We start from the raw sequence: 72,089 nt of genomic DNA on the forward strand, positions 1-72,089 counted from the left end.
AATTCATGGCACAAAGTCTAGCATTTCTGATAGCTAGTCACTATGTAAAGGCATTGGATTTAGACTGAAGTGATCCTGGTCTAAAGCCCACCTTGACTGTAGAATTCACTGGATAATTTAGGGCCACTCTATCACTCAATCCAATATATCTCCCTAGATAGGAATAAAATCAGGGGACATACCAGTAAACGCTACTATGAGCTCTCAGAGAAAATGGCAGAACATAAAAGCAAACCATCCTCATTCTCATGCTTAACAGATGTGTCTCCTTGTCCACTCAACATATAGTTCATGTATATCACCACATACATGACATGAACCACAGCAAGGAGGCCTAAAAATGTGTCTCCTTGTCCACTCAACATATAGTTCATATATCACCACATATATGACATGAACCACAGCTTAGTTTTAGTTCAGCCTAAAGTTCAGACTTTGATTAAGGGTCATAGTTAATCCTTGCCATATTACATAATAGGAAAACCTTGTTTTCAAAGTGTCTATTCTGCATCCCAGCAAGCCCCTTCTCTGTTTCTCTGATGAGACAGAAATAGAAGAACTTTCAGATCAAATCTTATAAGTTTTTCAGAACCACAAAATTCCAGACTGAGTATTCCAAGCACCGAATAAAGTAATAATTTATTCCATATCTCTAAAAAGTTTGTCCTTGACATGGTAAGCAGTTGAGCTTTTACCTTTGATTTTTCCTAGTAAAAGACTTTTAACAAGTCTTCCCTGAAATAAACATTCAGTTCTTTGGGAAATATTCTCAGATAAGCTTGTGAAATCCTTCAGTCCCTCTCTCAAACGAAATATACATTTTTAAGCCATATGCATTTTGGATTATTATTTTTTGAAAACTCAAGAAGAAAACAAATTTTTGGAAAACTATAATTCAGTCCAGACCTTTGAACAGGAAATGAGGATTAGTTCCCATGATACCAAAATCCACATACTAAATTTTTCTAGTAGCCCTTCAAAAAATTTTAGACATCCATGTATGGATGTCCAATATGTATTCTAAGTGTCATATTTCATCTTATTAATTCAAATTAGAAAATTTATTTACATGGTTTGCTCTGAAGCTGTTTATAAGTTCCATTAAACTTAAATATACTTTGCCATTAGTAGGGTTTATATAGATTAGACCATGAGCTGATTACCTTTGTCTTACATTTCCTGCTGATCTTCCTATTTCTTCTTCTATTTTTTTTTAATCTATATTTATGTGCACCCACTGGATCCACACATCTAATAATGAAGAAGTTCATTATAGCCACTGAATACCTGCTGACAGAGCCATCAATACAATTCTGTTTAATATAGTATGCATTAGGATGATTCCTAAAATCTTCATTTCTTTATTTATTGCTACTATTGGCTCCCAGCCATATTCTGTCTTACTTTTAAACCCTAATGGAATCAATCAAACAGGAACAAGACATGGGGGCTGAAGCAGTGTTTATCACTGTGAGAATAATCTTGTCTTAAGCATGAAAAATATACAAATAATGAGTGAAATCTAATTTTCTACTATTGTATGGAACTGTTGGATAGCGAATTATGCAGCAGTAAAAAAAAAAAAAAAAAGTCCTGAAAAGGTAGGAGGATTATAAGACACAAATGTCACTACAGCCTTTCAGTTGCAGAAAATCTTGATCTATCCCATTGTAGGGAATTTACATTTCAAGGCAGTTGCTCTTTCTGAAATTGGGGAAACAAAGTCAAGCAGCTTGGTGCTTTTATATCATCTTATTGTCTGTTGAAGAGACCCTAATCTTCTTGGCAGTTGGTTGTGTGCTTTGTTTGGTGTGTCTGTGTTGTTGTTGTTTTAACTCATTAACTTTGGGCAATGTCACTTCTTGTTTTAGCTGAGTTAACTACTAAAGTACAAGAAAGGAAAGATCTGCAAACAGTCAAGATATTACAGAAGCATTTTGGGTGAAACAGTTGGGAAATGAAACTTCTGGTCATCTGGAAGTGAGCCAGCTCATTTTTCACTTCTCTGCAAATGAATTGCACCGATTTGACCAGGAACGCTTCAGTATTCCATAAAATTTTTAATTCCTTGGACTTAAACATAGGTTTAATTATGGGTAAAAAGAACAGAAAAAAATGGAAATAAGTGTGTACTAGTTCAAGAGGGATATGTATTTTAAATAGTATATTATTTTCTCATTTTTTCTCCCTTTTTTGTTTTTTCCTTTTCTCTCTCACTTCTTTTCTTTTTCTATGTTTTTCTTTTGTGTCTTTCTCTTACTTATTTTTTAAGACATGAAAATAGATTTAAATACTTAACTCTGGGGAAATTTTAACCAGTAGAATTGTTTTGAATATTGTAGGGGAAACAAATTTAAATAAGAATTATAAACAGGATTTATGACGAGGCAACCAAGATGACCAGATAGAAAAGAAGCATGATATTGATGTGATTATTATTGGTAGAAATTTTAGAAAAATCTTTATATTTAATTGTTACTTATCAAATTAATAAGAATTGTATTAATTTAAGGTTGCAAAGAGAATATTATTGGAAGAAGAGAAAATCAAGCAAAGCTATTATGTGGACTTTGGAATATAGAAACTAACTGTTAATTAACCCAGACAACACACTGTTTACCAAATATCAGGGTGTTTATGTTAAAAAAATCAATATTTTTTTAAATAAATAAATAAATTCCTTGGACTTTCTACATTAGTTCTATGCCCCTTTAGATCACAGACCCACCATGGACACTAAGATGTCATAGACGGGGGGGGGGGGAGGGAATATAGGCTATTTGCTTTTCTGGATGACTTTATAAATGCTTCCTTCTTTAGAATGTGAAGAATTCATTGTACGTACTTACACAATATTTTTATTTGGGGTTCTACTCAGGCAACAATTGCATTTGTCACAATAACAACAACAATTACATTTTGAAAACAAAATATCTTTCGGGGGGGAAAGGAAAATGAACTTGATCTCTATAATAGAGGTTTTTGGGAACAATCAGGAGAAACGTTTATTTCCTTTTTTCTAAACTTTTTAAGGGTATTGAAAACCAAATACTAGTCTGGATAAGAAAGGAGTTTAATATAAATTCTACTACTATTTTTAGAAAATAAAATACTGATTTGGAAAAGTGATACCTTTGCCTAGAAGAGCAGAAAAGAAAATGTGATGCTGTAAAAAATGCCCTTGTCTTCACTCCTGCATAACTAATCATGGAAACCTTACAGAACTCTCTAGCTAGGGCAAGAGTACAAGTTAGCAAGGGTTGCTGGATCAGTAAGACTAAAAAAATTGCCAAGATCTTATTTTAAAGTGGCGCTTTGCCATGAGAAATTGGGCAATCTTTCTCAAATCAAAATTATTTGCAAGCAGTTATGTGCCCTGTTTTGGGATGATGGGATCTTTGTGTACAAATCATTAGATTTGCAGTTATCCATCTGGAAAAAGAACTTCCTCTTATGTCTCAGAGCTCACTGGCTCATCTTAATGGCAAAAGAGTGATCACCTTTTTTGTTTGAGCTTCTTTTTCCTCTGTAGACATATAAATATGCACAAAAAGTTATTTAGTCTGTTATTCCTTTTTCTAACTAACTTACTTTTCCAATCTCACCATTTCATTTTGCTGAAGAAGTGATGCACAGGGAGAATTATATCTCTCAGTATAGCTCATTAAAGAGAGCTAACTATAAAGTGTATCATTTAGAATAATGAGGTGGTCTCTTTTGACTTTGTTGATGGCTGTCAACCATCAAAATTATTTTTCTTAATAGGTATCTCTACTCTCTAATTGGGGCTGTCATGATTTTACATAGCATGTAGTGTATGAAGTGTGTGAAGCTTCAGCACATCAGGATATTAATATTTTTAACCTTTTACATTCCTTGAATTAATCTTGTGGATTTCAGACTGGTACATTTTTTTTTCCAGAGTAGGCATTCTTTAATTAGAAATGTTCAGTTCTAATTTAGCAATCCGCTTTTGAGTGATCAGATTCTGTGTAATAACTGCTATGGATCATCTGTGACAATTGTGCCAGATGATTCACTAGCATGTTTAAGAGACTTGAGAGTTAATCATGGCAAAGTTTTGTTTAAAAAACAAAACAAAACAAAACTACAGCTGTGCACCATACAGAGCAGCTCATAGCTGGGTAGACAATCAGCAATTAATGGGATTAAATGGTCTTTCATGTGACTAAATTCTCTGTTCCTTCATAATCTCCAGAAAACATAGCCATTAAGTTCTTAGTATTTCTTGGTTGCTGAGTATTTTTTTTTTAAAAAGGATCTTTCAGGAAATCAGCTTCTTCCAGCAAGACCAAAAATTTTAAAGCCATCTCTGTATAAAGCCAAGGAATATGATATCCCAAATTCTTCACAGTCCGGACTTTATAATTGCTGGCCTTCAGAACCAGGGATTGACATAAAAGTAATGTGACTACAACTTGATATATGTGACTACAACTTGATATATGATATGTTATAACAGTATGAGTATCAGTTGGTCATGTGTGATGTAGCTCAAAAAACTTGTTCAGATCTTCTGGAACTAGACTGTGGAGCCATTAGAAGGAACTTTGCGGGTCCTGCACTTCTTGCTCATGTCCTGGTCTTCTTGCACTTGGACTACTGCAATGTGCTATACATGGGGCTACACTTGAAGAGAACTTGGAAATTTCAGCTAGCACAAAATATAGCAGTGCGGACAGATTTAAGGTCCCTAGGGTGGCACATTTAATACTTCTGATGCAAGCTGCACTGGTTGCCAGTTTGCTTCTGGATCTAATTCAAGATGCTGGTTATTGTCTTTAAAGATCCTTGTGACATGGGTCCTGGCTATCTGAAGAACCATCTCCCACCCAATGGGATCAACCTTCCCCATTCATGTTGTCAGAAGGACCATGTTGCGGATTTCATGAGCCAAGGAATTATGGCTGGTAGGGTCCAAGAGAAGAGCCCTGGACCCTTTCAACTGCCATGCCACTGTGCCAGGCCATGCTTTGCTAGATGCCAGTCTGCCATGCACAACAAAGAAAAAGGAGCTGCAGGATAGGATAGGGGGAGAATAGAAGAAAGAGAAATGAAAGTATTCATTGTGCCATCTCATGAGAGCCACTAGTCATTCTATGAAATGTGGTACCATGCAGCATGCACAGCCTGGGACTGTTAGGACAACAATTTGTTTGAATGTTATTGGACAGTAAAAGATAACCATGGGGTGACAGGAAGCAAGGGGAAAAGTCAACCTGATGTTTGGGGCATGAAATGCTAGATCTGGCTTTGCTACACTCTAATCACTTGACATTAGTAAAGTGTACTTTCATTAGCCATGAGTTCGAGAGTTTTTCTTTTCTAACTGATCATGGTGGGATGGCTGACAAGCCCTTTCTGCTGTGGCTTCTGCCCTTTGGAACATCTTTCTCCTAGAAGTGAGATCCATCCCCAGCTTCTTAGCCTTCCATAAGGGCCTAAAAATCTCTCTCTGCAATCTGGCTTTCAGCCCAGATGGAGGTATCCCATTCTGGAAATGATTAGTATATCAGCTAAGATCCCACCTCCACTCCAGCATGCACTGATCTTTTATTTAACTCATTGTTAATATTAACCATTTCAGTTTTAAGATCTGATGTTTTACTATTTCCATTTTAATTGCTTACATTGCTTTTATGATACTGTACATAATGTATATGTTACTGTATGTTACTTTGTGTTATGTATATAGCACCTTTTTTGTGGAATCAGAAGTGGTGGTGGAGGAGGAACAAATTAATAACTTGAACTCAAGGCAATCTTGAATTCACAACAATCCAGAATTCAGAGGCATTTGTAGGATCCAGCCTTTTGTCAAAATAACAAAATCAGTTTTGTGATGCAAGTACCAGCTTTTTTGTATGTATATGTACACCATGCCATTTGAGCAAAGAGCTTGAGTTGCATCAACATGCTTTTGTTATTTTCACTGCCTCTTCCATAGATGTGTCAGCTTGAAGTGTCCCTGGCATACAAAGGAGCTGCAGCTACATTGGATATAAAATGCCAGCAGAGCTCCATTTTGTTTTAAGAACTCTTGTCCCTTGCTTCCAAAGTACTCAATTACTGGCATTAATATATTAAATCTGCATGTGGTCATCTGGAATAGATGTCTACTCAATTTCACTGGTGGAGTTTTCATCATTCCAATATTTCTTAGCTGGGCACCCCTGGGGAAGCAATGTTAAATAAGTGTTCATTATAAAAGGAAACTGTCAAAGAGACTAATAGAAGATATTATTTGAAACTTATTTCAACCCTTTTAATGAAATTGGCCCCTCTCAATAGTACTTCTCCACTAATACAGTAAAAAGTTAGTTAAGTAAGGTCTGAGTATGATTGCCTGACACAAGATAAAAGGCAATTCAATTAAAAGTAAATCATCCTTACTTTTAATGAAGGAATGGAGGGAAGAAGAAAAGAAAGGAGGAAGATTCAACATGTAGTTTCCTTTTATTAGCAGCTAATAAAAACAATTTTCTTTCAACACCATTTGCTAGAATTATTATTTTCCTCCAGGTTGAAAAGTTCTCTATTCTCATTCTCTGCTTTATATAGATCAGAATCTCAAAATTAAAGTCCTGAGGGGCAAAAGTTTTCTTGCATAAAGTCGGTAGTGTTATAAAATTTCTCTTAAAGTAATATTGTGGAACAAAATTTACATGCTGAAAGTAAGGAAAAGCAGACTATTGAAACTCAAAGTTCAGGAATGGTATCTACAAATGGTCATGTTTTCACTAAGTTTTATCTTCAAAATAACAAAGAAATAAATTTCAAGGTTCTGGGCTTAAGCAAGGGAAGGCTGAAAAGAGGAAAAAGAATCAATTGCTTGAGGTGGAAGAAATTACCGTCAGTCTTTCATTACTCAGTTGTGTAAATCCCTTCCCCAATAGTAGCTTAGTTTCCAGCTATCTATTGTGTAGTTCAAGGCAGATGTCATAGCTGTTTCATACTGAGTTGCTTTGTGCCATACATATAGGAAGGTCAACCACAGTCGAGATAGTTCTGATATAGCAATTCCATCACTAAATGCCGCAATCACCAAATAGAAAATCACATGACTTCAACAGGCTTATGACCTCACTTCCAATTGGATTGTTAAACGAATCACCATGGTTTTTAAATAAAGCATCATGTGTCAGTGACTTGCAATATTACTTCCACATTCTTTATTAAACCTGTTTGTCATAAGCTGGTTGCAAAGGGCCTGAATGGTGATTATACAAGATGCTGAAAAGTTTCTACTTGCAAAAATTGGTCACAAAACTGAATAATTATTAATTTTTTTTACATCATCATGAAATAGAAAAAAGGACTTTTTCTGCTTGGAGAATCAATGCCCAGATTTATCTATCGGTATATTTCAGGCAAAATTGGCAGCTAGATGCAACTTCTGGGCTGCCAAAATTCTCTCTGGAAGAAAGAAACAATTGGAATTTGCTCACATGCCAGGTGGGCAATCACCTGACAAATAACAAAAATCAGACAAGTGATTTTTGTTAACAAATAGCAGAAAATTGGAAATCATAGATTTCATCATACGTTGAGCTATAAATGCAGCCATTTATGAACTCAGGGCTTGACTAAACCTTATTTTTTTTTAATCATTTTGGAATTTTACTTCTTTTAGTGCTCTTTTAAAATTGAAAAAATATTGAAGCAATGAGTTTACCCGTTGATCAGTGGGATTCTCTTTAACCCATTTAAAAAGAAAAAAAATGTATTTCCAGCTTTGTAAGACCTTTATCTTTTGTTATTATTTTTTGTAATATACACAAAGATGTGATTTTAGAGTTATTTTTAGAAAATTTTATAAGTACTAAGGCTTTGTGAAACCGATTTAAAGACAGTGAAGTTAATTAGAAAGAGCCTTTTCTGTGGGCAAACTGTCTTGTTTGCATATCAGTTATAAAACAAAACCTTGAAGGTTGGTTACCAGAACACAAGGTGGCTACTTTAAAGAAAATGTTTGATTTATGGGCCTGTGAAGTGCTTGAACTTTTTAACTCTTTCCTGGAACTAAAAGTTACTATTGAACAGGGGTGTCAAACTGCCAGCCCGCAGGCCGGATGCATCACACCAAAACCATGCCCACCCCATTGCCGGCAATGGGGAAAAAGTCACAATACGTCACGACACGTCACATGACGTTGCGAGTTTGACACCCCTGCTATTGAAAATAAACAAATTCCTCTGAAGACAACTGAAATGGATCCACTGTAATTGAATGATCAGTCAAAAGTTTAAAAAGGCATTCTGATTTTTATGTTAAATTTATAGGTTTAATATAATCCTTAATATAAGAGTATGTTAAAAAAAGTAAATTCAAATGGTCACTAAGCAAAGCAGTAGATAAGCAAGGACTACCTATATCTACTCTGCAGATTTGCGCACTTTTAGATGCAGTAAAATGACCTTGGGAGTTGCTATGGAGTCACTTAACTCATCTCCCCTTGCCCAACTTAATTTACCTCTTGACATGCATCATGCCTAACAGGTCAGTAAAACTGTAAACAATAAAAGAGTTGGAATCATGATTAGCTTAAATATGGTTGATTTCAACTATTTTATTATATTTCAAGATGCACCCAGATATATTCAAAATAGTACAAAGCAATGTCTTACTTGAAGATTTAGATAGTGAAATGAAAGTATGGATGCATTGTCAGGAAATCATTCAGTCTTTTTCAGATGGCTCAGTTCAGATCATACAGCCATTCTCCCATGAAAGTTTAAAATATCCTGTTTTCAGAATTCTGAATATTTAGGCCAAGTAATACTGAGGATACAACCAATGTTCACACACTAAGTGCAACCTACAGTATATAAGTGGGGAAATCACAAACAAAAATGGCTTCAAAAGTTCTGTACATTTGGCATGAGAGACACCTCCAAAAGCTCCTGTAAGTTTTACACCCCTCCTGATAATATAGAAAAACCAATCACTGCTAACTTTTATATTAAAGGAAAGCAGTGTGAATCTTGTCACATGCAAATTTGAGAGTATAAAGGTAAAAATGTCAGTTGGTGATAATAAATATTTCCAATTTCCTTAAGCTATGCTTTTTAATAAAAGCAAATAAGCTGATTTAGATCATTAACCATAATGTAATGGAGAGTTCATGGCAGCTTTTTTTTTATTGAAGAAAGACATTTTAATAATGCTGCAGGTGAAATTTCACCTGCTAGTATTTGTGAATGTGTAGAATTAATGTGAATAAATACATCACATAATCACATTAATTATCATCATCATTATTATTATTGGCACCCAAAAGAGTGCTAATCTGATTTCATTCAGTGAATCTGGAAGCTGCACCATGGGGTAGTGCAGCAAGTTCTTGTGTAATTGTTAAAATATGGGAAAATAGGATGAACTAAAAATGCAAATGCAATTAACCTTCAAAGCTTTACTAAAACTAAAGATAAAAAATTATTGACTCTAAGCCTAAAAGGAGAATTCAATTACACTGTCTAGTCATCCACAGTGAGCAAAATATATTTCATTATTCATATATAGATATAGAAATGTTATAACTACATTGAAAAACTTGATTTTTTTAAAAGTCTCCCAACATATTCAATATATATGGATGAAACTGCAGCAGGAGGTTATCATGTTATGTGAGCAATTGGACAATGTAGCTTTATTTTCTATTTTCATTTAACCCAGGAAAAGCAGCAGACATCCTGAATCAGTAATTTACACTTTATTTTACTTTACTTTTTCCTTTACTAACATGAACCAAAACAGCACTAAAAAAGAAAAATACAAGTTCAAACATGGACAAAGAAGAAAATTGAAAACAATTTAAAAAAAAATGACTATGGTGATTCAAAGAGAGTTTGCTGCATTTTATAAACCAGAGTAGAATGTGAACTGATTTTTTTCTGACTGTAATTGCTATGGCACAAAATGATTGCTATGGCACTAAATTTGTTCAAAAATGCACAAAACTTTTATGGAAATTATACTAGGCTGATTACTTAAGAGGGCAAGAGCATATTTCCTGACTGGGGCCAGTCTGAGCAACTATTGATAAAAGGGGAGATTACCATGAGACACCAGGAATGGTAGCAGGAACAATTTAGAGCAGGGCTTTTCAACCTTTTCACCCATTGTACCACTTTTAGGATATGGCAATATCCAAGTACCACCAGTCGCCTAGCAAGGTGTCAAAAACTTGATGACCCCCCAAAAAAGTGATAAAGTACAGGTAGTCCTCGACTTACAACAGTTTGCTTAGTGACTGTTCGAAGTTACAATGGCACTGAAAAAAGTTCCCCCCAAGCCACAGCCGAGCAAGACACTTGCCTGACCGCCCAGCCACACTCTTCCTCCTGTCCGAGGTTTTCATTGTTGTGAGCATTTCTGTTGAGGATTGGCAGTGGGGTGTGTGTGTTTGGTTTTTATTCCCCCCATTTTCTGGATGGTTGCAGCAGGTTTTGGTCACTTCACATGACCCTGGGACACTGTGACCATCATAAATATGAATCAGTTGCATCTGAATGTAAATCACAAGACCCCGGAGATGCTGCAACATTCCAGCTGATCGGCGCTTCTTCTGGGCTCAGCAGAAGTGCCAGGATCAGTGCTATTTTCCAGCTGATTGGTGCTTTAGGGCTCAGCAGAAGCACCAGGATCAGCGCCGAGCTCCAGCTGGAGCCTGGAGCTGATCCTGGCGCTTCTGCTGAGCCCTGACAGCCCTGCAGCTCCAGCCATCTCTCGCTCAGGCTTGTGCAGTGCTGTCACCGGTTGGTTCAGCTCATTCCCCTCCCTCGCTACCACTTTTCTAGGATGGTCGCGTACTACCTGCCAGATGCCAATGTACCACAGTACCACTGGTTGAAAAGCCCTGATTTAGAGGAACATGTACAACAGAATCAACCCCTGTGCAGAGGCATATTGGTAAGGAATGTTACTACATCTCCCTTCCATCAAATTTCTCCAAAGTAAATGCCCTTTTGTGTTGGGTTAAGAATGCATTATAGAGATTCCAAGGGAATGCTAACTAGGGTCCAAGACAGTAAAATATATTCATTGTTTATTAATTAAATGTGTACACAACCAAATCATTCTGATTCTTGGCAGTTTACAACAATGGAGAGCCAGTTTGGTCTAATGGTTAAGGGACCAGGGTAGAAACTGTGAGTTCTAGTCCCACGTTAGCCATGAAAACCAGCTGGGTGACCTCGGATCGGTCACTCTCCCAGCCCAACCTACCTCACAGGTTTGTTGTTTTGGGGAAGATAGGAGGAAGGAAGGTATGGTAGATAGGTTTTTTGCCTTTAGTTATTTGTAAAAAGGGTAAAGGCAAGCTAGAAATAAATAAAAAATATCCACCATAAAGGGGGGGGGGTTTAGAAAAAACAAGTATAACATCAACATGATGAAAAAAAACCCTGCTATACCCATAACAACAAATCTGAAAACAACATCAAAAATACAACATCAGAGGATATATTAACAATAAAAACAAATTAAATATACTATGAAGCACAAATGATGATGGTTATAATGATGATGCTGGCATCTCACTCAGAAGACCATTACCAAAATAAATAAGATGGTGATGCTACTTATATATGCTTGTGAATCCATATGTACTAGTTCTTTTGCAGCCTAAACGAATGCTTCTCAGATGTTAGACTTCTCATAATCTTAAACCAGCATGGCATTGAAATGATTGAAGATTAAGTCTACCTCTTTTCCAAGGACATTTATTGACATTTACCTGTATCTCTAAAGTTTTCAAACAGCAAAAGGTTACATGGTTACAAGCACATTCCCAGATGGAGCACTGGTTCTTTGCCAATCTTTTGTGAAAATCTTCCAATATAGAGCCCTGTTGTGCACGCTCTAATAAAATGGGATGTATTACTTTAGAGGCATGACAGGTCACAGAACAGCCATACACCTGTAGACCAGGATGCTCTCCACCATTCAAGGTCACTTTTCCCTTCCCCCTCCCCATAGCATATCCCAAATAAAGCACTAAACTGTACTCTTTCACCATTTTCATTCCTAGACTGCCTGAAGGTCTTACTTAGAAGCATTGTTTCCAATCAAGATGCTGAAAACTGATGTATGGCTTTGAAAGATACCAGTTCCCTTTTTTTAAAAAAATGGCATCTTAAAAATTAAAATTAAAATAGAGTAGGTAAGGCAGAAAGCCTCACTGACATCAAGAAAAGTGTCCATTTCTGATCCATAGTCATAAATTATCTCAGTTGTTTGGAATCAGACAATACTTGAATAATATTGGGTTATCTTAAAAGAGGCTATTTTTGCTGGCAGATCACATATCTTGCATATAGAAAGATTCACTGTCTGCCTGTGACTATACATTTAAAAGAAATTCAAGCAGCTGCCAGTCAGTAAAAATAAGTATTGCTCAAGGCATCATCCTTTAGCTTAATATAAGGAAAAGAAGGCATAAGCAGAACATTCTTGTCTGAAAGGTTGTTTTTTTTCACTGCCTTAGCTTCAAAATGGATGTCTACAATAACATCAATAAAAATCACAAACCAGAAAAATAGCTAAGTAGAAAACAATATTTCAAAGAAAAAAGTTATATAAAGGCTTTCTATTTATGCAGTAGGAGAACCTCAAAAAAATTGAAGAACAACGTGAAATGAAAACCAAGTAGAGCATCTTAACAAAATATTTGATAGTCAATCTGTCTATGGTGTCATAGTCTTAAGTGGGAGACAGGTTCAGGAGCACATTGTTGAAGACTTACTGACTTCTTGGGAAGGGCATTCACAACATGAATTCTCTGTTATTCAAGAAGACAAAGCATACTGATTTATGTAAAGGATATGCTCTATAGAAAATTTTAAAAAAGGTTTCCCCTGTCCAGTTGTGTACAACTCTAGGGGTGGTGCTCATTTCCGTTTCCTAGCTGAGGGAGCCAATGTTGTCCAAAGATGCTTCTGTCATCATGACTATGGCACGCAGAATGCTGTTACCTCCCCACCAAAGTGGTATCTATTTATCTACTGACATTTGCATGCTTTTGAACTGCTAGGTTGGCAGGAGCTAGGACAAGAATGGAAGCTCACTCCATTGCACAGTGCTTGCGTCTTGAACCTTCCAGTTGATCAGTCCAACATCTTAACTGCTAGGCCACTATGCCTATAGATAATACTGTCCTCTAATTCAGTTGTTAGTCTTGCATTATTTTTTTTTTTCATATAGAATAGAATAGACCTGGAAGGGACTTTGGAGGTCTTCTTGTCCAGCCCCCTGCTCAAGCAGAAGAACCTATACCATCTCAGACAGGTGATTGTCTTAGTCTCGTCTTAAAAATCTCCAGTGATGGAGCGCCCACGAGGCAAGCTTTTCCACTGGTTGGTTGTTCTTACTGTCAGGAAGTTTTTCCTTAATTTCAGGTTGCTTCTCTCTTTGATCAGTTTCCAACCATTGTTTCTTGTTCTTCCCTCTGGTGCTCTGGTGAACAAGTAACCCCTCTTCTTTGTGGCAGCCCTTCAAGTACTGAAATGCTGCTATCATGTCTCCCCTATTTCTTTTTTTCTTTAGACTAGCCAAACCCAAGTCCCGCAGCCATTCTTTGTAAGTTTTAGTCTCCAGGCCTTTGATCATCTTAGTTGCTCTTCTCTGAATTTTTCCAAACTCTCAACATCTTTTTTCTGACATGGTGACCAAAATTGGCTGCAGTATTCCAGGTGTGGTCTTACTAGGGTTTTATAAAGTGGTACTAATACTTCCCGTGATCTTGATTCTTGATATATTTATATCTTGATCTTGATATATTTAGTTCTCAGTTAATCTTGTGACTTAGAAATATTTCTTTCCTTTTATTACTAAATTCAATTATGCACTTTCCAATTCCAGCTGACTATGGATAGTTCATAATATAATACACCAATACATGACAAAGCAAGGCAGGATCTGGTCATTATATATTTTTTATTTATTTTATCCCACCTTTATCATTCTAACCCAAAGCAGCAAATATACCTAATTCTCCTTTCTCTTATTATTTATACATAATACAGACAAAAACAGAAATAATAAAGATGCACCTACCAAGTGGATACCATGACAATTATTTCCATGACAATAAATTCTGGATTCATGCTCTAAAGGTTTTGGATATGTTACCTTTTATTCCTGTGCTTATCTAGAATACAATATTTTAAGCAAATGGAAGAATAATTTGGTGGCTAATATCCTACTTAGGGCTGGGGGTCTTTGTAATAAGAAAAACTTAAATCTTCCTCTTGATTGTATTATAAAAATTACAAAAAAAAACAGCTATTGGAATTATAACCTTCATGCAAATAATGAATTCCATAACATAGCCTTTTCCTCAGCCATTAATATGAATAATTGTATTTGCAGAGAGCAAGTAATATTGATATAGGAACAATGGTACCTTGTATATGGTAAGTAGAATTATTTCATCCAGTTTTGTTTTGTGTGAATTTCAATTTTATAACAAAAGCTGCTAGAAAGTGTATACCTGTAGTACTAATATTTTGCAGATTCTGATGGACAAAATATCTCTTCAAGATGCAGTTCAGTATAGTTGAATTATTCATTATTGTCCCTCTCTAGATACTATCCTTTTTAAGAATGCCAGCATTAATTTCAAAACATTTCCCTACAAAAGTAATAGTTTATAACAGAATGAAAATAATGTTGATGAAAGAACAGCCAACCAGAAATTTATAAAAAAAAATTCATATATAAATGAAAAAACAGGGAAGCTAAATAGAACTGATTTGATGAAATATATATATATAGCAGAATGATAGCAAAACTATTAACAAATGCCACCAGAGCTTAAAAAACTGTCAGAGTATTTAATAAGAATTATTTTAACCAGCAATTAAAAGTTGCTATTTCCTAAACCATGTGGGACCTATAATTCTTTTTGGACATGAACATTCTACAAGTGGGATGGAAACATCTAAGGGCAGAGGACAGAATCATATGGAATATATATCCCTCCTTTGATGTTGAACACATCTTGTATCTTCTTTTCTATATGTGTTTATATATAGTCTTGCAGAGAAAAATATTCATTTCTCTAGCTATATTCATACAGCTCTCCAGGTGAGCTGGAACTTTGACACATGGGTGCTGCCATTCCTATAGTTACATACATGAAAAAAAATCTTATCTGACATTTGCTGGATTGTAAATACAAATGTCAGAAATGGATGATGAAGTGTATTTGTTACCAAGAAACACAACCAGCTTAATATGGACCAGCTTGATTAAAAAATAAATAAACTCATTGGCGCGATGTTGAGCTGCTAATAAAGGCAGAGGAAGGCTTTTACAACCTGGTCTTCATTCCCCAGTATGATTCATGGTGCTATCTTAACAAGAAAATATAGCTAAAAATGAAAGATAACTGCTGCAGAACTGTGAAAGACACTGTATGTGTCTTTATGCCTAGGCATGTCTCTCTCTTCATACTGATAAAGAAAATGAAGGAATATGACTCTCTGCACATAGATCTAGGAAATGTGATTCAAGTGGGGTAAAGTTTATAAGGTGGCAAATAAGTTCAATAAAAAATAAAAAAATAATAAAATAAAATAATAAAATAAAATAAAATAAAAGCTGAATTCCCAGGAATTAAAAAACTCTTTTAGCCAGTCTAGATTGTTCTAATCCAACCTAAGAATGTTTTTGTTTTCTTCTTCAGTGGGGGATAGAGAAAAGGAAAAGAAGATAATGGAATGGCATCCACTGAACAGAACAGAATAGAATAACAACTTTATTATCACTTTAAATGTACATCAATAAGCATACATTAAAATGGGATTTCGTTGCATACATGAGTGATGAGTGATGCTCATGAATAGAGGAATGTAGACAATCCATGGGTCCAAGGTCATGTGACCACCTTTTGCGACTGTCTGACAAGCAAAATCAACAGGGAAAACAGAGTCACTTAACAATTGGGTTACTATTTAATAACTGTGGCAAGAAAGGTCATAAAATGGAGCAAAATTCACTTAACAGCTGTGTCACTTAGCAACAGAGTTGATGGGCTCAATTGTGGTCGTACGTCGAGAACTACCTATAGAGATTTACTAATAATCAGCCCATGAGAATTACAACTGTACAGAGCCATTAAGAAAGGAAGATACATTTCTGTCAAATGAGTATGGACAATGCTTGCTCAATATGACTAAGTTTAGTCTGTCCAACCTACTATCCATAAAACTGTATATTGTCCTGTGTAAACACAAACAGAGCAAAAATCGTATGCTATTTGATTAACTTACCACTGTGTGTATATGTATAGGATTAAAAAGGGCAAATTTTAAAACACCGTGTAAACAAACAAACAAAAAAATAAGAACATAATTGGTAATCTACATCTTCAGGTAAACAAATTGAGCAAGTATGGCTTAGTTATCAAGAACAACCTAGCTACCCCTGCCCAGATTATGCTGCTTAGGGCTTGTGGGTCTCCAATAATATTGGAAGACCAATTTTGTTCACTGTCTTTAGTGTGGTCTCTATTCCATTCTGATAAGCATGATTTAATCAGTAACTAATAAACACCAGCTGTTGCTTGAACAGTATATATTCTGTAAAGCTCTCCCCAGACCTGTTCAAAAAACCAGCAGCTGCAAACTGAATATTCCAGTTTTTTTGCTGTCTTTTTCATGCTGGACCCAAAATATCTGTTGGTTTTATAGAATACAATAAGCATAGTACTGCTTAATTTGACTTATTGTCAAATCCCTCATCTCCTGCCAAACCTGCTTACCTTTTACATTTAGCAGATGTTCACGGAAAACAATTAGGGAAAAAAATCCAGATGAATACACTATAGCATAAATGCATTGCAATTTTCTCAGAGCAATTTTTTGAAACAATTGCCTAATAATAAACTTTCCACATTTCTTCTATCAGATGGTCAGAAAGTTAAACTACATCAGATCATGGTTAATGAGCAATCTCCTTAACTAAGGCCTTTATACTGACCAATCTCTTTGAGGTATGTGGGAATGACACTGGGAGACCATTATGGGGAGAAATGTTACCTCAAGAATGATAAGATGGGGTGAGGGCTGGGAAGATCCCACAGCTACATAAAATCCAGAGAAAGAAAACAGGAAACGATCCTCCCTAATTATCCAGCTGTAGAAAGAAATGGTAGAATATTAATATTTTCAGACTTGCAAGATTCTGTTAATGTATCTTTATGATAAAATAGAAATAGTCATCTGTCTGGACCAGATCTGGACCAGATCTGTCTGGTCTGTGTGAGAAGGCTGATAGTCTGTCACTTTATCTTAGAAGCTAGCAGGAATTGCAGCTGATGTTGATGCAGGATCAGTAGAGGTTTTGATTATTGCCACCTCTAAAGATTTCTAAATATTTGTAATAATAAACAGCTTTAGTACCAATAGATATGCATTGTTTAATGTTGCCTTACATTAATTCAGACCATTAATTCATCTACTTCAGTATTGCCCATTGTAAGGTCCTTAACCTGCTTTCATTCAAAGATGATAAAAATGATACACAATTAACATATTCAGAAAATGCTGACATTAAATATTTGATCTTTCTTTCATGGCTTCCACAGAGTGGTCAAAATTGATTTTCTTTTCAGGGGAAAATAATTTTCCAGGGAGGGGTCATAGCAGCAATCCCGTAACAGTTGAGTATATGGCAATGCCTCTACAAAAGACTTCACTCATGATGCTATTTGTCCTCCCCTCCCATATCTCCCTCCAGTATGGAATGTTATTCTGTAGCTTAGAAAGGTCAAGGATTGGATTGAGATTCTTTTGCATGTAATCTAATGAGCTATGGTCTCTTGGCACAAGTAGAACATTGCTTATTTTAGCAATAGCATTTAGACCTATATACCACTCCATTGTGCTTTATAGCACTCTCTAAGTGTTTACAGAGTCAGCATATTGCCCCCAAGAATCTGGGTCCTCATTTTACCAACTTCGGAAGGATGGAAAGCTGAATCAACCTTGAGCCAATCAGGATCGAAATCCTGGCTGTGGGCAGAGTTAGTCTGCAATACTGCATTGTAACCACCACGTCACCAGGGCTTATTTTGAGCTCACAATTTTCAAAGTTAGATGTCTACATTTTGTATATGTAGGTATATGGTCTTCTGTTCAGAAGCCTCTTTTTAATTTTGGGCAATTGTGACATATCTGATGAGCTACTTAGAGAATCTATACAGTAGATCAAATGACTTATTTTAATATGCTTTCTTTCAACATGTAACTTGCTTCCTCTCTTCCCGAAGAGTGACGTTCCAACTCTCACAACTCCTAATCTTTGATCATGCTAGTGCTTCTAGAGAATATTAGTTGCCTAAATTTGGCAATTTCATTTAAAATGGGTAAAAAGGAAGAAGGCATGTACATTGATATTTCTTAATAGTTTTGGAGAATGGGTTCTGGTGGTGGTGAAAGAACATTGCTTATATTTGAAATGTATTAAGGAAACAAGATGTAGAACTTAAAAGATAATGCATTTCTGTCCCCAAAGTCCTGTTGGTCACATAATGTGCTAGTTTACGGTGACTAATTTTCAACAAACAGCCCGTTGAGAAAAAGAATTCAATATCATTACACTACTAAAATTAGAAGTTCAAGCTTCCAGTGGGATGTTGTAATAATATCACATTAATTAACAAGGCATTGCAGCACTATGGGATAGCATGCCCTTTTTAGTAATGCTTTATTGAAGTAACAAATTCAGTGGCAACATGGTTATGCATCATAATGAAGTTTTGATTTTACTCTTTAAAATCATCCTATAGAGCACTGTTTTTTTAAAGATAAAAGTATATTTGCTAGCATTCGATAATAAATACAACCCTTCCCTATGTGATCTAGTTTATTTAATATAATTTTAACCACTGCTCCCTGAAAACCTTTGCTCAGTACAATCCAAATTTATTGAAGATTTCAATTATCACCAGTTCAAGGTTGACTCAGCCTTCCATCCTTCCAAGGTGGGTAAAATGAGGACCCAGATTGTTGGGGGCAATATGCTGACTCTGTAAACCAGAGAGGGCTATAAAGCACTGTGAAACAGTATATAAGTCTAAATACTATTGTTGGTGCTATTCATCAGCACCTATACAGAAAGTTCACTTGGGTGAAACTCTAGAGATTTTTAGTTGAAAAGACAGCAATTCTTTAAAATTTCATTCACATTTCATTTGAGCTAAGTCATTCAACCATGAAACCTAAAACAAAGCATGTGAGATGTAGAATTCAGATACTGGTGTAACTGGTGTGCCAAAACTTCATGACAAAATAGCATAACTTCAAATGGAGCATTGTAATGCACTACTGTACAAGAGCTCTCATACATCTATACAGACCTAGTTATCAGATTTTTTTTGCTGAAAATCTACAGATATTTGCCCTTCATGCATGCATAAAACACTTATTAGCTTCTTGGGAAAACATCAGAAAGAATATGAATTGAGCTATTTCAACTATTACTAATAATAAGTAATAATAATTACTTATTATTATAAAATAATAAGTAATTATTTTATGCTGTTAGGTAAACTGTTGCCACTAATCTCTAACATGCTGATTTCCCTTTTTATTGGGAAACTTTAAATCTTTATGACTTCTTTGTAGAAACTGCAGGGAAAAAGAGGATACTAGTATGTTAAGTTGGATGCTTATTTACTAAATGAAACTGTGTTTTGATATAATAACACAATAAAAAAAGAAATGTTAAATATAGCTACAAGGGATCATAACCTCATTTCTACAAGTATGCAATAACAGACAACATCTAACAGTAATAACTAATCAACATCAGATAAAAGAGAGAGGTGGGCAAAATAAAATCCATTACTTTCTATCTTTTTCTCCTGTACAATGCATTTTGATCAATAACTATTGCTTAATCTCATCACTTTTAAAATAACTGCTGTACAAGTTACCATTAATGATGTACATCAGTTCTTGTGATAATAATACTGCTACTACATGCATATAATAATGTGCATTATATCTACATACAGTAATAGAACATATCAGAAAGCTGTGACCTCCTCTGAATATGGTCACAAATTATTGGTGGTGGTGTGTATCCATAAATATTACACTATTGTGATTTTTGTCATCCAGTCAATAAGTCACTGGAATTTTCAGAAAATTATTTCTATTTTCTTTCTGGCATTCTGCCAAATATACTTCCCGTCATTCATAAGAGGCAGAGAACAAAAAATAGGAACTCATTGTCATTGAAAATATTAAGTACATTTAATATGTCCCCTACAGTGTTCAACTTGTTCCACTTCATAAAAAAATCTTTTTTTTTAATAGGTTGAGTCCTTGGCATATATAGTTCCTATTACGATGAATTGTCTCTCTTTCTGGCAGTTTCTTTCATTATGTAAATGATGTGTGAAGGAGACATAATATATTAGACCAAAAATGTTCTCCCAATTGTTTTGTTATAGGAACTTGTAGACATAAAATATCATCTGCTGGAGGCAACTGGTATTCTGTAAATGATGATACTGGTAGATTGATGTTGATCTATACAAACTATGACTCACATCAATAGAAATGTCCTTCAACCAGATGAATATGCCTCATTATTCATTACCCACTATTTTCTATTCATTATAAGTATGGCTCCAGATATCATAAATTACATCATTTCCCCCCGTTTTCCTAAAAGGTCTGACCATCTTACAGTACGTTCCTGTCTCAGCAAGTGGCAGCTCTAGGCCAACAATTTCCTGGAATGGTTATTACTTGAACAGGAAACCTGACAAGTATCAGAAGAGTAGACCAGATTCGTAAGCTGAAGAAATATCATGAAAGAAGACAACGGTAAACCACACCTATAAACTGCAATGTTGTTCCTGTGTTTGCTTTTGAGTAAGTTTTTGATTCTTGGAAACTCCCTGGACAAGTCCTTGCAGTTTCTGGAATTAACAAGTTTTTTGAATTGGTTGGCCATTGCCTTCTTCCCAGGGCTGAAAGAGGATGACTGGCCTGAGGGCATCCATCAGGTTTATGCTTAAATCATAGAACTCATAATCTCATGGTTTCTAGACTGATGACTTAACTTTTATGCCAAGCCAGACCAAACTAGATCTCACCATTTCCTTCTTGCTAGGACTGACAGAGAGTGACGAGCCCAAGGTTTACCCAGCTAGCTTCATGACTAAGCTGGGACTAGAACTCCTAGTCTTCTGGATTCAATTTCTATCTCTTTGTCAACATTTATCTGAGCTTCCCCCCCCCCAAAGTCTGTTCTTTCCAAAACTGAAACCTTTCCTAGCTTAATAAAATGACCATAGAATATATTTCCATCCTTGAAATCAAATGCACCCAAATAAATTTAATTTTCCATTTTCCTTTCCCAATTTTTAACAGCTTCAGCAGCATTGAAAGAAAGGCAAAAGGGAACATCACATTAAAATTATGAGCTACTTTTTCACTAGCTAGGTATGTGAGAACATGGAGTTGAGGCCTATGTTAATAATTATACTCTACTCTTCTGCTTTATACTCAAGATAAAATGGATGATATGGGAAGAACACAAGCTTCATGGTTGAATACTTGGAGAAGGAAAATGGCATGGAAATACTCCAATATGTTCTATTATTAATAGGATAAACAAAAAATGTTTTTTATCTTTAAAGACAAAAGATCTTTTTTTTTCCATCCAAGAATCATCTTCAAATAACTGTTTGGAGTAAAAATGTGAGATTTTTGTGTCTCCAATTCTATATTTAAATCCACAGCTTCTCTTGGACCATAGCAGTGGAAAAACACAGTTCTCAAGAAAAGTGGGAGGGAAATAAACATCATCACCATTTTTACAGTGATAGTGTTATACTACTTTTGACTGTGCTCATAGCACAGAAAAATATGTATTAGCAGGGTAACATTCCCTGTTAGTTTTTTGTTTGTCAGAATGCTGCAGCACACTAATTGCAACAAAGTTTTGATTCCCATCATTTCCATCATTCCATGATAGCACTGGGAAATAGATCTCCCAGCCAGCCATCAAACAGCACCTTTAAAAACAAACAAGAAGTTGTTAAAAACCACATGCAAGTGATACAGCCGAAGAGATGGAAATACTATTTTTTTTCTCCTGGATTAGTTGATATAATAGTGAATATAGAAGACAGTTCTTCAAAGTTGTATTAAAAGAAACTTAACTACCCATGAAATGAGGCAGGGTAGAACTGCAGATCCCCCCCCCCCAAAGATTGCATTCTCATCAAGTTTCTTTCTTAATGGTTAAGTCAATTTCTGCCGAATCCTTCTAACTTACCCAGGGCTAGAGAAGGATTAAAGTGAACTTTCTCTCCCTCATTTAAACTCTGCAAGCTTCAGAGTTTTCCAAAAAAATGTGAAATATGATTGGATATTGTATAAATTGCTCAAAAGAAAAGCAGAGATTGAAGAAAATGGAATGGAGGTATCCTCTGCTTTTCAAGATAAAAAAGATGGGGATATTTGCCCTACCCCTTTTTTCAATATATAATAATTTTATTAATGATTACATAATGCAGATAAAATTAATATAAACCATAAAAAAGTTTTTAAAAAGAAAAAAATTGAAAAGATAAAGAAAAAAAAAGACATTCAGTAAGGTGAACTGAAGACATCCTACAAAAGTGAGGCTGACATTAGGGCTGAGAGAGGTCATGAGATTATCCATACATACTCAAGACAGCTGTTCCTCATGAGTAGATGGCAGGACCCAAAAGTTTTTCTGATCTGCTTGCACTAAGCAGCTGGGAATTGATGAATGATCCATCTAAGTTCATAGTTGTAATGTAGCCTTTGGGGACATAAGGTAGGGTCAGTTCTTGTTTTTTAATCACTCCGAAATTATTTTTTCTTGATTTTTAAATATTGAGATCCTCCAGAATTGTAAAGGAATGTATGGATGCTAAACTTCCTTTTTCATTGCAGGCAAAGATAAATAAATGGAGCAGGAATCAGCCATTCCTCCAACGGCTGAACACTTGGGAAATCTTCAAACAGGATGCCAAATAGCTGCCCTGTTTGAAGTTTTAAATGTTTTTAAAACCCCAAGGCTGTAAAATAGCCATCCCCACCTCCCATGGAGCCCCCAAAGTCTGGGAAGCTCCATCCCAGCTCCTTCCCTTACTTTCCTGCCCCATTCCAAGGCGAGGAGGAGGAGGAGGAGGAGGAGGAGGAGGAGGAGGAAGAAGAAGAAAGAAACAGAAGAAGACTAAAGGCAGCTGTTCAATTGCAACATCATAAAATGTCCCTTTTGCCTTCACCTTCCCAAGGCTCTGCAGAGAGTACAGTACTCCCAAAGCTTCACAGAACACCCTTGATTAAAAAAAAACAAAGAATTTAGCATTTTTGTTCTTTTTCTTTGCAAAGGGCCAGGCTGGGCATGTCTCCTGGCCTGTTTAATGTTTAAAGACATTTCGGATTGATTTTCATGGTTTAAAACTATCAACTGCACATTCCTAGAGCAGTAACTTTGGACAAAGGCTGACAGAAGGCTGTAAGTTGACCACCTCTATGTGATGAATGATAAAACGAATCCTTTAATGCAACATTCTAAGTCTCCTGGATAATAATGTGCTTTGAAGCAAAATCTTGGTCAACATTGCTTGGGAGAAAGATATGTTTGAAATGTGCATATTATAAAAACAACTCATACTTCTTAAGTCTTATGCATAAGCAGGACAAAATTATCTATGGCTTTTTTCTTATTTTTCCAAATTATGTGAAACAGATTTCTTAGCTTAGAAATCACAGGCAGAGCTGTGTGCTAGTGAATTTGCATTGGGAAATAAAATTAAATAAGGGACATAATACCTGCAAAACAGCTTGCATAACAGAAAATGAATATAAAACCAATGTATAAATTTGAAGGCAGGTTACTTTTTATTTTTATTTTTTTTAAGTCGCAGCAGGAAATAAGCAAATATATTTCAAAGAGACTACCAATATAGGGCGCCAGCATAAAAACCTGTCTGAGGAATTAAAACACTAACTTAGAATGCTTTCTTAAAAAACATAATCTTTTATTATCCAAGACCCATACTTGGCCTTTGAATATTTCACTAGGGCAGTGGTTCTCAACCTGTGGGTCGGGACCCCATTTGGGGTCGAATGACCATTTCACGGGGGTCGCCAAACCACGCTGTCCGCCATTTTTTCCCTTTTCCCCAGCCGTCCTACTCCCTCTTATTGGTGGCCACACCCACTTGGGGGTCACCACAACATGGGGAACTGTATTATGGGGTCACGGCATTAGAAAGGTTGAGAACCACTGCACTAGGGATAAAATCCTCCCAAAATAAAACAGGAATTCTATGCTAGGATAAAAAAAATAGTTTTAAAATATTCTAAATCAAAATTTTACTTATAATACTGGTAATGTGATTATCCATCTTGAAAATTACATTTTGTCAGAAATTGTATTCTAGGCTTTAGGGGACCATATGTGAATCTGGTTCTCAAATTCTCCATCTCTGTTGCAACAACTGAACTGGATGCCAGCAGACATATGCCTTGTAAATTGTTCCAAGAGGACACTGAAAAAAGTTAAGCCTAATGCAGAAATAAAAACTTATCTGGTTAATTGCCTGTAAGTGAAGATAAAGGGTAAAAAATAAAGACAGATACTACACATTGCATACCTACTACATACTACACCATGATAAAAGGTGTGCTACCTTAGATGGATATCCCAAGGACTGCTATTGCTGATGCTTTCATAGCTAATCAATAATAGTAGCTAGTGTTTTTTTTCTATAAAAAAAAAGGTGCCGGAACTCACACATGTCATACAACCCGCCTTGCCTACCCTACAAGGTTCTATGCAAAAAAAGGTGCCGGAACTCCATTCTGGGCGTTCTATGAGAAAAAAAGCCCTGATAGTAGCATCCTGTTATTTTTAATCTAGAAGAAAGAGGAAAGAACTATATGAACAAGGTCACAACTTAATTAAAATGTTAAAAAAAGGAGACAACTATACAGAAATTTGCAAGGGACAAGGGACTTTCAACCTGCTATGGATGAGAGTGTACAATATCTCCACTCATAGCCCTGAAAGGAGAGTGAATTTGAATTTGTGCTTCAGGCAGGAATCAAAAGGATTGTTTCTACTATTCTAGGTCCCTTAGTTCTCTCGAAGAAGGTCAAAAAAATACCCCTAATTACTCACCAATGAGGGAATACTTGTCCTCCCCCACATTCTCAGCTTTGAAGCAGAGGTGTCCAATATTAATTTAAATTGTTCCTATTTATGGTCTCCATATTCTGATGTGTGCTTTTTCCCCTATTTCTTACCATTTGGAGATTATCTGATTAAAATTCTGTGAATGCAAGTTGTTCAGTATTATTATTTTAATATTATTGCTTCAAGGTACTTTTCATGAGCCTCTGTTCCCAATGGTTGGAAGAAAAATATTTGTTTCTGAATTTAGCTATGCATTAAATAGAGTCCTTTCAGTATGAATTAAAGTTCTCTGCCCCCATTCTCAGCTCAAGAATATCATCACAAATATGTTTTAAAATATTCTAAATCAATTAATCAAATTAATGTTTTGAAAGAATCTGTTCAGAATGATTTAAATACATATCTCATGGAAAGTTTAATCACAAATCAATAGAACAGTGGTTCTCAACCTGTGGGTGGGACCCCATTTAGGGTCGAACGACCATTTCACGGGGGTCGCCAAACAACGCTGCTGAGCAACTACTAAAAATGTAAGTAAAAGAGGGCCAGGGGTGGGAGGTGGGAGGCCAGTGGGCACAGGGAGGGTTGCTGGCACACGTGGGGCCCGGCGGGTGCCTTACCTCCCTTGGGCTGGGCCAGCTGATGGCCCAGCCGGTGGTCGGCCTGCGCCATCTCTGCCGCTTGCCAGCTACGCCTTCACCAGCGCAGGGGGTAGCACTACGCATGCACGGCGCTCCCAGGCAGGGAAAGTCTTCGACTTACGACCGGCTGGGTAGTCCTCGACTTACGACCGGTTGGGTAGTCCTCGACTTATGACCGGTTGGGGGTCGCGGCATTAAAAAGGTTGAGAACCACTGTAATAGAAAGATGTCATAGACCAGACTTATGAGATGACACATGCAAAGTTTTTCAGTTCATCTAACTTTAGTTTACAGGAGATGGCAGTAGGAAATAGATTCCTCTCATTTGTTTTCTATGCAAGTCTATTCATGTATACATATGAAGACTAGGCCAGAGTGAAGCAATGTTTTCTTCAATCAATTTGGGCTGAAAGATGGCCCAATTCATTTTACCAAAAGCAAAAACATCTACCCAATTTATTTTGTTAAACCAATGTTGGTCGAATTGTTTTAGGCCAATGTTGTGAAAGCGATCTCCTCTCGACATTTCCCTCAGTGCTGGCTGAAGTGTTTTCCACCTGCAGTTTTGAGATTGTCCATCTTACATTTCTAAAGTAAGATCTTCTATGGAAGATCTTCTGTGTATGCTGCTAAACCTCTGGGCTAAGTAGCACGTGCTGGGGGCAATTCAAAGTGCTTTTGTTCAGGTTGCTATGTTACACACTACAGTCAGTCAACAGCATGCACTGAATCATCCTAAAGGTAATCCAGATTGTAGTGGGGTTTTTTTTTGCAAGCCCTTTGGACAGAGAGTAAAGAAGTAAAGATGAGCCTGACAAAGAGCAGGTCAAAGCAAAAAGGAGAGAAACATGGTTTAGGCCCCAAAGAAGAAGAAAGTATGGATAAATGTCTCAGAGAGTCAACCGACTAATTCATATGAGTATAAGAGAGGGAGTAGGTAAAGCACAATCAGAGTTTTATTGCCCAGTGATGAGATTCAAATATGTGAACAACCGGTTCTCTGTGTGGATGCTTCCAGAAGTTCATTCTGGGTCTGGGCAGCAAAAAATTAGTTACCGGTTCTGCTGAACTGGCTTAAACCGGTTGAATCCCACATTACCTTTACCCAATTATTGTCAGATGCAAGAAGCCAGGGATCAGGATAGTGTTTATTTCATGCTACCTATACACAAGAATCTTAAATACTAATGGTCAAGGCAAATTAGTACCAAATAAAACTCAATAGACTTCAAGGGGAGGAGACTTAGGTTTGTTACAGAGGCATAGAGACTCCAAACTGATGGTGCATTTGACTCCACCCTTGAACCCTGCCTGGTTGTCTCCTACAAATGTAGACCACATCTCAAGTGGTCCTTGTTGACCCAGAAGATGATCTATACCAGGGGTGTCAAACTCACAATGTCACGTGATGTGTCGTGACATATCGTGACTTTTTTTCCATTGCCGGCAACTTTCCTGCTCTTAGTCATTGCCAGGTCTTGTTATTATCTCCTTTGTGTGCTGTTTTTGGAATGTACTGACCATGTAATGTACTGATCATGTCCACTATGCAGTAAACATTCCTGGTATACTAGCTTCAATGCATCTTCTTCTCTTTTTAGCTATTCTTCCTGGGCCCAATTTTTTTTTTCAACTGTCTGGTGTACTTGCAACATTCTACACCTACCTTTATTTCCTTAGTAAATAGAGTCTGTCAAGAACACTGTGTGGATGAATGATAGGACCTCACTGGTATATTATTATAGTTGGTTGCATAGTCAATCAGATGTTCAGACTGCATTTGGCATTTTTATCCACCACCTATGAGTCCTTCACTAGGACCTTTTATTGTATCAAATACAGGTGACCAAAATATGATTGATGCTAGGTTTCTTATCCGTCCTACCACATCAACAAAATGGAAATTTTCTGATGGAATCCAAGAAGAAAAAGATATACTACAAGAGACCACCATGAATGACAATTTAATTTCTTTAAGAAACCCATTTAAATTTATACCTGCAAAGAGATCTCAAAATGTACTATCCCATGAATGAAATGTCCTTGGTTTAAAATTATGTTGTTGGTTTACACTCATGAGTAAAAATTGTGAAGCCTAATGGAAAATACCTGCAGGTTTTATTATTTCATCTAATGTCTCAAAATTCTGCCAATACACTTTTCTTATGATGATCTGAATTTTTTTCAATAATTTGAACATGCTAGTATTTTAAAGTTCATCTTCCTCTCCTCTGCACATTAGTTTAACTGGAAGATGTCTGAAAGTTTAAACTGGGATTTCAAGTGCTGCTGAACTTTGGAATTACATTATCAGTTATATTATACCAGCAGGTCTATCCTAGTAAAAATGCTAATTATTACTTAAGTCCAAATGTAAGTTGAGTTTTCAAAATGCAATAAAGTCAGATTTGCAAAGTACTTTTATAATGTTCTCTTCTTTGAAATGTCATAAAATTTTAAGATACTAATAATCCTTCTTCTTTTAAAAGCATTATGAATTATGAACAAGGCATATTTTGTCTTTGATATAGTTGTTCAAGGTTGTTTTTACTGCCAGAAATAGCAGAAATTTCAGCACCCTATTGTCTGCAAATGTGGAACATCAATCAAACCTTAATTTTAAATAATAATAATAAATATGCAACCAACATCCTGAAGTGAAAATGAAAAGAAAATTCAAAGGAGAGAGCACCCAAAAGAGACACACAGATACGACACTGGTCAATAATTAAGACAATATTTTGAGAACAGATCTATCTATCTATATTTGGAAATTGAATCATGCTGTTTTCAATAGGGCTTTACTCCCTTGTAAGAGCATTTTGGCCAAAGGCTAAATTCATAGCATAAATTCAGAGCTGAGTAATTATTTGCATATAGAGACTGAAGTATCAATGGTTTCACAGAGGAAGGTCTCAAGTTTGGATTCTTCCATAGTAAAACATTTGCAAAATAAAGTTTGAATGATTCACTTTGGTAGGAGAGGACATATCATTTATTCTGCACAGGAAGAAGCATTTCTATGACTTTTGTTGCATCATTTGGAATGTGTCAGAGCTAACTTTCAGTTCAGTTCAAATTTTATTTTGAAGCTTAAACTACATCTCTGGACAGCCAAAATATTAATTGATCACAAAGAGAATCAGTGTTAACTCAGTTAATTTCAAATCCCAAGGAGAGTCTTCTAGTTTCATATGCTTTCCTTTGGTGCTAATTACTGATTTGCTATATTTATAAGCGAGCTGGCATCTCATGAATTTCACATTGTACTCATATCTCCATATGTGTTTGTTATTGTTCCAAATATAGCAAAAATGCAATTAGCACTAGAAATATATTACACTAGGAAAGTTTATAAATAAATAAGACTTGTATTTGTTTATGAAAGTACAAAGGATAGTTTTGTTTGCTTCTGAAATTCTGATTGCTCCAATACTTGATGGTTACTGCATTCCAAATTATAATTAACATTTGATTATATGACATCCCACTCTAATTGTTCCACCTTATATCCCCCTATATAAAATATCTATGACTCAAGCATTTCCCATCTTCTATGTAATCCTGGCACATATGGCTGGAACCAAGACCCCTAGCAGGATAATACCTTGAGGGCAACATTGGCAGAAGCATGAGTTACTGATAAAATCATTTTTTGCTGGTGAAGTTAAAAGAAGAGGTGAAGCTAAAGACCATCCACAAAAAAAGAGGCAGATAAAGTACTATTTGTTTGATGGAAGCTAACCCACCAAGGAGAAAGAACTCTAAAATAAAACCAAAAGGACACAATGGGAAATTTCTTCAGGATTTTTGTCAAATAAAAATATGACCATGACTATTAACATAGATGACTTTCAAGGCCTGATAAGACACCTTCTCCCCTAGGTTATTATAGAAGAATGTATAGTAAACCTTTCTCAAATACATCTGTAAGTGAAAACATTCATTCATTCATTCATTCAATTTATATGCTGAATAAATCACTAAAATTACTCCAGGTAGCTTATAGTTCAGGATTAAAATAATAAAATGAACAGTATAAGAACAAGTCATAGTCAAGCAAAATAAAGAAGAGATTGTAAGAAGACCCAGTTTTTAAAGTTTTGCAAAAGCATAACAAGTCAGGTAAGTAAGGCTTCAGGGAGATGCTGTTCCAGAGGCACGCAAAAAGGCTGGCATTGCTTTACTACTGGGACCAGGAACATGATAACACTGGCAGAGCCAAAAGAAAAAAAGATGGTCCTATGGCCAGCACGAAGCCCCCTTTCCTCCCCCCCCCCCACATAAAACCTGTTCACTCATCATGCCTGTTTTAAAATATAAATTTAAATATACATTGGAACAAGCTATTTTGAATAAAACTATTAGAGCACCAATGATAATCAAAAAGAGCTTCAAATTATATGCATGGCTATATATTATTATAAATTACAGCATCACATCTATCAATTTTAGTTAATATCAATATTATATAAATGTATGCACCTATTGTAAACACAGTGAGAAGATACTGAAAAATTTTGTCAATCTTCAGGAGATGCTAAATGCAATGTTCTTACATTAAAGTGCAAACTTGGGAGTAAGGAGGAACCTGGAATTATAAGAAGATTTGGATTTCATAAATGATATAAGTCAGGAAAAAGGATGATGCAGTTTTTAAATGATAATTTATTTTCAATGCCAGTTTCTAGCATTACAATTACAGATGCTATGACTGGACCTAAGAGTTAAACTTAGAAAATGAAAAAGAGTAGCCGTTGTAACAATATTTAAGATCAGTATAAGGAAGAGAAACATAATTAATTGGGAAAGGCTAAGAGAACCAAAGCAGAGAAAAATAATGTCAATATGTTGTTTTGGAAAAATATTCCCCAAAGAGGAAAGATACAAAAAGGTAGTAATCATGAAAAGATTAGATAAAGATAAAAAAATCCTTGGGCAACAGGACAGCCAAACACTGACTTGTGAGCATTAGCAAATAATCTAGACCTGTATCATAAAGATTTATAGAAGATAATCAGTACTTTAAACTGAACATAGAGTCTGACTTGGAGCCAGCACAAACTCTGAAGCCATGATGTCCTGTGTGGCTGCATTCATGAATCATGACCAACTGTAGCTTGACTTCAAGCTACAGTTCAGAGAGCTGCAATAGCCTAAATGAGAGGTAAAGAAGACAGGGATAACTAAGGATGGGCTCATGATCCAGGACACTTGTGTACACAGTTGGAACACAAATGGATTTTTCTTTTTTTGCAACGGTCCTCCTGGCCACAGCTACCACCTTCAAAGACTACAGGAAGATCCCCAAATTGCAAACCAGTTTTCTCTGGGAAAGTGCAGCTCCGTCCAGAACTAATGATAGAAAATTTCATGAACTGAGAGTGTAATGGAATCTGTGAATGAGCTTGGGGAAAGAGAAGAAGAGATGCTGCCTAGGAAACAGACAAGAGAGTAAGAGCCCCCAGGGCTTAACGGTCAGAGAAAAAAACTTAGGAATGACTCACCCTAATGGATCAAGCTGCGGGAGGTTTGTGCCTTCAGTCTTACAAGATTCTGTTAATGTAGCCTTATAATACAGTAGAATTAATTCATCTAGTTTGTGTCCTGTCTGGTTGACCTGCCCCAAACCCCACAGTCATTTAGTCTTGCTAGGTTTGAGCCGAAATCTATTTTTCCCTGTGCAGACCACTACAGCCTCCAGACATTGAGAAAGAACCTGGAAGCCATTATGTGGATCAACCAAGGATAAAGATATAAAGTTAAGCTGCATCAGCATATTGATAATACTTAAATCGTGCTAAAGGATGACCACTCCCAGGAGCTCTATGTCAAATTGGAGTGGAGAGATCATAGATCCCTGAGAACCTCTGAAAATAGTTGTCTTCTGCCAGTAGGAAGGGTTTCTCTGCTATTATTTTTTCTTCCAGAATCTCCTTGAACCCTTCCCTGAGAAACTCAAAACAGTAAAAGAAACTAAATCAGATTTGCTGACAAGAATCCGATTTGCTATTAAACTTATATTGGCTACTTTTACAGATAGTATTGAGTTGACAGTTACCTTTTGTTGAAATATCAAAACTGCATATTATTTTGTCTTGGAGTCAGAATAATCTTTGATATATCCTTTTGGGTATCATTGAATCAGTCCTATGTATCAGAAACATAGACACAGGCCACATCTGTATACTTGTACATAGACTGATGACCCTGCAGGTTGATTTCCTCGAAGCTTATAGTACATCTTAAAGCAACCTGAATATTTGCTTCACAAAGACTAATGCACTTTCCACTCTTTCTTCAATATCACCTTTGTGCCTTCTTTTTATTATTTTCTTACAAAAATCCATTTCTGCCAACATCTATAGATTATGCAAAAGAGACAATCAACCAGCCCCAAAGAGAAAAAAGACTCCAGCACCTCTCCACCAATAATCAGCACTCAGATTAGCATAGATTAACTCCAAGGTCACCTTCAAACCGACAATCAAGTAAGCAACACTCCAGTCAAGAAAATTCCAAAGAGCCATTAATAAATAGCTCAATCAAAGAATCCCTAAAACCACCCCCACCCACCCAGACAGCCAAGACACCAGAATATAAACAGACAGCAAGCAGCACTCGTTACTAGCACTAATCATGTTATCTATTGTGTTTCCCCAAAAATAAGACCGGGTCTTAATTATTATTATTATTATTTGCCTCCAAAAGAGGCACCAGGTCTTATTTTTGGGAGGTGTCTTTTATATTCATCTCTGGCACCAACAGCCCCTCCCACTTCTTCTGCGGCAGAAGGAACAGCTTCATTCTGCAACTGCATTCTGGCCTGCATTTCGCAGTCAGGCCTTTCCAGAAGGCTTCTTCAGCCAAGTACCGAGCTATGGATTCAATCCATAGCTCAGTTTTCGGCTACAGGGGCCTTCTGGAAAGGCCTGTGACTGAGAAATGCAGGCCTGGCTGCAAAAGTTGCCTCAGAAGAAGTGGGCCAGCAAGAAGAGGCCTGGCTGCAAGGTAAGTGTGTATGGAGTATGTGGGGCAGCTCCACCCCTTCACCCCCACCCCACCTTGATTTTTAGTTGTGTGCCTTGCCCCAAAACTAGGAGTTATATTAGTCCCACCCCCAAAAATCAAGCTAGGGCTTATTTTGGGGGTAGACCTTACTTTCAGGGAAATACAGTACTTAGGGTAATAAAACTCTGCAAGAAAACAAGCAAGCTCAGAGAGTACCAAGGATTCCTCATTTCAACCCTGAGCTACAAATATTCTCCTTCATTGGTACTACTAAAACTTCTTGCAACAGCCTGAGTAGAGGTTGCATTTATTTATGCATGTATGGTTTGTGTTTTGACCATCATTTTTAACATGTGCTCAGTAATTTTGTAGTTAGCCAGAAACCTCTGGTTATTAGAAAGATTACATAATAATTAAATAAATAATAAAGTATAATAAATAGGTTCTATCTACATACACAACTTTATATGATCTAGGAGTTTCAAAGTTTTATCTTTCTCTATTCAAGGTAAATAGATGTCAGGAGTGATGTATTAGAACAAATACTAATATATTCATATTGAGGAAATGAAGGACAGTTTGTGAAATCGAAATAGACTGAAAGAAAATAAATCAGAGTGTTCCAGATCTGCTGGTTGGAATTATATGATTGCCATTCATGCATAATGCATTTTGGGCTAGGGCTTTAGCTGTATGAGAAGATATATGTACCTTTACATTATAACAAATTTAGGTTTGTGTTAGAATTTTTTTTTTTACCTTTGCAAGAAAAATATATTGCACTTCAACATTTATTGAGACAAAGAACGATCTGGAAAGATAGATATTTTTTTAAAAAAGCAGGAAGTTATGTCAATACCATTTGACTTGAAGTATGCCAGCTTCTTTGTATCCTTTGGAGGTTACCACTAATTTTGATTTTTTTGGGGGGAGGGTTAATTAATGTAATTGTTATATTTTTCTGTTCCATATAAAAATGGACATTTTTCATTGATTCCATTTTTGTTCCAACTGGTTTACATTTTGCACATGGTGAAAACCTAAATAAATTTCAATGTCCTTTTAGTGTTGGTTTAATTTAGCATTTTCCCCATCATGTATTTTTCTTGCCCATGATTTTCTTTATTCTTCTAAACCAACTTTGAACAAGAAAGGAGAACAACAGGAATAAATGCATGCTTGTACCGAAAGGGATTTCTGGATCAATTTAAATTGGTCTATTGTACCATCTACTTTAATAATATGCTGGTTTGTTGATTTTTTTGTTTATTTATTTTAAAAATCTGCATCTGTTTTTATTTGCAATCTTCCTCAAAGCATGGATATTTGATTGCATTTTTCAAAGCACTTACACTGGGCAAATGGATTTACAAAGTGTTTTATGGGAAAGTGTACAAAAAATGTTTCACATGTGTGTGTTTTTTCAAAGCTAGTACATCAGGAAGATTTGTCTAAGAAGGCACACATATTCATAGAAGATTATAGGAGCCCTTAGAAAGCCCAAGGGAAATAATGAGAATGAGAAAAATGACTATTGACAAGAACAAACTCCACTAAAATGAAAGCCAGCTATGGATAAAGCATAATCAAGTTTAAATGGGTCAAAGTAATAGAAATAAAATAGGAGATTTATGCTGCTTTTTCGGCTGTATTATTCTAAATGTTCATTTTATATTAGTCTTCTCTTTTACAGTTGACCCCCTGCACACATTGGTCTTGGAACTGATATTCTGTGCTCTTTTCATCTCCTGTGTTTAAGCGAGAACAAGAGAAAGCAAGAGAAGCTTATAAATGTTCATATACATACATACATACATACATACATACATACATACATATATATATATATATATATATATATATATGTTTTCTGAGGTTTTCGCGGGTGTTTGTATGTAGGTCTTTGGTTGTTCGGGTTTTCTCCCACGTAAAATTGGAAGTGTCTTGGCGACGTTTCGACGAAGTCCCATTCGTCATCTTCAGGATGGTGTTTTCAGCTTCGTGCTTCGAGCAGCAATGTGTGGTCTTAGCTGTTTCTTCCTTTTAACTGCCAGTGGGGGTATGAACTGATTGGGTGGGAGCTTGGCTGTGTTCTGATTGGGTGGAGGTGTGTTCTGATTGGTTAGGGGCTTGGCTGTGCTCTGATTGGCTGGGGGGTTGGCTGTGCTCTGATTGGCTGGGGGGTTGGTTGTGCTCTGATTGGCTGGGGGAGTGTTCTGTTTGGTTGTGCTCAGGTTAGTCTGAGTTGCAGAGGGGTTTAAGATTTTGGGCTGCCTTGCTATTTTTTGGCTTCGCGTTCGTGGTCGTGCCTCATCTTCATGGAGGGTGTCAGTTTGCTTCATGTATGGATTGGAGGGGTTTAAAGTGGCTAATGATGCAGCTGTGGTCTGGCTTCTGGTTTGTGGTCGTGCCTCATCATCGGTGTGGCTTTGGGTTTGTTTTTTGCGTGGATGTGTGGTGGTGACATCCTGTGTGGTTTTTGTGAGTGTGGGTCTGGTATCATTTTTTGTGTTAGGGAGTCGTTTGTCAATAAGGGCGGGTTTCCAAATGGCTGGTAGGCGGGAGGTATCATCTCGCTTGTTCATGCTGTGTGGGCGTTTTTCTATCTCGATGGCTTCTCTGATTATTCTGTTATTAAAATCTTCACTTTTGGCAATGGTTCTGGTATTTTTAAAGTCAATTTCATGTCCTGTGGCTTTAAGGTGCTGGACCAGGGAAGATGTTGGTTCCTCTTTTTTGACTGAGTTCTTATGTTCTTCAATGCGTGCACTTATTCTTCTGTTGGTTTGTCCGATGTAGGTGGTGGGACAAGTGGTGCATGGGATTTCGTATACTCTTTGATTTTCCAATTCAATTTTATCTTTGGGGTTTCTAAGGATGGTGGATATTTTTCTGTTTGTACAGAATGCTGTTTTGATGTTGTGTTTATGGAGGATCTTACTGATTCTGTCTTCGTCGAAATGTTGCCAAGACACCTTCTTTTCATTTTCCACCCTGGGATCACAGACGCTCCCCCCCACGTTTTTCTCAATCCCTGCTCCACACCCTCTCTTGTCGCCCCTCCACTGTCATAAGTAACCTTCATACAGGTGTTGCACTTTTGGGGGTCTATGCACTCCTCGTCCGTCCTGGCATTCTCTGTGTTGACAGTTTTCCACTGTTCCACGGGTTATCTGTGACGGGAGTTCCTCCATGCCCTGTGACGACAGTCTATCAACGGAAACAACAGAGCACCAATCGGAACGCCCGAGAGGATATAGGGATCGAGAGCAGTGTGAATATGGGGGAAATGCAAATAAAGGTAGAACGTGATAGAAACTGTAAAAAAGATCACTGTGTTGATGGAGGGAGGGATACAAAGGAACCATGCATACGTATTCAAAAAAGGAGGGCACACAAGGGCTTATATGAGGAGGAAGGAGATATTCAAAGGATTCAATCTGACGTGGAGTCCGAGAACATTGATAATGGGGTGAAAGAGCAAGAAGATGTCAGACAGAATGGCAACGACAGAAATGGAGTTTATGCAGCCAAAGAGAGGGAAATGGAAAGCAAGGGATGGGGAGAAAGGCTGAGAGCGCGCCCCCATAGAATGAGGGATGACAATTGGGGAGCAAGTAAAGATCAGAAGAAGGAGGAAGGTAGGAGATATGGAGGTGTGAAGAGGGAACAACTTAGAGATAAGAATGACCAAAAAAGGGGAGGAAAGAACCTCCCTAATTCAAGACAGTGGGAGGTAGAGGGGAACAATGACACACCCACAAGCAGTAAAAGCAAGAAAAGAGGAGTCATCAGTATGGAAGCCATAATTAAAAATCAGTTAAATCAATTAGGACCTACAACAAGATCTAGGAGCCGTGTGCAAATGACGGCTCACCTATAAAGGCACTCTCCCACAGACCAGCATTAACCCTGATGATGTCAGAAGTATCTGACGAAAGCTTGGTGATCGGTGATGGTATTAAACTTTTATAGTTTATTATATTCCTGGTGTTCACGTTTTATTGGTAATTGACTATATATATATATATGTTTTCTGAGGTTTTTGCGGGTGTTTGTATGTAGGTCTTTGGTTGTTCGGGTTTTCTCCCGCGTAAAATTGGAAGTGTCTTGGTGACGTTTCGACGAAGTCCCATTCGTCATCTTCAGGCTGGTGCTTTCACCTTCGTGCTTCGAGGAGCAACATTGCTCCTCGAAGCATGAAGGTGAAAGCACCAGCCTGAAGATGACGAATGAGACTTCGTCGAAACGTCACCAAGACACTTCCAATTTTACGCGGGAGAAAACCCGAACAACCAAAGACCTATATATATATATATATATATATATATATATATATATATATATATATATATATATATATAGTGCAGCGGCTGCTTGCTTCTACTTCTAGTCACCATTTTATTTTATTTCCTAATTGGAATTGTTTGAAACTGTATTTTGGTGTTTCATTTTTTTAAAAGAACTGCAGCTTATTTGAAACTTGTTTTCCAATTGCCTTGTCCTACCATGGGATTCTACTTATTGCTCTGAGTTGATTAAAATAACTCTTTTTTGAAGTCCAAGCTGTGTGTGAGACTGCACTTAGCTTTAGTTCTTCCTAAAAGTCTACTTTCACTTGTATTGCTTAATTACGCCTTTCCTTCCAAGTCAACAATAGCTGATTCTCTAGTGTTTTGCTCCATTATCAGAAGAATAAATTTGTTAGCAAAACAATTCTGTTTTTTTTTCCTGAACAATTATGCTTGCCATATTTTGTCTTCCAATAGAATTGGAGATAATTAAAGCACTACTTTATTGCTTCTGGACCCCTTGAAAGTCTGTCACTGCTTTGGTATCATCTACTTCTTTTTGACTGAATTGCTGATAATAGAACTCAACAACAATATTGCTCTTGTTTGTCCCTCCAATTATTTGAATCTTGATGTCCTCTTTATAAGCAGTGTGGATACTTTGAACAAACTGCAAATCCTCCTCCCTTCTGGTTGCTTCTGCTCCTCTTGAAACAAATTGTATTTTGTTTGCACTATTTCATCCAGGCTTCATTATATCTATGAAATCACAGCTGAATTTCTGTAAAGGGAGTTCAAACGTGCCCTGCTTATTTCTCACATTCTGAGCATTAGTATATAGACAGTGAAGACTGTGAACTATATGAGGCAATATTCTTTCTAATTTTCCACTGGCTGGTTTAAGAATCTCCATTAGAACTTAGTCTTACTTCTTTCCACAGAACATAAGTCTTCATCTTAGATAGTAATTTCAGGATTTTCATCTCCATAAGATTTAGTATAAAATATACTTGATCAAACTCACTTTACTTAAGCCAAACACATTTTGACCAATTCTAGTGAAGGGCAGGCCAGTTGACTAAGAACATGATCCCAGATACTAATATTATTTGACACTCCCTATGTAACCAGTCATTGGTACAGCTTGGAAAACTAGCAAAGAACACTTAGTTCCCCCAGGATCATGAGTCTGTTTCCTAATTTTTTCAAAGTCCACGATGATGCTATTGTAGCTATTCTTTGCATTATTTTTGTCCAAATTTTGGATTAGTGGATACACAATGCTGGTCATTTTCTCAGATAATAGCCTACATATGAAACTTTTTTTCTGAGAGATATTTGATCTCCTTCACTGTTTATCTTCCATTTTTATTTGTTTCAGTTTACAACTGTTAGAATAAGCTGTGTTACTTCCTTACTTTTATACACCTTCTAGTTCTATTTTTTTTATGCTTTTGCTTTGCTTTAAAAGAAATTACAATGTTTTGTACTGCATAGTATAATTTTGTTGTATAATAAATAAATCCTGTCACGTAATAATCCAGAAAATGTGAATTGGATCACATTGCATGATTATTCTACAATATGTGATAACTCACCATAATAATGTTACGATTATTTATCATAGCAGAAACTTAGATACATACCTGTCAAAATCTTTTCAAATATTTTTGTTTATATAAGAATGGCAGTAAGGATCACACCATGCATAAAACCAAACTTATTTGCCATTAAATCATTTTACAGTCAAGAGATCACAGATTTAAATGACATGGTAGTCTACTCAAGAATAAACACTGATTACTAAGCTATAATTGCCTTTTAGAAATATATTTCTAGCTAAGATTGTATAGGCTTTAGCTGGTTATGAAAAACATAAAGTTTATATGTTGATTTCTAATACATATTTGTTTTCATGACAAACATAGATAGCATTGTCAATCAAATGCTGGCTTTCCTGTTTTTAGTTAATAAGAATTTCTTTAAAAAAATAATACCAATATATCTATATGTAAAATTATGTTATTATGTAACAGACTGGGTCTTCCTGCAGTGCCAATGCATTTGGGATTGAATACTATACATTATTAAACAGGCAATGAAATCTAAAGTTCAAAATCAAAACTATAATCGATAACCAATTAAGATATTTTATTAAAGAACAATTAAATCTAATAATGTACCAGGTATTAAAAATAATCACAGTGAACATTTTATAGCCTTACAGAAGTTGTAAGCAATAATGCTTTGAAAGATAACATAGAAAAAGTTTTAAACTATGGCGATCAATACGCTAAACCAGAATCCTAAATAATTCTCAATCCAATCTTTCCTGATAGAATCCTTCAAATAATTTACAGGGTGTTTTTTTTAAAAAAAATATCCCTGCCAATCCCACCCCTCCCCTCAAAACTTTACAATACTATTAACTTCTAACCCATAGAATCCATGTGTTACAACATTTACAACAATATCAAGGCAGTCAAGACATGGCATTTAAAAATTTCCACCACTGTGAGTTCTAGCACTGTTCAGTATGCCAAATGCTCATTTAGCTTTGTATTATGTAGAAAGTAAACACACGGTCATAAAGAACTCAAGTGTCTATATACCAACGCACAGAGCATGAGCAATAAACAGGATGAACTAGAAATTCAGGTAAATGAGGGCAGATATGATATTGTTGCCATTAAGGAAACTTGGTGGGATGAAACCCAAAATGGAACACACAGCTAGAAGGATTTAAATTATTTAAAAGAAACAGACCAAATAAAAGAGGAGGTGGAGTTGCTCTCTATATAAGAAATAACCACAACAACAATAGAGCACAACAATGATGAAAACTGTCTTGAATGCATTTGGGTCAATATAAAAGGGGGAAAAATGACATTGCCATAGGTGTATACTATAGGCCACCCATCCAAACAGAGGAAGTAGATGAACTTTGTTAGTCAGCTAACTAAGGTATGGAGGAAACACATCACAATAGTAATGGAGGGCTTTAATTACCCTGACATCAACTCTGCAGCAAGTGGAAGATCAAACAGATTCCTGACAAACCTAGCAGACAACTTTGTCTCCCAAAAAGTAGAAAAGGGAACTAGGGGATCAGCCATATTGGACCTAATTCTCACTAACAGAGATGAAATGATAGAATGTGTTGAAGCCACAGGAACTTTGGGTGGGAGTAATCATACAATATTGGAATTTAACATTATGCAAAAACAAGCAATAGAACACAATCAAACTAGAGTCTTGGACTTTAAGAGAACTAATTTCAATAAACTTAGATAGAGCTTGGGAAGGATTCCATGAATGAGAATCCTCAAGGGAAAAACAACTCAAGAAAACTTGGGGAATTTTGAAAAGTGAGATTATAAAAGCCCAGTCTAGCACAATACCAACGAAGAAGAAAAATAACAGGTCTGAAAAAAACCCAGCATGGCTGCATAAAGAACTCTCTGATAAATTGAAAGACAAAAAGGACAAGTATAAAAAGTGAAAAAGGGGGCTCATAACTAAGGCAGAATATCAGCAAATAGCCCGAACCTGCAAAAATGAAGTGAGGAAAGCTAAGGCTCAAAGTGAACTAAGGCTTGTGACAAAAGTCAAAAATAAAAAAAAAGTGTCTTTCAACATGTAAAAAACAAGAAAAAGATTAAGGAAATGATTGGTTCATTAGTGGGAGAAAGTAGCAAGAAGGTGACAAGTAACAAGTAGAAAGCAGAACTATTTAACTCGTTTAATGCATTCGTCTTTACCCAAAGGGAAAAAAAATAGTCCATCCTATCAAAAACAGTACCATAAAAACCAGATTAGAAACACAAATTAAGATAGGCAAGAAAATGGTAAGTGAGCACCTGTCCACCTTAGACAAGTTCAAATCACCAGGACCAGATGGATTAGACCCCAAGGTTCTGAAGGAACTGGCAGATCAGATGTGATCTCAGAACCACTGAATTATCTTTCAAAGATCCTGGAACACTGGGAACTACCAGAGGACTGGAAAGAGCTGATGTAGTTCCCATCTACAAAAAAGGAAAAAAAAATGGATGCAGGAAACTACAGACCTGACCTCAATACCTGGGAAGATTTTGGAAAAGATAATCAAACAACGAATCAACGAACACCTAGAAGCAAACAAAGTCATTACTAAAAGCCAACATGGGTTTGTCAAAAATAGATCATGCCGGACAAATCTTATTGCATTCTTTGACCAAGTGACAAAATTAGTGGACCAGAGGAATGCTGTGAACATAATTTACTTGGACTTCAGTAAGGCATTTGCTAAAGTAGACCACAACCTACTACTTGATAAGATAGAAAAATGTGGGTTAGACAGCATCACCACCAGATGGATTTGTAGCTGGCTGACCAGCTGTACTCAATGTGTGGTCCTCAATGGAACTGCATCTACATAGAGGGAAGTGTGTAGTGGGGTCCCCAGGGCTCTGTTCTGGGCCCAGTGTTCTTCAGTATCTTCATCAATGATTTGGATGAGGGGATAGATGGGTAACTCATCAAATTGCAGATAACAGCAAGCTGACAGGAATAGCCAACACTCCTGAAAATAGGCTTAAGATACAGAAGGATCTTGACAGACTTGAACATTGAGCACTATCTAACAAAATGAAATTCAATGGTGAAAAAAGTAAGGTTCTACATTTAGCCAAGAAAAACCAAATGCACAGGTATAGTATAGGTGGTACCTTCCTCAATAATAGTAACTATGAGAGGGATATGAGCCAGCAGTGTGTTGCAGCTGCCAAAAAAGCCAACACAGTGTTAGGTTGCATTAACAGAGGGATAGAATCAAGATCATGTGAAGTGTTACTACCACTTTACAATGCATTGATAAGGCCACACTTGGAATACTGCATCCAGATGTTGAGACTCTAGAAAGAGTATAGAGAAGAGCAACAGAGATGATTAGGGGACTGGAGGCTAATACATATAAGGAACAGTTGCTGGAATTGGGTATGTTTAGTTTAATGAAGAGAAGGACGAGGGGGGGACATGATAGAAGTGTTTCAATATCTCAGGGGCTGCTACAGAGAAGAGGGAGTCAAACTATTTTCCAAAGTACCTGAAGGCAAGACAAGAAGCAACAGATGGAAATTAACCAAAGAGAGAAGCAGCCTAGAACTAAGGAGAAGTTTCCTGACTGGTAGAACAATTAATCAGTGGAACAGCCTGCCTCCAGAAGCTGTGCATGCTCCAACACTGGAGATTTTTAAGAAGAGACTGAACATCCATTTGTCTGAAATGGTATAGGGTTTTCTGCCTGAGCAAATGACTTCCAAAGTCCCTTCCAACTTTATTATTATTATTACTTTTATTAAAAGTATTACAAAAGATTAAAAACTAATATGAACTAATATAAATAAGAAAGAAAAAAGAAAGGTATCGAAGGGGTGGGTCAAATTATAAAAAAGGAAAAAAGAAAAAAAACAAAAAGAAAAAAAGATACAAAGAAGTGACTTTCAATCTTTTATTCAGTTATAAGTACAGTTATAAATTTACCTTTTTCCAATGTAACATGCCTTTCTTCTTTCCATAAATGATCCTATATATTCATCAAATCCATAAATTATCAGTTCATTTTTTTCTGTTTTCTGCAAAAAGTCTATAAGGAGTCAATAATAAATATAATTATTATCTTTTCTCTAATCAAATAAATCAATTTGGCCATTTTGTCAAGTTCCTTTATTTTAGATATTTCCAAATCTTTGTGCACATAATAGTCTTGCTGAGTTACTATGTATACAAATAAAATTCCATAACTTTGTTCCAACTGTTTGTCCATCAGTCCCAAAAAAGAAACCTCTGGCATCAATTTTGTATCAATCTTTAAAATACTCACAATCAATGTATGCATTTGAATCCAAAATTTTATAGTTCTTTTACACATCTACCAAGCATAATAAAATGTCCATTCTTGTTGCTCACATTTACAGCATAGATTTGAAGTGCATTTATAGAGAGTTTCTCTGTCACATATATCAATAGTATATCCTTTTATAACAATTATCCATAATATTGTAATATTATAATATAGTATACATTTCAGCTCTCAAAAACATATTTTCCCATTGCACTTCTGTTTGAACAAATTTTTGTCCCATTTCATCATGCGTTGTTTCACTTGTTCTTCTGTTTCAGATTTCAATAGTTTATACATTTTAGCAATTAGAAACCCACAACCAGAAGCAATGTTGAAGGAAACCTATTATCTTAAACTCAGTTCATCCAGCTGACCGTGATGTAGTAGAAAATGTGAAGTAAAAACCTCCATGGGTCTACTCCAGCCATATTCTTCTTGTATACTTATTTTAGAACAGCGTTTCTCAACCTGTGGGTCGCGACCACATTTGGGGTCGAATGACCATTTCACGGGGGTCGTCAAACAATATAGTCCGCCATTTTTCCCCCTTTTCCTTAGCTGTGCTACTCCTTTTTATTCTATTGGCTTTTGAAAGCCAATAGAATAGACTCTCTTGAATAGAGTCTAATTGTATTGGCTTTCAAAAGCCAATAGGAATTGTCCAGGCTGTCTCTGCCCTGCTGAGCCCACCAAAAGTCCCATTCTGCAAACGGTGCTGCAAGTTGTCTGCAGCGAAGGCGAGCTGTCTGGAAGTTTCCACCCCTCCTTGCTGAGCAACTACTAAAAATGTAAGTAAAAGAGGGCCAGGGGTGGGAGGTGGGAGGCCGGCGGGCGCAGGGAGCGTTGCTGGTGTGCGTGGGGCCCGGCGGGTGCCTTACCTCCCTTGGGCTGGGCCAGCTGGTGGCCCAGCCGATGGTCGGCCTGCTCCGTTTCTGCCGCTTGCCAGCTACACCTCGGCCGGCGCAGGGGGCAGCACCACGCATGTGTGGCACTCCCAGGCAGGCAAAGTCCTCGACTTATGACCGGTTGGGTAGTCCTTGACTTACAACCAGTTGGATAGTCCTCAACTTATGACCGGTTGGGGGTCGCGGCATTAAAAAGGTTGAGAACCACTGTTTTAGAATGTTGTTTGACTAATAGGTTTATGCTGCTGAGAATTCAGTTACAGCTTTTTTAAAAAAAGAATCTAGAGGCTTGCTTTGTTCCAATATGCAACAGACAATATCTTGATTAGGTATGGTAATCACAGATATATTAGCACAATTGATCCTTTGTTTTCACTTTATATTCTCACATATGTAATACCTTTTCAATTATTTGGTCTGGCCATCCCATATAGCAAAGCAAATATTGGACAGGTATAGATATAGTATATAGTCCAAACATTTCTATTTTCAAATTCCCAGTCTATAGAAAAGTACAAATTCTTGGAAACTAACTTAATTAAAAGCAGATCTAAAGTCACAGGTGAATAATCCAGGGGCGATCAAAGTTTGACCTTCCATTATTTACCTATTAAAGTCATTCCTTAAATGACAATGCCTCTGGACCATTATTCTATTAAAAGACCAGCAAGACAGGTAGCACATATTCTAAAGAGATGCAGTAAACACCACCAGATGGTTGAGATGCTTACTCAGTGGGAATAGCTTCTATGCAAAACAAACCCATATAACAGCTGTTAAAACTCAAATTTGTTCTTAATAATTAATTAATGGATTGACTAGCTCTAAAATTCCAAATGGGTTATGACATTAAGCTTATTACCACACTTGATTTACTGTATTTGTTCCACTAAATGACCGGATGTTAATAAAACTCACAGCTGACACTGTGCCACTTTTCAACCATGTAAAGATGGAAACCCTTATAAGGGCAGTTACACATGCAACATACTTTTGCAGCCAAGCATTAAGCAAAATAAGCAGATGTTTAGGGCACCAAGGGAAGGGGGAGCATCACAGACTTCTTTCCCCTAGCTAGTATGTCCTTGGACAGCTAGTGTTCTGTAACACATTAGGTTAGAACAGTGGTTCTCAACCTTTCTAATGCCACGACTCCCAACCAGTCGTAAGTTGAGGACTACTCAACTGGTGCAGCACCGTTTGCAGACTGGGACTTTTGGCGGGCTCAGCAGGGCAGAGACAGCCTGGACAATTCCTATTGGCTTTTGAAAGAATAAAAGGGAGTAGCACAGCTAAGGAAAAGGGGAAAAAATGGCGGACTGCATTGTTTGGCAACCCCCGTGAAATGGTCGTTCGACCCCAAATGGGGTCCTGACCCACAGGTTGAGAACCACTGTGTTAGAAACTGGGTGATTGTAAGTTCTAGTCCCAGGCTAGGCAAAAGGCCATCTGGATGACCTGAAAGTAAGGTGGAAATTCATTAGGCACAAAGCCACCTGGGTAACCCAGAAGTAAGTTCCAGAGGTCAACTGCTCATTGGTCACCACATGGCTCCTTGTGTGTTTGTGTGTGCGCCTATGTGTGGACACACATCCCTTTACCTCTTTCACTGCGACACTCAGTTTTAGCTTTGAAGAGAATTGAGGTTTGCTGGGCTGTACTTAAGGCATCATTTTCGAGCATGCTGGACTTTATAGGAACAATGCATAAAGCAATCCTTTAGTTTAAAATGTAGAATTTTAACTGAAAGGTTACTTGGTTAATTATTTTAAAGGACAATTTTATTTGTGTAATGAATGTAGCATAAAACTTGAATCATTTTGAAAGCAGTATTTTCTAGTTAGTTTGAAAGATGATGATGATGATGATGATGATGATATGATGATGATGATGGTGATGATGATACAACTAGGACAAGGATATAGTATTCATTGTTAACGGTTTGTTTGTTTGTTTGTTGGGAATATAGTTTGGAAAGGAACAGGTCCTTAAAACTTCCTTTAAAAAAAATAAAAAAAAATGTTCTCAACTTCTGGAGATAAATATCATTTAACCTGGGAGAAAATTTTAAGTCAGACCCAATGCATAAAAAGGGATGGGTGAAGGAAAATGTGAGCCCTTGTGGATTTGTTTTGTTTTAATTTATCTTGGTTGTTCTTTCTTTGTTGCTAGAAGTGTGGTGCTGTGGTCTCCTGGTAATGTTGTTTCCATTAGCCTGGTAGCTAGGGGAGATGGATAGCTTCCCACACTAATCTATCTGGGAGCAAGACAAAAACTAATAAGAGGAGGTCTTTCATGATGCCTTCTATTGGGTTTTTCATATTTCCAATTCCTACACACAGGTTTGAAAATATATCTCAAAGCCTATGGAGGCAGAACACTAGAATTAAATATAAGATCAATTGTATTAGCTAATAAAGCCGGGTCAGCCATTTTTCATGGGGTAAAAAATTCCGATGGAAAACAGAAATGTCTCAGGAGAGATGGCACGCAAGGAGTGATTTTCATAGTCAGGAATGAAAATTACATATTTTTAAACTCTAATCCTATACCTTTCTGTATAAAAGTTAATTCTGCTGGACTTTATAGTAGGAAAGTAGATATAAATATACAAACTTAATAACATGGTTTTGTTGCTGGGCCTGGAAAACCCAGATTGATTCAGAGGTGATCATGTGGTAAGCCACCTTCAAATCTTGCCAAGAAAACTGCAGGAATTTGCCATTGCCTTCTCTTTCCCAGGGCTGAGTCACTGGCCTAATGTCACCCTGTGGGTTTTGCCCAACAGAGGACTAGAACTCATGGTCTCCTGTTTTTTAGCCTAATGCCTTGACCACTATGCCAAACTGAGTCCCCAACCATTTGTGTGGGTAGCAAAATCATAGCATGGCATATATGCAATAACAAACTGCCCAGCAGAATAAAGAAATAAGCCAATGTTATCAAAATGTCTGTTGTCCTTTTAGCTGAATATTGATTGGAATATGTCCAGTGTTTCAGATTTAAATCTTTCCCAATTTTTATCAGCGTTAGAGTAGAAATCTGTTTGCATTTAAATATCAGTTTGCCCACATGGTAATTTACACAAATCCATAACCATTCCACAAAATTGTAGCTACACATCCAAATTCACCTTTTTCAATATTTGTAATACAGTTTATCGAACCAAGTGTATATAGCATGCATGTGTTGAGGAAAAGCTTAACATTTTAAGCTTTTGCATGGACATATCAATGTTATGCACCAATGAACAAAAAAGGAAAAGGGAAACTATTGCTTATACTGCATTGTTTAAAAAAAAATGCACAACAAATATGGGAGGAAAAGAAGAAAGACATAATTGAGTGAAATGACTTTAAGATCAGAAAAATATGAGGAACTAAATGAAAAACAGAATTAAATGTATTAATCAATCCCTGCTTGGAAATGTCAAATAGTGAACCAACAACCTCTTCCAAGGAGTACATATATTGTACATTGAGCTCTAGTCATTTATTATAAATCACCATCCAGCAATTCTTCCCCCATCTGACAACTTCACCAAAATGATATACATTTAGAATAGAATAGAGCTGGAAGGGACCTTGGAGGTCTTCTAGTCCAGCCCCCTACTCAGGCAGGAGGACCTATACCATCTCAGACAAATGATTGTCCAGTCTCTTTTTGAAAACATCCAGTGATGGAGCACCCACAATTTCTGGAGGTAAGCTGTTTTACTGGTTGATTGTCCTCACTGTCAGGAAGTTTCTCCTTAATTCCAGGTTGCTTTTCTCTTTGATCAGCTTCCAACCATTGTTTCTTGTCCTTCCCTCTGATGTTCTGATGAACAACCTGGCCCTCTCTTCTTTGCGGCAGCCCCTCAGATACTGGAACACTGCTTTCATGTCTCCCTTATTTCTTCTTTTCTTTAGACTGGCCAAACCCAAGTTCCACAGCCGTTCTTTGTATGTTTTGGTCTCCAGGCCTTTGATCATCTTAGTTGCTCTTCAGGATTTAAGAAACAATGCACAATTCTGCAATCTAACAAGTATTCCAAGATGCCATGTTTTGCATGATACTGTGGCAAAATCTGCATATTTGTTTTTCAGATAATTTTCCTCAAAATGCTATTTAGGGTGTGGTTATTTTATTTTAGGTGATATGTAAACATCCAATTCATTAAGAGGTAAACTCTTGCAAATCTGCACATATACTGGATATAGAAAATCTATGCACCCATTAAAATATCATATTCTGAGATGTAAAAAAATCAGATCAAGATCAATCACTTCAGAATTTTTTTCACCTTTAACATAACATAAGCTGTACAATTCAGTTAAAAAAAACCTGAGATTGTTTAGTGGGGAAAAAACAAAAATAAAAAATAGAATAATATGCAAAGGTGCGCACACCCTCTTATAATTAGGTATATGTCTGTGTTCAGAATTAACCAATCACATTCAAACTGATATTCAATAGTAGTCAGGACACATCAGTTAAAGTGACTCTGATCAATCCACTCAGCTATTCTAGTAGGATTTTTCTGACATATATTCAGTTGTCTTTTACAGCAAATCCATAGTCTGCTTACAAAGCATCAAAAGTATCTCATTGTTGGAAGATATTAATCAGGAGAGGGGTACAAAACATTTCCAAGGCATTGGATATTTCATAGAACACAATGAAGACAGTTATCAATAAGTGGAAAAAATGGAGTGACAGTACCAAGAACTAGGTGTCCCTCTACAATTGAGGAAAAAAACAAGAAGAAAAGTAGTCCAAGAGGCTCCCAAGAGGCCTTTATCAGGAATTTCTAGCAGGTGCTGGTTGTATATTCCATGTGACAATTTCCTGTATTCTTCGTATGAGTGGGCTGTGGGGTAGAGTGATAAGACGGAAGCCTTTTCTTACAAAGAAAAACATCCAGGCCCAGCTACATTTTGCAAAAATCTACATCAAGTCTAACAAAAGCATGTGGGAAAATGTGTGATGGTCTGAAGAGACCAAGGATGAACTTTTCAGCTTTAATCCCAAGAGTTTATTTAGTGCAAAAATTACACTGCACATTACCAAAATTACATCAAGTCCACAGTGAAGCATGAAGAGGGCAGCATTATGCTTTGAGGCTATTTTTCTTAAGCTGGAACTGAGGTTTTAATCAACTTGGAGGAAATCATGTACACTTCCAAATATGAGTCAGTTTTGGCATAAAATCTTCAGCCTCTGCTAAAATGCTGAATATGAAGAGGAATTTCACTTTTCATCACAATAGTGACCCAAAGCACACCTTCAAATCAACAAAAGAAAGGCTTCACCAGAAGACTAGAGTTTTGGAATGGGCCAGCCAGAGTCTGAACCTTAATCAAATGGAAAATTTTTGAGTGAGATGAAGAGGGCTATGCACAGGACTTGCTCTTGTGGTCTGACAGATTTGGAGCACTTTTGCAAGGAAGAGTGGCCAAAGATTCCTAAGACAAGATGTGCATTGTTGATAGGCTTCCAAAATGAATGCTGTCATTAAATCAACAGGTGTTTCAACAAAGTATTATTTCCAGAGAGTGCATGGTTATGCAACCATGTTATTGCACATTTTTATTGTTATCCCCCTAGATAGATAGATAGATAGATAGATAGATAGATAGATAGATAGATAGATAGATAGATAGATAGATAGATAGATAGATAGATCAAATGCCTGGCATTTTAACAGGAGTGTCTAGATTTTTTATAGCCATTCCATATTTTACATGATTTTTTTTTCAAGTTCAGCTCTATCAAGATCTGAACTTGAACTGGCAGGTACATGAAGAATAATGTTAGACAAATTATTAATTTATTAGAATATTTAGATAAGAATAACCAAATCTCTGCAGGGCTGATATTTTTAGATGCTGAAAAAGCATTTGATCAATTGAATTGGCAGTTTATGTTAAGATTAGTTGAGGAAATGAATTTTGGAGAAAAAATATTACAAGCTCTTGCTGCTATATATCAAAAACAAACGGCACAACTTATTGTTAATGGGGGTTTGTCAGAGGTTTTTACAATAGAAAAAGGTACAAGACAGGGATGTCCATTATCACCGTTACTGTTTGTTTTAACTTTGGAAATTTTGTTGATCAAAATTCGAGAGTTGCAGGAAATAAAAGGAATAGAAGTTAACAAAAAAGAATATAAATTAAGAGCTTTTGCAGATGATTTGGTGGTTACTTTGTCTCAACCTACCTATTCTGTAGTAAAGTTATTACAACTGATTTACCAATATGGACGGGCTTCGGGTTTTAAAATTAACAATAATAAGACTAAAATATTATCTAAAAATATGACCAATCTCGATAAGCAGATTTTGGTTAATCTGACAGACTTTCAAGTTGTGGATAAGATAAAATACTTGGGGGTCACTTTATCTGTTTCCAATGCAAAATTGTATAAAAATAACTATGAAAGGCTGTGGGTCAGTGTACAGAAAGATTTGAAGAATTGGGAGAAGTGACAGTTATCTCTCATGGGAAGAATTGCAGTGATTAAAATGAATGTCCTGCCAAAATTTCTCTTTTTATTTCAAATGCTACCTATCTTAAAGAATGAGGTTAATTTAAATGAATGGCAGAAAGGCATTAATAAATTTATTTGGGTAGGGAAAAAACCAAGGGTAAAGCTTAAAATCATGCAAGACTTCCGTGAGAGAGGTGGACTCAAGGTACCGAATTTGAAATTATATTATGATGCTGTGGTTTTAACATTAATTAGTGATTGGGTAAATTTAACAAATGTAGAAATACTTCATCTGGAGGGTTGGGATTTACTTTTTGGATGGCATGCCTATTTAATTTTTAATAAAAAAGTGGATCGGGTTTTCAAATCTCATATTATAAGGATTTCTTTACTTCGGGTTTGGAGGAAATATTATAAAAGTGATTTTAAAATACCATTATGGGCTGTACCTTGGCATGAGATAGAGGGGATAAGGAGAGGAGTTAAAATGGATAGGGTTTCTTATACACAATTACTTAGATGGGATGGTCAAAATTGGCAGCTAAAATCTTTGGAAGATTTAGCACATGAAAATATTACCTATTCATGGTTTCAGTACAGACAAATAGTGGATAGATGGAATATGGATCGTAATACGGGCTTGCTTAGAGAAGACGAAAACATTCTTAAGCAAGTAAAAGACCAAAGGCAAATGTATATTAAGAGAATTTATGGGGTGCTAGTGGAACTGGATTCAGAACCAGAACTAATTAAAGATTGTATGATTAAATGGGCACAAAATTTTGGTGAACCAGTTCTACTAGATACCTGGGAAATTATTTGGGTGAGGAATGTTAAATTTACACAAGCCCAGAACTTAAGGGAGAATTTTTATAAAATGTTTTATAGATGGCATCTTGATCCACAAAAATTGTCTCGTATGTATCCTGACCTACAGCCTAAATGTTGGAGATGTGATTGCTTGGATGCTACTTATTATCATATATGGTGGTCGTGTAAAAATATAAAAGCTTTTTGGATTAAAATATGGTGGAATATTCAAAGAATTTTTAGAAAGAGGGTAAAATTTACCCCACAATTGTTTTTGTTAGGCATTGTTACTGATTGTGATGCTAAGGAGGTTATATTGATGTTAAATTTGATTACAGCCGCAAGGCTGTTAGTAGGGCAATATTGGAAGAAGGAATCTTTGCCTACCTTGCAAGAGTGGTTTTTTAAAGTTTCCTATCTGGTGGAAATGGCAAAGATTTCGGCTTTCTTAAAGGAGCAATCGCAAGAGAAATTTTTTGCCGTATGGGAAAAATGGATAAATTTCATACAATATAAATTGGATATAAAAATATTATTTAGCTTTTTAATAACTTGTATATAAACTTTGACATTTTATAGATTGTACTTTTCTTTTTTTTCTTTTTTCTTCTATTTCTTTTTTTTCTTTCCTTTTTCTTCCTTTTTATTATTATTATCTTTTTTCTATCTTTCTTTCTTTGAAGTATTTTTTCTTTTTAATACTTAAGCTTTTTTTATATATATATATCTTATTGTTAATCATTCTATAAGTTGTTTATGTAAGCAATTTAGATATATTTATGATCTATATTTTTTAATTTTTTTTTTCTTCTTAAGGATTTTTAAAATTTCAATTAAGCCTACATTCAGCTCTGGGAAGCTCGGGGAGGAGGGAGGGGGTGGTTTGGGGGGGTGGGTGAGGGTTGTTGTGTTTTTTGTTGCTGTCTTTTTTTTTGTTCTTTGTAAAACTTTCAAGATCTGAACTTGAAAAAACAAAACAAATCACCTCATACAGAACAGCAGATTTCCTGGTTAAAAAAAAATCATTGAATACCTTAACTTACCTCTGTTACCTAATTAGATATGGTTGATTAGTTCTAATTAATACAATTCAATTTACAGTTCAAGGAGCTAAGTAAAAATATTAAATATTCTCAGACTAAACCAAAAGAAATCCATCCTCCGGTGGCTGAGATTTCATGGTTCTTTGAACATGTTCATGATCATATATTTATTGCCAAATATATATTAAAAGCTTAACATTAATGTTAAATGGTTACACTAATAATGTTCTACTTACAGGAACTGACTGTACTAATTAGGTAAACAATTTAAAACTTGTTATATTAGCAAATAAATTAAAATGGGTATCATTGCAATTTCTCAATATATTAATGTTTTACATAGCTAAAATAATAAACTCTCTAATTATACGTAGATATTGCACAACTTAAAATTAGATCAAAGTGTCAGAAAGCTCTGGCCTACATTAACATTCAGCTTTGTAGTCACTGATACCCATCACAGAAAAAGTTCTTGATTTAGCCAATTATGTTTGCAGTATAAATTAAATGGGAAATATGATTTGTAGCTTGCAAAAAGTATCTCATAGGAAATCCTTTTACTTCAAAATATAATACTAAATTATGATGGCTAGTAAAAGGGAATGTTCACTGAATAGTATGGTTTTTCCTTTGTCCTCAATGAAGAGTGCAAAATAATTGCCTTCTACAGGGTGTTGTGGGTTTTTTTTTTTTTTGTTTTTTTTTTGCTGTTTTTTTGCCATCTTCCTAAAGAAACAGCTGCAGAAACAGCATTGCTAAAAGAAGTAGGAACCCATCAGTCTGTCCTGTTCTTCACTGTGCTCTTGAAAGAGTCCAGCTGTAGGGAGATAAAAGTCTGTGCTTATTTGTAGGTGAATGTGTGGGAGAACATTTGTGTATTTCTCTGTATGCGTGCAGGGAACAGTGCTTTAATCAAACCCATTTCAGTCATTCATCTGGAGCAAAATCACGAACAACAAACATGAACTTCATCAGCTTCATCAGTTTTTGTGTACTGTCGGAAACTAGAAACGGTTTATTCTGTGAATAGATTCCTGATGTTATCCAGATGTTTTGAACTAAATCTCCATAATCCTTTACTGTTGATCATGCTAACTGGAGCTGAAGTCTAAGACATCCAGTTGCTCAATATACATTACTTCAGCTTTTCTAAGTTTTTCAGTCTCTTTTATTTATATTTTTTTATTTCAATCCTAAATCTACCTGCTGTATACGAAAGCAACTGAAGATAAATGGGAATTATTATTCTGGAAAGTAAGAATAATCAAAGCAGACTCTGATTGAACTTGGTGACAGCCATTTTAATACAAAGCTGAGAAAACAATGGGTAATCATTCCATCTCCCTGCATAGTTTCCTATGGGAAATTTCTCTTTCTTCTTGTTTCCTTCTATTATATTTCTATAAAACCAAGAGGCAGAAAAATTGGAGAAGACAAATAAGTTAAGAAACTGTCATGAAAAGAGTAATTAAAGTGCTGAAAGAATACTTGACCATGAGAGTTTATATGGATCACTACTATGCTTAATAAACCCAAGAGCTAATATAATTGAAAGCACCCTTAAAAATACAGCTGAGGTACAGGGAAATTGCAGTGGGGGAATATTTTAATATGGATGGTTAATATTATGAGACAGATAATGTTGATCGAAAGAGTGAACAGACTTTTCAATGCACAGTGGATGGCCTTTTAAAAAGCTCCTTTTGACAGAAGTAGATGGGTTTTGGCTTGAGAATTCCAGAGAATTAGCAGGAATTAGTTCCATGCAAATGCCTACCTGGGTCAAAATTGGTTTTCAGACCTTTCTGTGTGGTCTGACACTTTCTTTTAAGCATTTTAGCTTCTATTATGATCAATTAATCTGTTAATGAATCTGCAATTTGGAGCTTGAATAAGTAACCCAAGAGTGCACTTAAGTGCAGGAAACTTTTGTCTGATAGCCTCTATGTCTCCCTTTGGTTACTGTCTTCACATGCACAAAAAAGTACCCTTCACATTAGAGACAGGCATTTTCTCAGGTAATAAATAAAAGTGGAATGATCCAGAAAGAAAATGGAAAATTCTTTCATATTTCTTCTTTCAGAATAAACACTGAACCAGCTAATTCCATGTTTAACCATTATATGGACTTTAGTAGAAAAGATCACATAAACACACAGCAAGTTCCAGACTGTATCTAGGCATGCATAGTAAGATAATGCCTGGTGCAGACACAAATTTAACAGGAGAGGTATCCTAGTGATCAGCTTGTTTTTTCAATTTAATATTTTGCCTTACAAACTGTATTACTCTTAACATTAATTGATGCAAAGCATAATGATTATAAATGTTCTACGAATTAGTCTATGGTACAGACGTGCCATGGCAAAACCCAGGATTCATACCTGTTGTCCATCATAGGGAACATTTCTTAGATACTACTATAAGTATTTACTTTACTAAAGGTTGTAGTGACCACACTGGCTTTCAGCATCTCTTTCTTGGGAATCCCATTCAGGTATAGTTGGTTTGGTTTCCCAAGAGATGTTCCTTTGGGAATCTTAGGGAAAAACATTCAGCTCTTCTTTTAGGCTCATGTTAGAATGTTCCATCAGAAAGTGAAGAGGAACTAAAGAGCCTCTTGATGCGGGTGAAGAAGGAGAGTGCAAAAGTTGGCTTGAAACTTAACATTAAGAAAACCAAAATCATGGCATCCGGCCCTCTCAATTCCTGGCAAATAGATGGGGAAGAAATGGAGGTAGTGACAGATTTTATTTTTCTGGGCTCCAAGATCACCTCAGATGGGGACTGCAGCCAAGAAATTAAAAGACGCTTGCTCCTGGGGAGGAAAGCTATGGCAAATCTAGACAGCATACTAAAAAGCAGAGACATCACCCTGCCAACAAAAGTGCGTATAGTCCAGGCCATGGTTTTCCCAGTTGCAATGTATGGCTGTGAAAGTTGGACCATAAGAAAGGCTGAACGCCAAAGAATTGAGGCCTTTGAACTATGGTGCTGGAGAAGGCTCCTGCGAGTCCCTTGGACTGCAAGGCATTCAAACCGGTCAGTCCTAGAAGAGATCAACCTTGACTGCTCTTTAGAAGGCCAGATCCTGAAGTTGAAACTCAAATACTTTGGCCACCTAATGAGAAGGAAGGACTCACTGAAGAAGGGCCTAATGCTGGGAAATATTGAGGGCAATAGAAGAATGGGACGACAGAGAATGAAATGGCTGGATGGAGTCACTGAGCAGTAGGTGTGAACTTAAATGGACTCCAGAAATTGGTGGAGGAGAGGAAGACCTGGAGGAACATTGTCCATGGGGTCGCAATGGGTTGGACATGACTTCGCAATTAACAACAACAACAAAAGAATGTTCCATCTCATTTCTCAGGTCGCTTCTTCCTTTTCCAAATCATAACCAATTCAAACTTTTAATATAATTTATATAATGAATTGCCTATGGGGACTGACTAAGTGTCAATCGACGATGTAACAGAATAATAGAGTTGGAAGGGACCTTGGAGGTCTCCTAGTCCAACCCCCTGCTCAGACAGGAAACCATATATTATTTCAGACAAATGGTTGTCCAATCTCTTCTTGAAAACTTTCACTGTTGAAGCATCCGCAAAATCTGGAGGCAACTATTTCCACAAGATTGGGTTTCCTAACCGAGTACTATCAGATCTGAACAAACTTAGCTTTCTTAAGATGTGCTAGATCAGCTTTGCCACCTACTATGAAAAGGAGACAAAAGTGTGCCTCGTTATTTTTGGCTACATTCAGTGTTATTGTATTCCAAAAGAATTTGCCTGTCTCACAAGCAATTATTTTGGTGACACTAGTCTCATTAATGTTATATAAAGAAAACAATGTAGCATTAGAAGAACCTGCTGCAGATATTGAGTTTTTAAATTATTTCTGGCAGCAATACATTAAAAAGAGGAGGAGGAGGAGGAGGAGGAGGGGGAGGAGGTACAGTTTCACATTGTTATGGATATAGTAACAATAATTAATAATATACCAAACCAAAGAGAGAAAATGCATTTTCTAGTTTAGGGGACTGATTTCACCAACTTGTACAAAGCTGGAAAATACCTAGGAGCATGAGTTCTTCCAACGCTTTTGTTCATTAATGGAATCAACAAGATATTTTAATGGCAAACAATAGGAGCATACAAAGAATCCTCTCACACTCCGAGTTTATGTATTAGACATAAGGTAGAGGGAAAGAGTTCTGCACTAAGTTTTATTTATAACAGTACATTTCCAAAGGTCCCTGAATAAGCCCATTACAGAGGTTTATTGAATAAGAGATTATGAGTTTATTTGATTTTAATGGTGTGTCGCCCCAAGTCAGTATGTATAGAGTAGAATTCTTAAGATTTGAATTCCAAAAATTAAAGCATTCTAGCATTCAAAACAATGATGGAAGCAATATAATAACAAAATCTGAAAATCTGAACTATTGAGAGGGGAAGAAAAAAAGGGATCGACCACAAAAAAGATTTCATGAAAGGGTATCAGCATAGGTATAATTTATCTTAAAACATGATGGCAGTGGATATCTTACAGTTGCCCATAATTAACGAAAAAGAGAATATAATTAGATTGGAAGAAGCAATACTGAGTTTGCTCAAGGGAAAAGAGTTGAAAAGCAATAGAAATCTCAGTTAAGGAATTATATTCTACTGGTTTCAGTGAGTATTTCTACATATATAAAATAGAGCCTTTGTGTGTTTGGGCATGTGGGGGTGTAAATTTGTAGAAGAAAAAGTGTTTGGGTTTTGTTTTTGTTTTTTGGAAGAGAAGAAAATTTCTTTCAAAAGTTCTAAATGTTATTAACTATCAGTAAACATTTTTTTTTCTTATTGCAGATTTAAATACAATTGTTCAATTTGTTCATACAGATTTTTTTGTTGCATTTCATATGCAAAAAGTGAACATTTAAAAAACAAAATTCTGCTAATTTTAGCTTGGTATTTTTATTTTACAAAAATAAAATTGTTTTACTCATAATCAAGCATTTTTTCAAAAATAGAAAAATATTTAAAGAAAATGTAGCCAATCCTACACTGTGTTATCTTGTTCCCCTCACAGTCCTTCCTCACTGTACTATATTGCTCTCTTGACCTGAGGATATGCATGAGGGATGTGATTTTCATGTTTCTTTTCTGAAGCCAATTCAAACAAGACACATGGTCATATGTCCCAACAAGCTCAGCATGGCTTATTTATGACCAGTTTGGCAGGCAGGCAGGGAGGCAGATTCCTAGTGCCTTAGAAATCAGAAATGCAGAGGTCTGTACCACAGTACCCTGCAGGAAGTAGAGCAAACAGGACTAGGAAATGAAATATTTTTCACAAATCTTAAGGGAAACAGAAAGAAAAACAGAACAAAGTACATTAATGCATAGAGAGACAGTCAATAAAAGTGGATGTTTTGTAGCTGATTCTGTTATAAATTTCTACATTGTGTTGTGTGTGTTTTTCTCAAAAAGCACAAGAGTGGAATATGCAGTACAACTTGAATCATGTTACTTTTCTACATTGCATAAAAACATTTTCATGGCTAGAACTTTGAGGTGGTATGAGATTTAAGTTGGTGATCCGCTGAAGTGTTAACTGGCAGATAAGTTGCTCTTTATAACCATGAATGATGTTTCAGAGGAAAAAAGATAAGATCTTTTGCTTTGTTTGTAAATATGGGAATATGTGTGAATATCCCTACAGGAATAAATGGAATATTTTACAACATCTTTTTTTTTCTTTATAATTCAGCTCTCAATAATGTATTCCCTGCACTTACATGTTCCCTGCAAAGCAGAATTTGAGCCACTGAGCTGACAATACTCTGAAGATTAATAATTCTAATTACTATATTTCAAAGTATCTCAATATTAATCTGAGAAATATAATTCATGATATTCATGACATCATTAACTGGCCCCAAGGGATGAATTTCCTTGGCAGTATACAGTATAATAATTGTTTCAGTATTAGCTGTTGGTTGATATTTAGCATTAGATTATTACAATTGTATTAATTCACTGCCTTACTCTCTCTCTCTTTCTGATACAATATAATCTTTTTGATTATTTGAACACTGTGTTAGCAATGAAATGTACTGGATGAACAAAAACTAATAAATTGTTCTGCTTATTTTTCTGTCCTTGGCCCAGTCCAAATATATTTTCCTTCTTATATTTCTAATTTGGACATTCCAGTCTCTAATTTCAATCAATGCATCTTGGCTTGCATATTCTGTCAATTTCAGATTGAACTTGATCTTAAAACTCATCAACCTCATTTTCTTCTGCATCTGTGGTTTGAGCACAGACTTGGATAACCACCATATTAAAGGTTTTCTGCAAAAAATATTTCTCATTGAACTACTTTGTACCAAAATAGTGTCTTTGCTTACATCCTTCCTGATTATTGAAGCAGTACTGTTCTTTCTATGTTTTTATGAATACTGAGTAAGATCTTCTTATTGGAAATGCCCAATTCCAGTTTGTTTCAATTTACTGGCGCCTGGAATATCAATTTGTCCATTCATTTCATTTTTCACCATGTTGAACTTCTCCATGTTCGTTTCTTATGAAGTATGTAATTCTTTGGCTGTAGTTTCAGACTTTTTTTGTTTTGGAAAGGCAACATCAACAACCAAATGTACTAAAAGTTTTAACCCAGCCATTTCACAAGTAGTTCGGTAGATCCTTGGTTCTTCCTCAGTAGCACGTTGAGCACCATCCCACCTATTATTTGGTCCAATATTTTTCTTGCCTGTCTGTGAGGTATTCTTGGTAAAATATGGAATGGTTTGCCATTGCCTTCTGATGTTGTTCCTTTGCCATTCTCACTAAAGCAAATATGCCTTCAGCAATATCGATGTCAATGTTCTGATGTTTTTAGCTGAACTCTTGGATGACTGCAACACCTTGGAGGATACTGCTAGGAAGACGTGCTTTTAGCAGACACTCATGACATTCTTTGCTCCTAAATGATGCCTCATCATGCTGGGGAAAAAGTTTTTGGAGAGCAAACTCCTTTTTCCCTAGCATGATAAGGCACCACAGGAGGACATGAGGACATTTTTTTTAATGTATTTTTTTAAACTCTGAAATAAACATTCTCTTCTTTTTTTGTCTCTCTGAATGTAGATCTTTTTTGTATCATTCATGAGGCAAAAAATATGTAAAAAAATGAAGATTTGGGGGATAGCTTATGGAGTATTGCAGATTCCATATATATTTCAGCAGGTATGATATTAGTATATCACTCTAAAATTTCTGATTGATTCAAGATCTCCTCCCCCTGATATTATCAAAACATAAATAATAATTCTTTTAATATCAATGTCATTTCATCAAGCGTCACTTTCAATCCTATCTGTTTGAAGCCTGGCTATTTGAAACATAAAAGAAACCAAACATTTTCTGAATGCTAGTTATTTACTAATATCTATACAAGTGCTTCTAGTGGCTGCTCCTTACATTTTGACTCTTTGGTTGGGTATAAAGGCCACTCCAATCAGAACTGATTCTGAGTGGCATAGAATTCCCCTTTGTAAGTCAGGATCAAAGCATAAAAAAAGAAAACAATATAACCACATAATATATTCCATAAAAATGTAAGCCCCATGGAGACAAAAATTTCATTTCAGACACTACAGGGGGCAAGGAACAGCAGTATCTGTGATGAAGAGAGCTTTTTTGCTTGCTTGCTTGTTTGTTTGTTTGTTTTCTTTGTTTGATTTTGCTTCTAAAGGTCTGAAGAAATAAGATAGATATAGAAACTGACCAGTTATGATTACACTGTGACAACTGCCCTTGAATGTATGCATTTTTAAACCTTCACAGGAACATAGAAAAGTACTTTGTACTAAGATCGTTGCTTTAGACCAATATCATTCATTCATTCATTCATTTCATTTATGTCAATCATCCAAATAACTTTGAGCTTATTGACAATGCCTAAAAATAAGCTAGCTAAAATTTCAGGCAGGGTTTTACAGCACCCTTAAAGATGTAGAGGACTGAAACAGAGATTTTAGGATTGCAAAGTATATGCTCTATCATTGAATTATAATACTCGCCTACTGAAGTTTACTGTAGTCTTCCCAGCGAGAGCAGGAACTGAATGATGCACTAGGCTAAATTGGAAATCAGAAACTCTGTACATGCTTGGCTATGTTAATGAAAAAGTTTGATCAAAAGTTCAATTGTTGAAATCTACCTTTAAAATTTCTCTGCTGATGAAAAGAAACAGACCTCCTGCAGTTAGCTTATTGTGATTCTATAAAAATATATTATAAAATACTACTTCACCAATATTTCTATACTTGATAGATTTATTTATTTGTTCAAGAAATACATGTTCTGCCTGAATGATGTACTTAGCATATCTCTAATTTTACCTCACAGGAAAAAAAAAAAAGCTTGAGAGAATCTAATGTGGCCCAAATTCACTTACTCAGCTTTCATTACCCAGAGAAGATTTTAATCATGACCCACTTAATCCTAGTCTACCTTCAACTCAATCTAAATTTCATGCAAAAATTGATTTTGAAATAATTGGGAGGAAACTATTAGCATCTCCAGGACAAACAATTTATGGCTTTCAAAGAACCTGCATGTATTGGTTGGGCAAGGTAATTACAAGTAGCAAATCCTTGAAGTTATACTGGACCTCTGAAAAGCTACTTATGACCTGGCTTCAAAGTTCCAACATTGGTACCCTTGTGGTCACATAACTGCATTTTGGCCACTCAACAATGAGGCCATATTTTTGGCCATATGCAGTGTCCCATGGTCACATGACTGTGATTTACAAAGGGTTTTTTTTCTGGAAACTAATGTTTACTTTCATTTTCTGGTAAAAAAAAAACTGTCTATGGGTTTGTTTAACAACCATTGCATTTGCTTAATGACTGCAGCAAAAAGATCATAAAATTGTGTCTAGTCACATGGTGATCCTGTTTGTGACCATCATGAATTATGACTATCCTATCAATTATGGTGGTAAGTCAAGGGCTACATGTATGTCTTCTAAGCAGCTGTATCCCAAACACATGGTTTGGGATCACATTCTTTTAGTATAATCATTCAGAGTTATATTTCTTGTAATGACAATATGCAATATGCAGGGAAAAGAACCATTGTGGTATAGTGGCTAGAATAGTTGTATTAAGGTAAAGGAAAAGCTGTAGACAGAGCCTTCTGCTCCAGTGTATAGATGCTGGAGTTGATCCAAGGGTTCCAGATACCAGGATGCTTCTGGCTCAAGCTATACCCCATTGCAAGATAACGAGTCCTTTCTTGAAGATCAGTGAATAAAATATTATCATTAACATCTGTTTGTTTGTTTTTTGCTTCTCATTTAAGTGTGACTTGGAATCTTAGAATCTCTCAAACGTGAAGCACAAAGTATTCTAAATTCTTTTCTTTTTCTTAAGTGCAGAGCACAGAGAAAGAAAGGCATTTAAGGCACATTGTGTACAATCAACACCTTTTGCCTATTGTGTGCTACACTGTCTACAGCCTTTCCTTTCCCTTAATACAACCATCCTAGTCACTATACCACAATGGTTCTTTTCCCTGCATGTTGTGTATAAATGAAACACAATTGTCATTACAAGAAATATAACTCTGATTTTGTTTACAAATCTAAATATTTCTCAGAAGGGATTTATTATAATCTGGGGAATTTTTTTTTAAAAAACATATTAAATCTAATCCATAACCCTTTAATTCCCTGCATCATAGCTAACAACCAGAACCCTGTGCAGTTTTTGTAATGCTTCACAAATCATTAATTGAAATTTAAAAGTGGAAATGGATTATTTTCTGGGATCATTTGCATAAGTTATTAAATTTCCTCTGACAGGGCAATATGACATTTTTGCTTCTCAGATCCCTTGACAAACAGTTGATGGATCTACATAACTATCTTTAGTCATTAAGCATGAACAAATATGCTGCACAATATATTCATTAAAGCAGATTCATGTCCAGCAGACTATTACTTTTCATTGGGCTGCAAAAATTAATCAAACCTGAGCTACATCTTATAAATCTCTTTAACTCTGATCAACAGCTTTTCAGATGTGCTGTTAGTCATGTGTGTAGATCCTGAGTTCTGAAATTAGTGGTTCTTGGCTGATCTCACAGTGCAAAAATGCTAGAATCCTTCAATCTAGATTGAAATGATACAACTAAATAGGGTGGCTGATGACATCCATAGATCATGGCTGAATTCCAGAAGACCATTTTAATTTAATTCTATACTGCCTTTGCTCCAGGAGCTCAAAACAGTTTACATAAAAATCCTGCCTCCATTTTCCTCTGTTACAAAAATCCTAAAAAGTTGTTGGTCTGGCAAAGAATGAGCAACTCACCCAAGATTACCCAGCCAGATCCCGTACCTTGAACTGATGATGATGATGATTAGAATTTTATCCAGCTATTTAATACACAGTTCAAAGGAGCAATCATATCTAATGTTCCTGCCTCCTATTCCCACCCAAGAGGTGGGTTGAAATTGTGCAGAGTCACCCAGCTGGGTTTTATGCCTATTGCAGGCCTAGAACTCAGTCTCCTGGTTTCTAGGCCAGAACTAATGTTTCCTAAAATACTCTCCTTTATATACTGCTGTGTGTTTGGGCTTATAAGAAGACATGTACTCTTCAAGACCTATAGTCACAGTTGTACCCCACAGTTTCATTTGTACATTTTAACTCTTACTTTCAGAAGCATCAGAGTATGTTTGAAATATTCCCTAATTGGGTTAACATCCTGAAAAATGTCTATAATATTTCTGTCAACGCTGCTAACATCGGATGTTCTTGCTTTGACAACATATGGAGAGGAGGAGTTTAGCTAGACATAACAGTATTGTAACTGGTGTGAGAACCAAGGTTTTTTGAAATAAGAGATGATAAGAAATGGCAGATTGAAGAACTGGAGGGAAAGCCTGCATTTCAAACTAATTGGAGAATGTGATTTATGACCTTTAATTAGAGGAGGGAATTGTGCTTTGATACTATGTGCTCAGGGAAGGGGAATTCAGATTTTGGCTTTGCCTATGTACCTACTGATGCTATGCTACTTGAATAAAGATTCTTTAAGGTAAACAATACCTCAAAGTTCTTTGAAGTGTTTCATCTGTCAGAACCATGACAATTTCTATATTGTTTTTCATCTAAGGAAATATAAAAATGTTTAGGATTGGAGAGTGGGGTAAATGATGAAATGTGTGCTGAAATATGATAGTGCAAACTCTACTTCATATGTAAATGCATGCAGTGTCCTAATACTGGTGCATTATAATGTCACAATGCTTATTTTGTTATTCTGCATTATCATGGCTATCTGCAGATCCCTCTGCACTCAGGATAGGAATTTTTTCATCCATGAAAGTTCAAAATAGGTGTTGGAAAATGCTGAACAGGCAAGGGTGAAGGATCAAGTGAGAGACTAGCCTTGAATCCTTGCACAGCCACAAACTCCATAAGCCTGATCACCACCAACACCACCCCAGTTCCATAGAGCCATTGCCGGCAATGGGGTGGGTGCAGTTTTGCTATGATGCATCCGGCCTGCAGTTTGACACTCCTGTTTTAGAATGACATTATTACACATAAAACTATCAAGGAGAAACAAACAAACAAAAAAAGGAAATAGTAATTCCAGTGGTATTTGCCACTGTGGTTGTGAAAGTAATATACTCATCTACTCCTAACCCATATTAACACGACATGACAAGACACACATGACATACTTCAATTCTACACCTCACTGCATGGTTGATGATGTGATGAATCAATGTTTGAAAAACATGTATAAAACAGCATGAAAAGCAGCAAGGCATCAGGTTTGCCCATTGGTATAAATATAAATCACACAAAACATTAGCAAAACTGGACAGGCAAAATTAGACTTAGAATGCTGTGAAAGCTGTGTAATCAGTTTAAAAGATTTATTATCAGTGAAACTGAAAAAAGCCTTTGAGCAGAAGTAAAGTAGTGCTCCTTGATTAGATTAGTAAAACAGTAGGATAGTGGCACTATACACTGCCAAGCAATTTTAAGGACTTTATTGAACCACACTAAATCAAGCTTATACAAAGCCAAATACAGCATTACCAATTTCAACCCAGCCACCAGATGTGGTGCAGAAAAGTTTCTGGTTTTGGCTGCTTATTTCTATTGTCCTAACCAGGATCATTATTGCTTATTCACAAGGCCACCAGGTGATTAGCAGCCTGCAATTGGCTAGCTGGGACAGACGTTATCTTGTTTGCTTGTTTAAAATAGTAGCTTATCCAAGGAGAAATTTGTTTAGGAAACACACACACACACAAAAATTGGCTCTACATTTATGAAGAAGTGGTTAGCTTACTTCAAATAATTTGGGATGAGGGAAGCTGAGAAGCCTCAGAACTGCTTGCTACATGAGTGAAATGACCTTCAAAATCCCAAGATTAGATTGGAAAGTTGGAAAAAAATTATAAGACAGTGGAAAGCCACTTCCATATCCCCCCCCCAAAGATATGCCATGTAATTGCTGGAATTTCAGTTCAATTCAAGAAAGTCTTTAGGTTTACATAGCAATTTTATTTATTTGTTGCTTTGTTTGATTTTTATCCTGTCTTTATTAGGTTTGTAAGAAACTCATGACAAACATAACACTCCTTCCTTCTCTCTTTCCACACAACTACAGTACCCTGTGGGTACTGTACTTTGGGGGGGGGGAGGGCTGAGAGAGAGCATAATCTCAACTTTCTGAGCTTTTCAGCATTGTTTGACCTGTACCCTGCTATCATTTGCCATCTAATTATCATTTTTCTCTTTCAAATTGCACTTCCTGTCCAACAACTGATGCGGCCTACCTACAAAAGTCAGTGTATTTGTCACATAGCCATGGAAAGGAATGAAGTGAAATATGTTGGGAAAAAATGCTCGGCAAGTTAAAGTTTACCTGCCCATATTTACTTGGCCTCTTTTCTTCTAAAAAGCTGCTCTTCTTCACATAACATGGTCCTTTTTCCTACTTGTGTTTTAAGTCTTCAAAGAGTGACCAGAATTTTCCTAATAAGAATCATCAGATTATTCAGATTCTCTAACAGCAGAGAAACTTACTTATCTGGAAGGTCAATGAGTCACATGTCTTCCATCATTTATCATTAACAATGTTTTTCAGAGCGCAGAATATAAATGCTAATAATTTATTTTTGGTGGGCTTCATAAAACATTCATTATTTTCAGCAACTAGGGCACACTAATGAGCAACAAATATTAATTCATCTAACAAAGTTCACTTTTATTTTTGATACTTACCAAGGTAATTAGTAAATTTGCTTCATTCATTAACAGTTCAAATCTCATTAACATGCAAATAGATAGAAAAAAAACTTCTCTTTTTCTTCTTCCCTTCCTTCCCTCCCCTCCTCCTCTGTGTGTTTATTAGAGAATAATTGCTGACATTCATCATGCTAAGTAATTTGGGTCCTAATTAATTTTTTTTAAAACAAAATCCCTACAAATAGCAATTTACTTTTGTGGGAACAGCTGTGGAAAGGTTATAATGCATATTGTAAAAGTAGGAAAGTAATAGTTAGCTTTTTCTCTGTTTTACCCATATAGTACTTCTGCTTCAGTTGTGACAAAGCAATTGATGTTATGGTTGATCAAGGTAGAGAGCTTGGAATTTTAGGAATTTACTCACTCCAATTGTTTCTGCCTGTTGTGTAAAATTTGACAAGGTTGGATGCTTTTAGTCCCAACTATTAAATCTAATGGCCCAAAAATTATGCCTTCTCTCTCATAGATCCTGTCCTTGGGAATAGCATTTCTCCCAAGTTATGAATAGTTTTGATCTTGCATACTTTCAAGAAAGTCTTGGAGAACCAGCAGTCTTTCAAGACTTTGCCTTAGATAGCATGCATATTCACTTTATAAGATATATTTGTTATATTAAAAATCCTCCCACGATACACCCAGACTCATGAAGTGGCCCTTGAATATAATATACCTAAATTATAAGTAAACATCTAAATCCCCATGTAATAAAAACAATAACCTGCTGAATTAACCATAAGCATGCTCAAATGAAATGAGAGGGCCACAGGGCCAAAAAATAGAAAGCATCAAAACAATAACCCCATTTATTTATTCACTGTCTATTTATTTATTAGATGTATATGCAACTGAATCATATAGATCCAAGAAGACGAATTGAAATAAAGAATAACTGAACATCTAGAACAGCACAAAAACAACAAAATAAGGTTGCCTTCATTGAAGGTTGTGAAAAAGAAACAGCTTGCACAAGTATTAAAAGATACCAATACTACAGTATCAAATACAATAATCAGCTCAATGCATGAAACAACCAACTAATGTATTGTATAGCTGTAATAATAACTAAATACTTTGGATGAAAAATCAACAAAGAAAAAAAATGTGAAACTATCACCACCAAAATAAAAGTTCAGACTGGAAAATAAGATCAGCATGCTAAAATCAGATCCAAGCAAAGTAGAAAAGATGAAAGACAAGCAGTTGAAGAACTAGAAAACAAAAGCGTATCTTCACTTGAAGGCTTACCAAGTACCAGAAAGACCAAACTGGCCTACAAAAAAGGCCAAATGAAGAATAGAAAAAGAGACATTGTAAGGCAAAACATTACATCATGGGTGTCAAATTTGCCACGTCATGTGACGTGTTGCGACTCCTTTTGCATTGCCAGCAATGGGGGGCGCAGCTTCAGTATGATGAAACTGACCCGCAGGTCGGCAGTTTGACACCCCTGCATTACATGATCAGTACCTAAAAACTACCTGGCAAACCAGATAACAAGAAGCAATGGCTAAGAACAGGAAAGTTAAAGAAAGAGATAGAGGGGCTAATTCTGGCTGCAAAAGATCAAACCTTAAGAACAAATGCACACCAAGCAGAATTGAGAAGACAGCAACAGACAACAAGAGCTTCCTCTGCAAGGAAACTGAGGAAACAATAGACTACTTAGTTAGCTGTTGCAAGTAAATCACATAGACCGACTAAAAACAATGACATGACAAAGTTGCAACAATGGTACATTAGAATACCTGCAAGAAATAATATTTGCCTGCAAGCGAGAACTGATGGGACTATAAAATAGAGAAAGTAATAGAAAATGAAGAAGCTAAAGTGCTCTGAGACTTTAGAATTGAAACAGATGTGAATTTGCCACATAACCTAACAATTGTTGATAACAAAGACACAAAAGACTGGATAGTGGATATGGCGGTACCTGGAAACAGCAGAATAGAAGAGAAATAATTGAAGAAGATATCAAAATGCAAACAGAAGTAGAACAACTGTAGAAAGAAAGCAAAGGTAGTCTGAATAGTAATAAGTTCCTTGGATGCAATCTCAAAACATCTGGAACACCACTGAAACACCATTGGCATTGATAAAATCAGTCAATTACAAAAGGCAGCTTTCCTTGGAACTGCTTATATCCTGGGACAATATATTTAACAACATTAAACAACATCTACCTAATCAAGGTCCTTGGAAAGGACTTGTTAGGTGGACAAAAATGCCAAATGTAGTCTAAATTTCTGACTGAGTGTGTGATGAACCATGATAAAAAAGCAAATGGCAATCTATTTTTACAAGACAGTTTTGAAATGTAAGGTTAGCTTTGTGAAAACAACAGGTCTGCCCAAAGAAAGTGACATATGATAATGCATTACAGAATGTATATGGGAAGCTCCCAACTGGTCAGTTATTGTAATAATGTCTCTCACAATAGATTGGGGTGGGGTGGGAAAGGTCATCTTAATGTAACACATAAATGCAGAATACAAATAGAAATATTGGTTTAGATGTCAAGCAATTCAAGCTTGTATACTTGCTTTCCAGTCCTTTTTGAAAAAGAAAAAGATAGGATTCAGTTTAGGGCAAAAACATTCCTAACTTCAATATATTTATATAATACAGGAAAGATTTAAACTGAATTCCAGACATTGTGGCTAGAGAATTTGTGCATTTTTTCTTTTGTGAGATAAATTATTATCACTCCACATATATTATAGTAACTTCAGTGTCTCTTTTAAGTAAATATAAAGAAGAGATTGGTTAATAAAGTCAACAATACACAATTTCTGTATTTTATTTTATTTTTTTAATCCTCTTTGGGATGTTATTGCATCTGCCTTTGATTCTCTGAGGGGAAAAAAAAACTTTGTCAGTATTATATATATATTAAGCAATGTAAATGGTTTTATTCATTTACTCAATATATCTACAGTAAACATTATTTGAAGATATGCTGTAAGTCTCCATATCTGTCTCAAGCCATTTTGTTAACAGAGGTAATGGAGTGAGCTGCAACCAGGGCTGGCCTTATCAATTAGCAGACCTTCAAAACAATACTTTGTGAGCAACATAGTGTCACACAACACTCATACCAGATCGCCACCTGGAGGATACTGCTCCATTGCAAATAGAGCAAATAATGTATTGATGGAATCTTTTTAAATCCCCTTCTGTGGCGAATGGGATAGCAAAATGTCTTGGACCTTGATGACAACCATACTTATTTTGTGTAAGCTCAGGTCCCTGAATTTTATATAGCAGAATGAGTGACTTCTATCATAATTGTGGCAATAGACTTGTTCACAGCTTCAAGGATATGTTGTGCAGCAGACCGATTCATCCTGCGCATTTGGGGTGCTTTGCCTTTCCTCCTGCTTTGGATTGCAGTAACATGTTTGTAAATCTCTGCCTTAGTTGGCTGTTTTGGCTTGAAAATAGGCTCCTGGGCATGTGTTGTACATCCCAGAAGCTCCTTTTAGCAGTTATATTCCAACAGCATGGTCAATCCACATTAGAAATGGAATTCAAGTGAGAACTGCACTTCAAGCTGAAAAATGCACTTGGTCCTAGTCCAACAACAGAGAAACCCATTATGCACCTCAAAAAGCATATCTAGAGAACTGTCATTGACACCTCTCAGAAGCAATTACTTCACCTATTTGCTAGCCTCCCTGGAGAGGAGAGAGAGAGAGAGACAGAAACTGGAGAGGGGGGAAATGTCTTTCTTCTGGACTTAGAATATAAACAACTGTAACCAGAAGAATGAGTATACAGGAAAGAAGAAAATCAGATAGCATGCCTAATAGTTTCTAGTGGCCAGTGAGGATGGAAATACATTGGTTGAAGGGGGAAAATATCAACCTTATCCTAATTATGTGCTTCTGCTGCTTTTCCTCAAATGACTCTGAGCTTTTGCTGTCTTCTGTACAGTAAGAAAAGGTTCACATATAGTCAGGAGTGAGAAGATATGTTTCTCCTAAATTAACAGTTTTCAAAATTAAAAAACAAACTGATAATAGGCACATTCTTTTATAAACATGTATTTAGTATCATCCTACTTAAAAAAATAGACATGGTAATGAGCATTTAAATAATTTGTTCACCATTAACCTCCATAAACAGAAGTGTAGCAAAGGGGAGAAATATTATTGATGGGTACTCTGGAAAAAATCTCATGGATACATTCACGCACACATTCACATAGTACGATTTCTGTGAGTAAAAATTCAACTTTATGAATGAAGAAATGTTAAAAATGAAATACAATTAACTCAAAGTATACTCAGCCTGTATTGAGAATTGGACTGTATAAAACACAGAACATTATCCTCTTTCTTTTTGCATGACCAGGTATATACAGAATAGAGATTTGGGTGTTGCTTGCACTTACTGATTACTACTACATTTCCAGTTTCCTCAGCACTTTTCCTATTACAGTCATTTTATAAAGCAAATTACTGAGAGGTTCTTGTTAGTGCCTTGTTTGTGCTTTTCCAAGCTTGTTACTGTGACAACCCCTTACCTCTTCCTGTAAATAAGAGGACTAGGCTAATGACCATTACTTAAGAGAATTAGGTGTGACTCCAGTGGAGCCAACTTAATTTCTAGTCATTGGATAGTGTAACAGTAAGCACTAAGTAACCATAACTGGCTAAGTCTGGTCCTTCTATCATTTGCAGTAACAGGAAAATATAATTTGTGTTACAGGAATTTGCCATGTATTGGAAAAAGGGGCCTTCACAAATGTGAATACAGTCTGTATATCTAAAATCTCATCCCATCCCAACCCATCTTGCTTTTCAATTATAGTCTCCTTTTGTTCCAGTTTAATGTTTTATTTTTGAATCAGAAAGAACCACAGGGAGTTATGTGCACAGATATAGACTAAATTGAATTGTTGCTGCTCATCTTCTTCCACAGGGACCTCTGCCTTTGGAGTTCAGCAAATCTCTTCCTGTGCAACCGATGGAGATTGCATTGCTAACCTTCCCTTCTTTATAGTAGCAGTTTCTCATTTTATTGGTGGCAGATACATTTTGTTCAGAACGATATACTCAATTAGATCTCTTATTTCTGGAGTATAATTCTTGACTATTGGCATATTACTTTAAAATAGAACACTGTTGGCTTTCAGGGGCAAGCAGATAGTGAGAAAAGAGTTACTATGCTTATAAATTATTAGTGAGAATTGTAGGGGGAATATAAAATTGCCTTGTATATAAAATTTACTATTATAGAGAGATAACTTTGTTTAATATCAATAAAATTGATCATGTGTGCTCTCTCCCGTTGGCAGGAGCAAGGGGAGCAATAATTCCCATTATGACACCAAGAAGAATGGGGCTTTGCCCTCAGTAATGGGCATGGGTACCACTGCTTAAATCTTTCATTGTCCGATTAATTCATGCAAGTTGTCTATACTAGAATTAAGCTATTCTGTTCAGGATACAGCCAGTTGGCTTGAAGGTGGCGATGCTAGAAATAAATGAGTAAAAATTTCAGAAATAGTTTTTAGGAAATCAAGCCTCTTTCTCTTCTTCTTTATGCTAGAACTGCTACATTCCAGGATTAGTTACTGACTGATAGACAAAGAGCTTAATTTGTGCTATTATTTAGGGTATACATGTGTGGTAGGGCTCTATAATGCATTAGAATGTATATGTCTGAGAAAATGCACAGTAATGTGCATGTTTGGGGAAAATGCCTGCCAAATAAAGGCATCGGGGAAGACAGTATATAGAAAAGCATAGTTTAGTTAGGCAATATTTTTTTGAAAAAAGTGAAACACTATAAAACAACAAGAGGCATATATATTCTGCCAAAAATGTTTATAAAATGCCTACAGTCTGAAGTTAAAAACCAGATAAAACAAATATATTGATTTTTAAAAAGCTATCATTGTGGAAAATGGGAAAGATTTCTTCCTCTCTTCTTAAGTCATTAGCAGTCATTATTTTAATGGTGTACACAGTCTACAGAATTATTTTAGGGAGACCAAATAGAATAGAATATAGCTAGAAGGGACCTTGGAGGTCTTCTAGTCCACCCCCTGCTCAAGCAGGAGAACCTATACCATCTCAGACAAGTGACTGTCTAGCCCAGGGGTAGGCAACCTCTGTGCTTTTACAACTCGTGGACTTCAACTTCCAGAATTCCTGAGACAGCATAGCTGACTCAGGAATTCTGGGAGTTGAAGTCCGCGAGTCATGAAATAGTCAAGGTTGCCTACCCCTGGTCTAGCCTCTTTTTAAAAATCTACAGTGATGGAGCACCCACGATTTCTGGGGCAAGCTGTTCCACTGGTTAATTGTCCTTACTGTCAGGAAGTTTCTCCTTAATTCTAGGTTGCTTCTCTTTGATCAGTTTCCAACCATTTTTCTTGTCCTGCCCTCTGGTGCTTTGGAGAATAATTTGTGGTAGCCTCTCAAATACTGGAATACTGCTATCATGTCACCCCTA

This window comes from Crotalus tigris, unplaced genomic scaffold (assembly GCF_016545835.1).
Source record: "Crotalus tigris isolate CLP2741 ecotype Arizona unplaced genomic scaffold, ASM1654583v1 scf7180000024394.776495, whole genome shotgun sequence".
NCBI classification, from domain to species: Eukaryota; Metazoa; Chordata; class Lepidosauria; order Squamata; family Viperidae; genus Crotalus; species Crotalus tigris.